This window comes from Diabrotica virgifera, chromosome 4 (assembly GCF_917563875.1).
Source record: "Diabrotica virgifera virgifera chromosome 4, PGI_DIABVI_V3a".
Taxonomy (NCBI): Eukaryota; Metazoa; Arthropoda; class Insecta; order Coleoptera; family Chrysomelidae; genus Diabrotica; species Diabrotica virgifera.
This window is the reverse complement of record NC_065446.1, coordinates 138,170,318-138,231,265: the sequence shown is the minus strand read 5'-3', so window position 1 is coordinate 138,231,265 and position 60,948 is coordinate 138,170,318. Positions and strand designations below refer to the sequence as shown.

Sequence of the window (60,948 nt, the reverse complement as noted above, 5' to 3'; positions counted from 1 at the left end):
TTTGCAACGAAATGGAAAATGGTTATTTATTTTTGATTTACCTGTTTACTCTTATTGGAGTATGAAGGGAACCATTCTCGTTGGAATTTACCGCGCTGAGCAGATGGGACGTGAATTATAAATTGTAAAATTCCCCCATCTTCCTTAGTATCAGCATCCGTTATGGGTTGCAAATTGTAGAAGCCTCGGAGGTGTAACCAGAGAAGGTTCCCATTGTTTTCCCTCTGGTGGGATGTAGAGCAACATTATGTTGTTTTATATGCCATTAGATTGAAAACTTAGTCTCATGAGTTGGTTAGTTAAAAAGAAAGAAGAACAATTAATGCTTGTGGCGGAAATGAGAAATCTTGAATGGATGAGTAAATTGACCAAATGACAAATAGAATAATCAAGAATGGGTAGTATAGGTATCATCTGGTATGATTGCAGTGTGTTCGTCTTAAAATCCTTTCTTCCTGCATTCAAATTGGTACCAAATCGAAACTTAAAAACACAGATAAACAAAAACTATATATTTTTGTAAGTAAGTAACTTTTGACAATTTATCTTAAGACGATAGCGACTCATAGATTACTTGTTTAGTGTTTAGTAAAACCTCTACAAAATTCTTCAGAAATGTTATCTTCAAATGTTTGTCACTCTAAGATTAAAACGTAATAGGTTATTATGGTTCAAGGTATAAAAAGCAAGTTTTAGTTATTCTGCATTGATTTTTAATTGTTCCGGCAAAATGAACACACGCACTTTTTTATTTTTAGTGGTTTTTCTTATTGGTAAGTCTAAAATTATGTGTAGTAGAATTTTTGATCATTTTTGGTATATTGTGGGAAATACCTCAATTTGGATAATTCAAAATTCTTATAATTAGGGCTATTTTATTTTAAATTTTTATTTCTATTCAATTCAAGATTAAGAAACTTTTTACTAAAAAAATTGTTCCTCTTTCTCTTCTTTTAGTATAGACTCCTGTTTTTTCAATGTGCCTCCAGTAAGTTGTCGTTTTTGCCAGCTTTCCTCGATGCTATCGTTTTCTAATATTCCATTTTCAGCAATCTTCTTTGATATTATTTTTCTGTACAAGTATTCCGTGGATTCCGTATTTAGTCCTTCGACTCTGATTTTTGTTTGTGTTGGTGTGAAGTATTTCATAATGATTCCTCTTTTACATAATACTAATAGTCTATGGTCGCTAATTGCTGCTATCTGCTGAGTTGAGGCATCTTACGTCGATTATTTCATTCATAGGAGATTCTGGCCAACAGAAAGCTACAGAAATAAAAATTAAACTGATTATTTTTTAATGATTTTAACTTCCAATCGTATAGTAAGATATTTGATCACGTGTTTAATTCTGTCCAATCAGATTAAAATTATACTGAGAATTATCTACTGTAGAAAATTGCCGATAGAATTTTTTTAAGTAGATTGTTTCTGTTTAATGGCAACCAGTTTCCTAGTTTTGACAACTGTCACATTTAAGAAAATATCCATAATATACGTATTAAAAAATAGTCTTACGAATATCACACGACAGTAAGAATAAATAAGAAAATAATGCTTCATTTTTATCCCTCAGTTTAAAATCCCTCAGTATTATCATCTTTCCTCTAACTTGATCTACTACTTGTTGTAATTCGTCATAAAAAATTTCCCTTTTTGTTTGAGGCTTGATATTTTCTGGGCCGTATACTCCGATGATATTTAGGTTTTCCTTTTCCATTCTAATTTTTGCTGTGACAATTCTTTTCGATATACAGGGTGTCCCGAAAAGATTGGTTATTGGTCATACCACAGATTCTGGGGTCAAAAATAGGTTGATTGAACCTAACTTACCTTAGTACAAATGTGCACATAAAAAAAGTTAGAGCCCTTTGAAGGTACAAAATGAAAATCGATTTTTTCCAATATATCGAAAACCTTTGGAGAATTTTTATTGAAAATGGACATGAGTCTTTGTTACGGCAGAAACAGCTTTAAAAAAATTATAGTGGAATTTGTGCATCCCATAAAAATTTTATGGGGGTTTTGTTCTTTAAACCCCCCTAAACTTTTGTGTACGTTCCAATTAAATTATTATTGTGGTACCATTAGATAAACACAATGTTTTTAAAACTTTTTTGCCTTTCAGTACTTTTTCGATAAGTCAGATTTTATACAGATATTTTGAATATTTTTCAAATCCACCACTAGTACGTTCTTTAAAGGTAAAATATTGCAAAACCTCTAAATTTTAAAGAACCGCTTGGATTGACATAAAATTTGGCATACACATAGTTAACAAGTCAAAGAAAAAAAAGTGATATTGTGCCGATAAGTGCTTTTGCCCTAGGGGTGAGTTTCATCCCCTTTTGTGGGTGAAAAATATATGTTCGAAATAAGTTCGGAAATGGATAAAATGACTAGTTATAAGCAACTTTTACTTTATAAAGATTTTTCACCAAAATAACACTTTTCGAGTTATTTGCGAGTGAAGATGTTAATTTTTCTACAAAATAACCACGTTTTCAGACGGTTTTTCGAAAATAACTCAAAAAGTAAGTATTTGGTCGAGAAAAAAATTCCTATCAAAATATAGCACGTAAAAAAGTGAAAAACATGGTGTATATATCACCCTAGGGGTGAGTTTCATCCCCTTTTGTGGGTGAAAAATATATGTTCGAAATAAGTTCGGAAATGGATAAAATGACTAGTTATAAGCAACGTTTGCTTTATAAAGATTTTTCACCAAAATAACACTTTTCGAGTTATTTGCGAGTGAAGATGTTAATTTTTCTACAAAATAACCACGTTTTCAGACGGTTTTTCGCAAATAACTCAAATAGTAAGTATTTGGTCGAGAAAAAAATTCCTATCAAAAATATAGCACGTAAAAAAGTGAAAAACATGGTGTATATATTAGGTCACTATACCTAGTAGAAGCAGAGTTATATCTAATGAAAAATAGGTTCATATTCGTCAAATTACAAATCGAATATTTTAATGTGCCATAACCAAAAAACGAAGCACTTTTTTGGGGAAAACTCATTTTAACTTTTTTAAAGTGTTTAAAAAAATGCTTATTTTTGTTTTTTAAGAAAAGTTTTTAGCATCAAAAGTAAACAAGTTACGCTCAAAATAAAGTTGGTCCCTTTTTCGGGAAGAAATTGGGAAAATCACCCCCTAATTATTAGCATTTCAAATGAACTTAATTGTTACCACTTCAAAAGTTTTTACTCGCGTACGTATTGATCATATGATCTGTAAGTTTCATCGGTTCAAAGTCCTTATTTTTGAAAGAGCTGTAGTTAAAAGGGCTTGAACGAGTCACTTATCACGAGTGTATGCAAATTTAGAAACACCGAATCTTAACCAATTTTTGTCTTATAGAAAACAAAAAAATACAAAATATTCTGAAAAGTAAAGCTGACCTTTTTTATTGTTTAAGATTTGTGGTATCTGTAACAATTTTTAAGTTATTTTGAAAAAAAAAAGCATTTTTTTCAGAATTAACTTTTTTTTAAATTGTACTTTAAAACCAATTTTTTTCAAAAATAAGCACTTTTAATCGATGAAAATTACAGATCATATAAACACAACATAAGCAAAGTAACTTGTGAAGCGGTAACGATTAATTTCATTTAAGTTTCTAATTGGGGGGTGATCTTCCTGATTTTTTTTTGCCAAAACAAAAGGACCAACTTTATTTTGAGCGTAACTTGCTTACATTTGATGCTAGAAATTTTTTTTATAAAAACAGAATAAAACTTTTTTTGAACACTTTAAAAAAGTTGTAATGTGTTTTCCCCAAGACTGCTTCATTATTTGGATATGTCACATTTAATTATTCTATTTGGAACTTTTCGAATATGCACCTATTTTTCATTAGCTATAACTCTGCTTTTGCTAGGTATAAAGACCTAATATATACACCGTTTTTTTCACTTTTTAATAGGCTATAGTTTTGCTAGGAATATTTTTTTCGACAAAATGCTTACGTTTTGAGTTATTTGCGAAAAACCGTCTAAAACCGTGGTTATTCTGTTGAAAAATGAACATATTGACTTGCAAATAACTCGAAAAGTATTGATTTGGTGAAAAAACTCTGTAGAACAAAAGTTGCTTAAAATTAGTCAGTTTATCCATTTCAGGACTTATCTTGGACATATATTTTTTCACCCCCGAGATGGGGTGAAAGTCACCCCCGGAATGGGGAGAAACTCACCCCCAGGGCAAAAGCACACATAGGCACCATATCACTTTTTTTCTTTGAAATCCAAGCGGTTCTTTAAAATTTACAGCAAAAACCGTGAACGAATGTACTACACATATTTGTATATGGTTAAGAACGATTGTTAAGACCTGGTAATAACATGTCCATTCAAATGTTACATTTAGGGTTGCATTTGTTAGAGAAGTCAATTTTATTTTATTTTTTAATGTGTAGGGGGGTTCAGTAGAAGCTTAAGGTCAAGTTTTTGGGGTCGCCGCCCTTGTCCCCCGTCCGCCATCTTGGAAAAAGGGGTGTAAGGGGCTTTCGCGCTGTATCTCCTAAACTAACAACCATACAGAAAATTTAATAACACATAAAATGTAGAAAATTTAATTTTCTATAATTTTATATTAATTACTTTTTATCGTCAAGTGACCAACAAAAAAGTTATAAACAAAAATAAGAGAAAATTTTGTACGAAGTTTCTTTTTGGAGGTTCTAACTGTTTTCCGTTCATTTTACAATAAAATAACATCATAGCGATTTAATTGAGGATTTTTTAACGAACAATTTCCACTATAAATTTGATTCATTTTATTTATTTATCTAGGTTTTACAGCGGTCCAAACTTGACCAGATTTTCGAATTCTAATAGGAATACAATAAAAACAAAACCTTGGGCTTGCTTTTCTATCTATATATTTATTTATTATGATTTTAACATTCCTATACTATTATTAAGCTATTTTTGACCCTTTTCCTGGCCACCTATGAGGTAGAGTCTGGAGGCGCGTTTTTTGTGTGGTATCCCCAATAGGCCTAATCCATGGACAATTTCTAGACAAAATAATATTATTTATTATTATATGTTGAAAAAGATCTATCACAGTTATTATTCTTTCATCTTTTTCGATGGTTCAGGCAGCGAGTCAAGATGTAAATCAATATCCGAGGTGAATTTTTGTGGTATAATGAGAGTTAGAGTTGGCGTCATTGTCGGTAATTCATCTACCAATTTATTTTCTTCAATAATTAATGCTGACATGTCCACGATGTTGCTGCAACTTTCACCACCACAATAGAGGCACACTGCTGAAAATTTGAGGTCTGCTTTTCGGCAACCACATGCACTTCCAGTTTCCATTGCATCTGCTAAAGATGAATTTCATAAGCTTGGGGGTACTGGAGGCTTGGAAGTTTGGATTGGTATCCAAAATTTTCCATGATTTTTCCTGCCCCAATTTTCTGGATCACAATGTTTACCGAGCCACGACTGAATCTGGTGATACACTCGGAGTCTGTGGAAACGGGCTGCATCTTGTGTTGGAGGAAGTGAGAAGAGACTTAATGCATTTTTTGTCACTGTTTTAGCGAATCATTTGTATCTCAGGGTTTCCAGACAACAGTAAGTAAAGATGGCTCGACTTTCCTACTGACAAATAATTTTCCCCAGAGGTTTCTTACAAATAAAATAACCACCACTCATGATGCGCTCTTACAAAAAACATAAAATACTTATCTAATCACAAAAATATAAATTTTACCCACAAGCTTCTCAATAGTATTATCTATAAAACTCAAAGTACTTTTCACAATTTTTAATACGACTGCACGGGGCCAAATAGGTAGCACAACTGTAAGAATAAGTTAAGTAGAGGGGGACCGACTGCTGTGCCACCTAGGATAAATTATAATAATAAAAGTAATAGTAAGCAGATGTTCAGTCCGGTACGGAAGAAAAATGATGTAACTGCAAAGTTTGTCAATTCTTGTTTATTGCGCAATTAACTTCTAAAATACTATGTAAAGATGATACAAAAAGACCGAACTGTAAACATGTGCCAAGCCACTATAGGGTAGTTGCGTCGTTACTGAAATACGCGCTATCTTAGACCTTGTTTCAGATGCATAATGACGCAATTGTAGATAAGGTTGAAAATGGGGCGATTAAATTAAGGTAATGAAATTCGAACTAATATCGATGAAAATAAAAGCCATCTTTGGCAAAAAAAACGCCATACCGATGCTCCTTTACGATTACTCTTCATCTAATCCATATTTTAAATATTTAAAAATCGTTTTTTGCTCTTCTGAAGAATTTTACATTTTGCGGTTGCGTCATTCTTCTTCTGGACCGGCGAATTTGTCCTCAAACAACTTCTTGGGGCTTTTCTATATAAGCTTTGGGTTCTAAGTTTTATAATGGGGAGAAAGGTCTAAAATAGATTAATAATAGCATAGGAATGTTCAAATCATAATAAACTGTATGAATAAAGAAATATTAAAATAGAAAAGTAAGCCTAACCTTTTGTTTTTATTGTATCCCTATGAGCATTCGAGAATCTGGTCAAGTTTGGAGCGCTGTAAAACCTAGATAATTAAATAGAAATAAACACCTTTATAGTGGAAATTGTTCGCTGAAAAAGCCCCTACAAAATTGCTATAATGTTATTTTATTTTAAAATGAATTGAAAAAAGTTATAACCTCCAAAAGAAACTTGTTAAAAAATGTTTACTTATTTTTGTTTATATCTCTTTTGTTGGTCACTTGACGATAAAAAGTAAAAATTATATAATATTTAATTTGCTACATTTTATGTTTAATTAGATTTTCCGTAGGGTTGATAGCTTACGAAATATAGCGCGAAACCCCTTTGCACCCCTTTTCCAAGATGGCGGCCGGGGGACAAGGGTGCCCAGCAAACAGGTTTGAGCCCAGTTACGTGATGATTACGTTAAATTTACGGCAAATTTCAACGAATACGTAACTCGGTGATTTATGACGGGAAAAAAACGTGTTACAGTGCCAAATCATTCACCTATATATTAGTGCTTCCTTTATACATGTTGGACATTAGAATGATATAAAACCATAATGACGAATATAATACATGTTTTTTATAATAGGTGTGAATGTCGGTTACATCTCAAAGGTACGTTTATTTCACGTAATAATTACGAAACAGAGATAACTTCCTTTGGTTAAATTTTGAGAAATATTTTGGAAAACAAAATTTTACAACGGTGTTGGTTAAATACGTAGTGCTTGAATTTTACTCACTGTATTTTATGGACGTCGAAAAATTAGATGTATTTCACGTAAAAGTAATGTAAATAGTAATAATATTTAAACAAAAAGTTTATGATTTCGCTTTTAAAATCATTTAGCATAAAAACTATTTCAATCCAATTTTGATTAGAAGATATTTTTGCTATTTTTTTCTTTAAAAATATCACAGGAGCTAAAATGATGTTGAGTCTAATTTTCAAATCGCGCGCGGTGATGACGTACTACCATTGATTAATAACTACATAGATACCTCACCTTTAGGTAAAACCGAATTCAGTGTTAAACTCCGCCCACTTACACCTCTTTGCCCCTCAAGTCTAAGTACTAACTGGCTGGACGGTGGCGACATTTATTGAAATTTTTGCCAAGATTGAAAAATAAATTTGAGCTGCTTGGCTGGCGTAATAGATAACGATATAAGGGTAGTATTCAGCATTTTAACAAATAATTTTAACGCGATTGTAATCTCTATTTTGGAATTTCGATTTTACTTCAGATAAAACGCTAAAAATTTATTAATAAAAATAGTGAAGAGGTTTCTTAAAAATTATTTAATTATTAATACAAAAAAACAACAAAACAACAAAAAAATACATAATAAAATTAGCAGTGATAATTCACATGTAAATTATTTTTTGAAATTTGTAAAAGAATGATATTTTCAGAACTAATGCGAAATAAACTATTTGAAGTTGATATACAGAATTTCTTTCCAGATCTAACCCATTCACCCCAGGTAAAATATTGTAAAACCTCCGAATTTTAAAGAATCCATTGGATTGGCATGAAATTTGGTATACATATATCTTGACAAAATGACAGGGAATTTCCAACATATAAATAGTTGAGGGCCATCTGAGGTAAAAGCTGATAAACGGACAGGATTAGAAAGTTTAAAACATCACTAATTAGATCATATTTCAAAACAAAGTAAATAAGTATTATTGAATGTTGATTCTTTTCAAACTAAGATAGTAAAATTAAAATTTTAGGAAAAAAAATATTTATTATTTCTTGTTCTCAAGAAGTACTTTCATTATTGACAATATCGAAACATTTTATTATTAAAAGTCGAGAACAATTAAAAACCACGTTCATATTTATATGAAAGTGCTTTAAAAATGAAGGTAGGTACATTACTCTTGAGAAGAATTAATATTTTTTAACAAACTTGGTATACGACTCATAATATTTGACATCTGATTCTTTCATTTTGAGTTTTAGGGCATGCAAGTTTTTATCAATAATACATTTTTCCCTAAACTGAATAAAAAAGTTTCCATATGATTCCAAGGTTTTAAGACATACTGATATTGTTTTCCTGATATTATAAAATACTTGTTAATATCTACTCGATACAGTGAGCACGTAAAGGTTGGAATAAATTCATTTTCTAGAGAATGGACGACTTTGGAAAAAACTCCCGAAACAGGTCAAATTTTGTTTTTAAATTACGACTTTTTGGCAAATATATCATACTAGTGACATCACCCATCTTGGCGTGATGACGTCATCAATGATTTTTTAAATAAGAATAGGGGTCGCGTGATAGCTCATTTTAAAGGTAATTTAATTGTCTATTCAGTAATATAAACATTAACATAATTATTTATACAGAACGTCTAAAAAAAAATTTTTTAATTAAATTTTTTGATATAAAAAGAAGAATGTATTTTATTTATTTAATTCAAAATATATTTTACTGCTCTCAGAAAACAGAAAAAAAATGTTTATTTGAAAAATAATCATTGCTTTTCCCTTAAATTAAATTTCAAACTGTCAAGAGGCAAGTGGATGGCTGCTTTAATATTGAATTTAAGCAAAAAACAATATTTATTTATCAAATAAACATTTTTCCTGTTTTTTAATAGCAGTAAAATGTATTTTGAATTAAATAAATTACACACATTCTTCTTTTTATGTCAATAAATTAAGTTCAAAAAAAAAAATTTGGACACCCTGTATAAATAATTATGTTATTGTTTATATTACAGAATAGAGAATTGAAATACCTTTCAAATGACCTATCACTCGACCCCTATTCTTATTTAAAAAATCATCGATGATGTCATCACGCCCAGGCGGGTGACGTCACTAGTATGATATATATGCCAAAAAGTCGTAATTTAAAAATAAAAATTGACATGTTTTGGGATTTTTTTCCAAAGTCGTCGATTCTCGAGAAAATGAATTTATTCCAACCTTTACGTGCTCACTGTATAAACTAAAGCTAATAGTGTAGTTTAACATTCAGTTGAATCCACGATTATTTACCCGTGCGTCATTAATACCTGACGAGATAAAACACATACTTTTGATCCAGCATCATTCTCTTCCACGCATGAAACTAAAGACAAACCAGCTACCGCCTGTTATTAAGTAAAAACACATGTTTTTTTATGAACGCACTAGACTAACTCTATTGCGCACAATAGAGAAAAAATTTTCTAGAGGGTTTTGGTTCAGAAAAGATGTTAAAAGATATGACACATTATATTATTTTTGAAGTTCCTCCCACAAACATAAAACTGACAAAATGGTCCACTGAAAGCCGTGTAGACAGTGAATATTATTTCTCTCTTTATGATTTTCAAAAACTTTAATTTTTTTAAAATATCCTAAACCTGCTTTTAAGTTTTCAGTTGACTTGCTTAAAGTTGACATTGGCTTTCTGTTTGGATTACTATCACTACAATATTTGCTGTTAAGACCATCAAAAATATTATTTATAATTTTCCAAAATTCGGCAGTAAGAGAAGCCGTTTTGGTGTGTAACTGCCCTACAGATATTTCTGAGGCATTTCTGAGATATTTCTGAGATATTTCTTTTTTGATATTGCTGAGGCAATTGAGTTGGAAAAAATTTGTGCTGCTAATTTATTTAATTGATGCTGCTAATTATTAGGGTTTATATGAACGTTTGTTATTTTCACCATGCATCGTGCTCTCACACTGGTTCTATCGATGTATGTGTATTCAATATCTTGCCGCGATATTTGTTTAGAATCGGCAAAAAACGTCAACTTTTTGTTAAGAAAATTTGGAATATTTATAATCAATGGTACTACCAAGCCTCTCTCCTCCTTTAAATACTATCACGTGACCACGGTAGGTGACTAACATAGTTGGTTCGAAAACTAAATTAATCGATTTATCGAATAATAGATACGTTTCGATAGGATTATTTTTTTTATATTATTCTGGTATTGAAATAGATTTTTAGTAAGACCAATTAGTTAATAGTAGAAGAAATTTAAAAACAAAAAGAAAATACCTAATACTAATTTAAAGTAAGTAGAATAGTTTAACTGTAATTTAAAAATAATCGATTTTTATAATCGATGATCATAACTTCTAATATCAGCTTTTCGCATTTCTCACAACAAAAAGTGAAACGTGAAACAGCTTTATTTCCCTCGTTTTATTTTAGGCGGGTTTATTTTTTATAATATTTATTTATATTGTCTTTCGTATTAACGTTTACCTCACTGCTCGAGGGTTGAAGTACCGATGATGCAATTACAAAAAACAAGAAAGTGTCCTCCTCGAAATAAAAAGTGACCTGTGTTGTGTTTTGTGCTGGCAAATTTTTTAATGTGTCTTTAGGTCGGTACCATTTTTGGTTCATTAACTTGTATAATAATTATACAAGACAAATGTTTTAAAGTCTCTAAATTCTACTAAATAAATACATTGTTAATACTTTATATGCTTGTTTTATTTATATCATATGAGGATAATAATTACGTGGTTCATAAGTTAATTAACCCGGCACCTGCCACGTGGCTTTGCAAGGCGCCAACTGCCACGTGGGATGCTCACAGCACCCCTTAAAAATTTTCTGTGATCTACTTGTTTAAAAAACAAAATAATGTGTTGAGTAACACAAGAATATAAATAAACATGTTTTATTAACTTATTAGCCACTAATATGTTATAAAAGTTAAAAAATAAAATGAAAAAGGTGTTATAAGCAAATTAGCAAGTACCAAGTCTAGAGTATAGAGTCTATATTATTAATTTAAATCAGTTATTTCAATAAAAAATGTAAATTTGACCTGTTTATCAAAAATACAAAAAAAAATTAAAACTTAAAGTGCCAGATGATGACACTTCAATTCGACTTTAGAGCTATAAGTTCAGAATGACACTAAATAACCACTTCAAACACTAACACATATATGCTATATAATATTATAGAAAGCTACTATGACGCACAGCTCGGTTGCCAAACTTGAAATACCAAATATTTGATAAAAATGTGTTATGGGGTGCTGGTAGCACCCCACATGGCAGGTGCCGGGTTAAGGTCGAATTATTTACGTGAACCGAGGACGTATCTTTCACGTGAATTCTAATATATACATTCCCTAAAAGATACGTTCATCAACACGTATTTGCAACGTGAATTTCCCGAAATATTTTATTGCTATTTAAGGTAAATAACACGTATATTGAAGATGAGTTTTTCACGTAATTTAAAGACGTATTTTCAATGTGAAATTCCAACCAAATTTTCACGTGAAATTCACGTAAGCAATTTACGTATATTGGTGACAAATGTACCCAAAATTCACGTAATTAACAGGTCGGTCTGTTTGCTACCCCAAAAACTTGAACTTAAGCTTCTACTGATCCCCCCTACACATTAACAAAATAAAATTGACTCCTCTAACAAATGCAAGGTATGGCCTAAAAATGTAACATTTCAATGGATTAATGAAAATTTATTTATAATTTACATTTTTAGGTACCTTTTGAACCATATTAAAAAGAAGCCACATCTCGATAAAAGGTGCCTTATCAAAACAATACTAACAGGCAAAAAAGTTTTAAAAACACTGTGTTTAACTAATCGTACCGCAATAATAGTTTAATTGGAACGTACACAAACATTTGGGGGGTTTAAAGGAACAAAACCCCCATTAAATTTTTATGTACACATATTAAAAAAGAAGCCGTATCTCGTTAAAAACTGGCTTATCCAAAAAATATTAAGAGGCAAAAAAGTTTTAAAAGCATTATGCTTACCTAATGGTACCACAATTAAAATTTAATTGGAACGTACATAAAAGTTTGGGGGGTTTAAGGGAACAAAACCCCATAAAATTTTTATGGGGTCACAAATTTCACTATAATTTTTTTTAAAGCTGTTTCTGCCGCAATAATGACACACGTCCATTTTCAAAAAAAATCTAAAATAGTTTTCGATATATGAAAAAAATCGATTTTCATTTTGTAACTTCAAAGGGCTGTAACTTTTTTGTGTGCACTATTGTATATAGTGAGGTTCAATCAACCTATTTTTGACCCCAGAATCTGTGGTATAATTTATAACCAATATTTTCGGGACACCCTGTATATTGACACTGTTTGATGTGATTTTGCTATTTTTGATGTATTCGTAATGGATCTTTGGCCCTGTTTTCTTTTGCTACTCCACTGTAGATTGTAGAGACCAATCCTGATAAATAATATTTATTGGAGTAATAATATTATTATCTATTATGTATTTTCTTTATCACAATCGTCACATTTATTTAAGTATGCCTTCCAGTGTTCTCTTTTCACCTTCTTCTTCTTTTTGTGTAGACATAATTCTGTCTGCTTTTCAACCCGACTCCAGTAAGTTATCATTCCATCGTTTTGTGGTCTTCCCACTGATCGTCTTCCTATTGGGGAACCGGAAGTAGCAAATAGATGAAAATATTTTCATTAAATTGATTACTCTTGAAAACCCCTTTATTACAATTTTCATGATTCAATTTTCTTTAGTTCTCGAGATATTTCTAATAGGACGTTTATCTGCCTCACCCTATATACATATTTCAGACTTATTAGCCCATCTTCAGTACAGTGTAGGCAGGTTAGAAAGGAGTATATTAACTTGGGAAAGGATCACTACAGGAGCAAAGTTATCATTTTTGTTCATACTGTAAGAAGACCCTGTCATCTAAGGGCGACAACTAACACTGCCAAGAAGGCTACCTTGTCACAAATAAGTATGTGCTGTAGTGCCTTTTGGTCCAAATTAATTAAATAGAATAAATACGTCTTCAATACATTATACTTTATTCAGCGGGTAACGGACAATATGTAAATAATAACAATAATGATTCATAACATATCGGCTAACACCTACATAGTTACTACTATCTATCTATATATCACAATACTGATTCCTCGGCATATTTTATACCAATCTAAACAATAACAAATATAATTCAAGTTCAACGCATATTAAACATGTGATACAAAACTATAAACTGATATTGTTTTTATATCTGTTCAATACCTAGGTTAATAACATCTTATTTAAAATATGTTTTATACAGAGTTTTCATATTATACTACAACCTGAGGAAATGGAAAGCCATAACGTTATTAAATAAATTATGTTGAATAAGCGAGTACAAATATAAATAGAGATGTAAATGTTAATATAAAAGGAAATATATATACAGTGGCCCTCCATCATTTTATAAAACATTTATACAATATGTTGTATTGTATAATACAACAATGCAACAAAAATGAAATTATTTAGTTAAACCTAATATTGTCAATACGGCTCTTAAAGCCCCTAATAATGGTCATGGATTTACAAAAGATGCAGTCAAAGAAGATCTAGAGAAAATGGGAGTGCGACAATGGGAATTAGTAGCACAGGACCGACAAACATGGAAGGCAATAGTAAAGGCGGCAAATACTCACGAAGAGTTGTAGTGCCATTAATGACGATGACTTACATCTACTAAGTGATAGGGGTAATTTTTATAAGTTGAGATTAATTATCTTCTTTAATATATTAGACTTCAAGATTAGGCTATTAGGCTTTAGAGAAAGTACCCAGATACAATTATTTGGTATGTGAACTAGATGAACAGTGGGAACGCAGCCTCGAAATAAAACGACAGCACGTAACAAACACGGAAATATTAAGAAAAATGAAAAAAGATAAAGAAATGCTCAACACTATGAAGGAAAGAAAAATGGACTACTTTGGTCACATACTAAGAAATGAAAAATATGAGTTGATCCGATTGGTTATACAAGGGAAAGTTGAAGGAAAGAGAGAACTGGGGAGACGACGCACCTCCTGGTTGAAAATTTTAAAGCAGTGGAGTAGAAAAACAACAATAAATCTCTTCAGAACCTCTTCAGACAGAGTTATATGGGCCACGATGATCGCTAATATCCTTAAAGGATGAGGCATATCAAGATGAAAATCTTCTTCAACATTGTAGATCATTTCTGGAGTTATAATTACGAATTTAAAATCTAATTATATTTTTTAATCTTATTAATTCGGTATATGTGTATAATATTGGATATAAAAAGAGAATAATGGAATCCTGCAACTTTTATATTTATTTATTGATCTTTTTCAGTGGCACAAAGCGCTTTTTGTGCCCCAAAAGATAAAAAACACAAAAGCAAAGGCAAATATAAAACTTGGGTTGATCAAAACCAAGTAGAACTTGAGGGCGCCAAAAACAGAGTCATCAAATACATACAGAAAAATGACCCCGATACCACAAGGGCAATTAACGAACTACTAGAACCAGTGAAAGACAAATGTCCACAGGTCGACAAGGTACCGGTAAGTATTTTCTTTTTCTTTTTTTACATATTGTGAATGTCAATGGAAATAATTAATAACAGAGGCTAGGGGAAGTTTGACCCGAACCGCAGCAACTATATTATATTTTCGGTTTATAACGTCCTGCGACGTTGTCCGATGCCTAAGCGCCAGTTCCCTTGGTTGTTCTAGTCTTCATCGGATAATCCTCTTTCGCTCATAGATCTTCGTATACCACCAATCACAAGATTTTTTCGGTCTTCCTCTTTTTCGTTTTTCTTTTGGTACCCATCTCATTGTCTTTTTAGGGAGTCTTTCCTCACTAATCCTTTGAACGTTGAAGGTTGACCCGAACCGCAGCAACTATATATATATATATATATATATATATATATATATATATATATATATATATTGTCAGTTTATAACGTCCTGCGACGTTGTCCGATGCCTAAGTGCCAGTTCCCTGGAGTGTTCCAGTCTTCATCGGATAATCCTCTTTCGCTCATAGATCTTCGCATACCATCAATCCAAGATTTTTTCGGTATTCCTCTTTTTCTTTTTTCTCTTGGTACTTATCTCATTGTCTTTTTAGAGAGTCTCTCTTCACTCATTCTTTGAACTTGTCCATACCAGGTTAATTGTTTTTCCTCTATGCAGTCAGTAATTTGTTTTTGTTACACCCATTTTATCTCTTATATCATTTCGGATCCTCTCCAACTTTCATGTTCTGTTTGATCGTGTTAGTGGGTCCATCTTCGTAGCCTCTAGTTTTCTCTTTTGATGTTCTTTAATCCTCCACGTTTCAGAACCGTATACCAATGTGCTTTTTATGAACGTATTATAAATTGTTATTTTTCGTTGTTTTCCTATGTCTTTACTCCATAATATTCCATTTATGTTTTTTTATGTCTTTACTCCACAATACTCCACAATTCCATTCCATTTAACGATTTGATTATTCTTCTGGCTTTATTTATTCTGTTTGTAATGTCATCATCATATGTTCCTTCTTTAGTTCTTTGTTGAACAGTTACTCTGACTTACTTTACATCGTCCCTAAACTCCTGAAAGGGAGTTTCCAGTACCCTGAAGAGGCTTAAGCCTAAACGGGGATAACATAACGTGTGTTCGTTCGTTCACTCCGAAGTAATTAAAACTTCCGCATGTTTTTATTGTTTCATTATTCTCCATAATCAAATTGGTTGTTTCTTCACCAATACATAAATATTGCGTTTTTTTCATATTCATGTGTAGACCCCATTTTTCATATTTCTCTTTTAGTTTATTCCAAGTCTTCCTTTTCATTTGCACATATTACGAGTACTTGGTCGTCTGCGAACTGAAGGGTATATAAGCAAGTATCTTCATTAATTTGTACATCCATTTCGTTGCATTTTCTTTTCCATTCCATCAGCGATTTTGCTATATATTTTTTAAATAGTGTTGGGGAAATGCAACAACCCTGGCGTAAACCTTTGTTCACCTACCAACCGCAGCAGCTAAATTAATTAAAATACCTATGTAAAGCCCGAACAGTAATAAGAAATAGTAAGCTCAGGTTGGTCAACTGTCACCAGTTTCACCTCGCTGCAATGCTCAGTGGCTCAGTGTCGATCTAGCAGTTTTCGAAGATGGAGATCCAGGTCTGTTGTTGTTGACCGGTCCAAAAGTGGACAATAGAAGGTTAAAAAGAAGAAGATGGAGTAACTTCCTAGAAGCAATTTACTGGATATGAAGTCTCAACATCAACGTTTAATAGATATATTCTGCTTTACTGTAAAGTTCGTAATTTATTACATATAATATATATTTTATACCTTAGACAAGGAAAAAGAGATTATCTTTCCTTGTCTAAGTTTGATACTGAACCTACGCTATTTTTTTTATTTTGTAGAAACTCTTGGATGACGTATACGGTTGTGTGAAAAATACTACAGTAGGTTCAGGCACTGTGTGTTCAACAATTCAGAAAACTATCGAAAAATGCTACGGACCTTTAATCGATCTTGTCGGAAGCTGTTTGCCCAAAGAATCCAACGAATTGCCTTTATTAGCTCAGAAGATAATCATTGGCGGTTTAAAACAAGTCTGTACTTTTACTGTAGAAGAATTTTTGGGTAAGTAAAGTGCATATATTTGTTACAATATAGTATATGATAGATAAAAATTTGATAGAATGGTAAATAAAACACTTCCTATTCAGTTATTTGATAATATTTTAAATCCACAGTGACACTTTTAATGCTTCCCACCCTTAATATTGTGGTGTTGGCCCCTCACCAGGCTATACCAACCGATTATTTCTAGACGAGCGGCACACCCCCAAAAAAGCTTGTTTCTTGAGATACTGACCACGGAGAGTTGAATGGTTAATTTTAGTCACACTGTATGTTTTTGATGGTGCTGAAAACGAAAATGAATTGCTTATATTGAATTTTATGTGGGGGAAGGGAACATTGTCAACATCGCAATTTTCCCCTTAAAATAAAAAAAAAATGACATCACGTTTTTTTGCGTTTACCTCGTTACAACTCTGTTCCATTTTAATATTTTTTTCTGAAATTTTCACAGTATATAGTTCTAATATTTCTGAAGACAACGGTACCTGTTTTAAGCTTTAAGTTTTATTCTGATAAAGGTTATGAATGTTTTAAAGTAATAGGTGCAGATTTGTGCATTGCAAAGTTTAATCGCAAAATTTGAGTGACAAAATTTGAAATTTAGATTTTTAATCAAGTTTATGTTAAAACATAGAGTACAAAGAAGTTTTATAGAAAGTCTTACACCACATTCACATAGCAAATTCCCAACTATAAACAAACGCACGTGTTAGTATTCGCCGTCTCATTCGTCAAGAGGCTGTTAAATGTAATTTATTGCCCTAAACGAGGCGGATTCTCATTTTACAGGTCCAAACTGGTCAGTCTGCAAATTCAAATTGTAGGTAGTGTGTTGGTTTTTAAGATACACTTCAGGACGACCCTGTTTAGCTTCCATGTGCGTTTGTTTACAGTTGGGAATATGTAAAATGAATGGACTGTAGATCAAAATATTTTATAGAAAAATAAATAGTGCATTTTTTATTATCACCATAAGCAATCAACAAAATAACGCTTATTTTTCGAGATAATGGCCATGGGGTGGGGAATGGTTAATTTTGGTCTTACATTATGTTTTTGACGGTGTTGAAAATGAAAATGAGATTTATATTAAATTTTAGGTGGGGGAATATTATCAAAATCGCAATTTTATCCTAAAAATAAAAAAAATTGAAATAACGTTTTTTTTGCGTCTAGCTCGCTACAACTCTGTTCCATTTTAATATCGTTTTGTAAACGTTGTACATGTTGCTTACCTTTTTAAAGGCAATGGTGCCTGTTTCAAGCTTTTACTCTTATTATAATAAAAGGTATGAATTTTTTAAAGTAAAGGGTGCAGATTCGTGAATTGCAAAGTTTAATCACAAAAGTTGACTGACAAAATTTGAAATTTAGATTTTCAATTATTACATTCTTGTTAAAATATTGAGTACAAACAAGTGTTCTGGAAAGTTTTAGATCAAAATATTTCATAGAAAACAAATGGTACAACTTTTACCATCGACGTTATAAATCCCCAAAATAACGCTAATTTTTCGAGATACTGACCATGGGTGGTGAGTGGCTAATTTTGGTCTTGTTTTATGTTTTTGATGGTGCTGAAAATGAAAATGAAATTTATTTTGTATTCTAGGTGGAGGAACATTCTCAAAATCGCAATTTTACCATAAAAATAAAAAAAATTAAATCTCGTTTTTCTTAAAATTAAAAGTTGCACCATTTTTTTTTTCTATAGCACATCGATATCTATAACTTCCCATAAAACTTCTTTGGACTCTATAGTTTAACGAAAACGTGATCAAATAGATAAATTTTAAATTTTGTCACTTAATTTTTGCGATTTAACTTTGCAACTTACGAATCTGCACCTTTTATTTTAAAAAATGCATAACTTTTATGACAAAAAGACTGAAAGTCTACAACAGCTTTCACAAAGGTAAGAAATATATGCTGTAAAAATTTAGAGAAAAAATATTAAAGTGGAACAGGGTTGTAGCGAGATAAACATAAAAAAAATGTGATTTCATCTTTTTTTTTTTTCATTTTTAGGTTAAAATTGCGATTTTCAGACAATGGTTCCCTTACATAAAATTTAAAATAAACGTCATTTTCGTTTTTAAAACCATCTAAAACATAAAGTAAGACCAAAATTAGCCATTCACCGCCCATGGTCAGCATCTCGAAAACTAAGCGTTATTTTGGGGATGTATAACGTTTAAATTAAAAGTTACACCATTTTTTTTTTTCAATAAAACCTTTGTATCTGAAACTTTCCAGAAAAGTTCTTTGTACTCTATGTTTTAACATAAACGTGATCAATAAGATAAATTTCAAAATTCGTCACTCAACTTTTGCGATTAAACTTTGCAATTCACAAATCTGCACCTTGTACTTTAAAAAATTCATAACTTTTATTAGAATAAGACTAAAAGCTGGAAACAGATAACATTATCTTTAGAAAAGTGAGCAATATGTACTGTACAAACTTTAGAAAAATATATTAAAATGGACCAGAGTTGTAGCGAGTTAAACGCAAAAAACGTGATTTCATTTTTTTTTTGTTTTTAGGATAAAATTGCGATTTTGGCAATATTCCCCCACCTAACAGGTAAAATAAATTTCATTTTCGTTTTCAACACCGTCAAAAACCTAATGTAAGACGAAAATTAGCCATTCACCACCCATGGTCAGTATCTCGAAAAATAAGCGTTTTGGAGATTTCTAATGTCGATATTAAAAGTTGCATTATTTTTTTCCATAAAAGTTTTTGATCTAAACTTTCCGGAAAACTTCTTTGTAATCTATATTTGAACATTACCGTGATTAAAAAGCTAAATCTCAAATTTCCAGCACCAGAGGGTGCCTTCTGCTCGCCTATTCATGTTGCACTTTAAAAAAATAAAGATTGTACTTTTTCTTTCTTTATTAATAACTTAACAGTAAGAGACAGTGTCTAAACTCTCCTACTAATAATGATAATATCGAAATACCAAAAGTTGCTTTTAAATAAGACACATAATTTCTGCTGTCTCTATAGGGTAGCTCAAGATGTTATTTCCAAGCTTATCTATCTCTATATAAGGATTTTTACAACTGTCGCCGCCTTCCTTCTTTCAGCCAACGTCTTGAGTCCTTTCTGTTCTGCCATTCTCTATCTCTAAGGTCTCGTCTTTACATGGCCTCGTCCACTTCATCCCTCCATTCTCCATGATCTTCAAGGTCTACCTCTTCTTCTCTTTCCTATTGGCCGTAATCTTTGATATTCACCATGTACGATCTGCTCTTCTCACATCTTCTTATTTGTGTGCCGTGCTTGTTTTCAAGCGTTGGCTATCGTCATATTAACAAGCTGATGAAATTTTTCTCGGTCGGCAGCTAAATGAAACAATTCCTCGACCGTTAGACCTGTCCATTGTCTAATGTTACGCAGCCAGGACAGGTGTTTTCTTTCAACCCCGCGTTTTCTTCGATTTTGCCCTGAATGATCAACCGGAGTAAACAATATTTAGGTCCTCTCATTATATGACCGAAGTATTGAACCTGTCTCATTTTTATGATGTTGATCAATTCTCGCTCTTTGTGCGTGGTCTCCAGCACACGTTCGTTGGATATGTGTGCTGTCCACGGGATTCTGAGCATGCGACGGTAACACCATAACCACAACATATAAATAATATATGAAAGATACGATAGACAGGACATTTTTATAATGAAAGGGGACGTTTGTAACTGTATTCAGTTGCGTGTCTCCGTTTTCCTTCTGTCCCATTTCCATTACAGATCATTGTAACACAAAAATTTGTTCAATAGTGGACTTGCCTTTTTAGAAACATCCCTGATATTTTCCAACATGCTCACTTAAGTATAGGTCTTGTCATCTTCTTAGGATTCTAAGTGCCTTGTAGGTTATATATAGAGTAATATTCCTGTAGTTCTTTCACTCAACCTTATTTCACTTCTTATGCATAGGCTTTTAATTACCCTTCTCTATGACTTTTCTCTCGTTCCCAGATTTCCCTCAATTAAGGCGTATCCTTGTTATAGCCCAGTCAAAATTAAAAAAAATTTTGGAAAAGGTGTATCCATACTTCACAAATGTGGTATAGAAGTAATAATGCTCTTTCTCTCTAACATGAACCATAAATCAATTTATTAAAGACATTAAAAGTTTAAAACACATATCGCTTATCCGGAGGAAATGTGTCTCAACTCAAAAAACAATTAAAAAACTACTTATATTTCATTTCGGTTCAGAGGTGCTCCACCAGTGGCGGTTCTATCCCGGGGCAGGAGGGGCAGCCGCCCCCGTCTCCAGTTTCTACAGGACTTTTGTACTACAATCTTAGTTAAAAAGGCACGCTATTTTGTTTATTCACCGGTTGTGTTCAATTTTCATTTCACAATACATTTGACAACGCTGGAAACAAAGCTAAGTAGTTTCAATTTGTAATTTAGCAATAACGCTTAAAATTTGTGTAAGCAACAACGCTTTGTAGTGCAAGAAGAAGTTGATGCAACTTTATAAATACGTAACAATTGTAGAATTGATTTTAGTAGAATAGGGAACTTGCATAAAATTTTAAATTCGAAAAAAATGTTATAAATCACGACAGAACATAATTTAAAACATGTATCAAAGATAAAAAAAGTTGTTTTTGTGTTCCGTTTGGCCCCTACAGACGATTTTAAATTCAAATTAAAGCAGCTAGCCCAAAACGCGTCGTGACGTCATATGGTTAATGTTTACGTTCTGCACGAACAAAGTAAACAAAATTGTATATAATTTTAAATTATACATTATAAACGTTAATAGAAAATACAGTTATGTGACGTCACAAGTGTTTTTGATCGTTTGAACTATTCATAGAAAACTTGTAATTTTACAAAATGGTTTTATTTTCTATAGTAAACCTTCTTTCCTTTCCTTCAAAAACTTTATCAAACTCCAATCTCAACAAACTGGTATATATTCAATTGGCATTATTATAACAATCTCAACATACGATAAATGTCATTAGAATATGAATATTTTTCCCTAATTCCTGCTACGATGAGCTGGCTAAATATCCAAGTAGGTGGTGACCAATAAACTACAGAAGGAGAAGAAGAATATACCTAAATATAACCATATGGTAAAACTATGTGACGTCACGGGTCGTTGGAACTATTTCAATATCGCAGAAGATGTTAAATTTGTATTTCTAAGTTATTATGAGTTTTTGAAGCGTGAAATTTTGGAAATCTCATTTTTAAACAAAACTGAACATTATTATGTAATAAAAAATATACAAGTTCCCTATTGCTTTTTTGAATGTTTACATCCCCTCTCAATGATTGGGGTTTTTGAGAACCAAACGAAACCACCGGTCACTCAAAATCTATTGTGACTTGCCCCCATATTTTTTCGTCTAGAACCGCCACTGTGATCCACTACCCCCATACGTACGTTTCTGTCTCTCCACACATCTTCAGTGGGGCTACATGAACACCTCTGAATCGAAACGAAACCAAGCTGCCTATTTAAGCACATAATTCTGCACATCGGACATTCTAATGGTAGCGACATCTATTACAGAGAAATGAGAATTCCCAGATCTTAAAAATAAACCTGATTATTTCATTCATAGGAGATTCTGACCAATAGAAAGCTACAGAAATAAAAATTAAAGTGATAATTTTTGATAATATCCCGTCGTTAAGTATATTCCGTCAGATGCCCTTCATTGCTACGAAAAAATACATTCAGTGACTGTTTTAAAAGTTATAAAAGTGATGACTTTCAACCGTCAAATATTTATAACAACTGTGTGTTTAACTGTAGTAATTTGTACTTACATAAATAAATTACAATAAAATTTTGGTTTTGAACAGTTTTATTCATGAAATAATCACAGCAAATTGCAATCGATCTCTAAAATTATTATCGAATTGTTTCCCTCGTGCCACTTTGACATAATTTCACTCCCCTTCGGGTCGTGAAATTAAAACTGTCAAAGTGTCACTCGGGAAAAATTCGATAATTTTAGAGCTCTTGTGCAATTGGTATTGAAAATTCTCTTGGAACCACTTTCTGGTAACATCCTTAATTTGTGCCTTTTACAATTTATAAGGCAAGGAGACTACGAATAAAGAAGATGAAAGGGACTCTATACTATGCAGTCACATTCCGTCTATTCATCTAGGAAAAATTCCAACGAAAGTTGATTTCGTATACTCAAATGAAACATTAAAAGCATGCAAAATCGAAAAAAATCTATATCTGATTTAACAAAGAAAAAATGTTGATGGATTCGACCGTTACTTGACGGAAGTTCATTTTATCTCACAATAAAACACTGAAAACTTTTGTTTTCTGTACTTCCACAAAATTTATTATTTACAACTATGTGACTACAGCTGTTTCGGCAGAGTGCCTTTCTCAAGTGATATAATTTACAATGTGTTTGCCTTTTTAAGTCTCTAACTGAAGAGGTTGAGGAGTGGGGAGCTGTTTGTCTCAAGTTGGTCATTCAGAATTATATCTGTATCTTTCAGTTTATTAATTTCCATAGATTCTAAAAAAGATAGCTTAACCCTTAAACGCCCAAGGGTGGGTAAAAAATGTCCACCTAATGCGTATTCCCTTGTAACATATTTATTACGTGTTTAAAAATTTTCAAAAAATTATTTATTGTTAAAAGGACAGCCTTTTATCGAAAGTTAAATTGTTTCTACCGATATTTTTGAAAATAAAATTAATGGCTTGAGTTAAATGTGGGTGGGTATAAAAAGTACACTTTGTAAATTGTTTCTATTATTATTTTACAAGATGCTGTGTTTATTAAGCATATGATCCTTAAGTTTAATCCATTTCGAACAACTCTCAATAAATATATTAGCTATTTTCGAGGTGGACATTTTTTACCCACCCTTGGGCGTACAAGGAACCTAAAAAAGTTTGGGCGTTTAAGGGTTAATGCCTTTATTTTGGATATGCAGAATTTCATACTCTTCATTGAAAGAATGATTATGATCTAGAAGGTGAAGTGCGTATGTAGAAGTGTCTGTTTTTCTATTGTTGAAAGCCCTTTTGTGATCTGCTATCCGTTTGTCAAAAGTTCTGCCAGTTTGACCGATGTACGTTTTCGGACAGTCATCACAAGTTAGTTTGTACACACCACTCTGTAGTTGCTTTCTCTTTCAGCGTTTATTGTTCTTAATATATTTGCTTAAGTTGTTGTTAGTTCTGAAAGCTGGTATTATTCCTTTCTTTTTTATGTATCTGGCTATTTTTGTTGTTATCTTGCCAGTATATGTGAGAGAGCAGAAGGTACTGGGTTCTTTTTGTGGTGGTGGATACACTAATTTCAGGGCTTTCTTATGGAGTTTTTGATTTAAAATTTTGTTAACTGTTTGTTCGTTATAGCCGTTGTTTACTGCTATTTGTTTAATGATGTTTAGTTCTATCTCGAAGTTATTTTTTGTCATGGGAATTTCTGTCAGTCTATGTATCATGCTATGGTAGGCTGCTAATTTGTGTTGTGTAGGATGGGATGAGGAATTGTGTATAGTTGTGTCAGTATGGGTAGGTTTATGATATACGGAGAACTCATGTTTGTTGTGTAGTCTGGTAATCGTTACATCTAGAAAGTTTATGGAATGATTCTGTTCTGTTTCTATTGTAAACTCAATATAACTATGAAGTGAATTAATGTATGATAGAATTCATCGTAATATTGAGTTTACAATAGAAACAGAACAGAATAATTCCATAAACTTTCTAGATGTAACGATTACCAGACTACACAACAAACATGTGTTCTCCGTATATCATAAACCTACCCATACTGACACAACTATACACAATTCATCATCCCATCCTACACAACACAAATTAGCAGCCTACCATAGCATGATACATAGACTGACAGAAATTCTCATGACAAAAAATAACTTCGAGATAGAACTAAACATAATTAAACAAATAGCAGTAAACAACGGCTATAACGAACAAACAGTTAACAAAATTTTAAATCAAAACTCCATAAGAAAGCCCTGAAATTAGTGTATCCACCACCACAGAAAGAGCCCAGTACCTTCTGCTCTCTCACATATACTGGCAAGATAACAACAAAAATAGCCAGATACATAAAAAAGAAAGGAATAACACCAGCTTTCAGAACTAACAACAACTTAAGTAAATATATTAAGAACAATAAAAGCCGAAAGAGAAAGCAACTACAGAGTGGTGTGTACAAACTAACTTGTGGTGACTGTCCGAAAACGTACATCGGTCAAACTGGCAGAACTTTTGACAAACGGACAGCAGAACACAAAAGGGCTTTCAAAAATAGAAAAAAAGACACTTCTACATACGCACTTCACCTTCTAGATCATAATCATTCTTTCAGTGAAAAGTTTCAAATTCTGCATATCCAAAATAAAGGCCTTAAGCTATCTTTTTTAGAATCTATGGAAATTAATAAACTGAAAAATACAGATATAATTCTGAATGACCAACTCGAAACAAACAGCTCCCCACTCCTCAGTCCTCAACCTCTTCAGTTAGAGACTTAAAAAGGCAAACACATTGTAAATTATATCACTTGAGAAAGGCACTCTGCCGAAACAGCTTTAGTCACATAGTTGTAAATAATAAATTTTGTGGAAGTATAGAAAACAAAAGTTTTCAATGTTTTATTGTGAAAGAAAAAAAGATCAACATTTTGAGTTATGTCTCTTTTCTTTTAAAATACTGGTCGCTTTTTTAAAACTAACGAGAAATACCTAGGACACATCTCGAAATACAACTGGTTTTGAGATAAATAACCATAAGTTCACGTCGAATGTCAGAGCATAACTGTAAAGTGTCATTGTTCCGGAATAAAAGTATTAATTTTACCGCCAAAGGAATAATGACACTACCTCCATCTTTCTAAGTTGAAAGTAAACATCTATGTGACATTTTTCCTGATAAAAGTAAAGGATATTTGGGTCAATTTAACAAGATAACTCGATTTATGCAGTTTTTATGTTGTGTCACTTTTCTTCGAGATGAGCGATATGCGTTTCGGCCCAACTCGAGCTATCATAAGCAACAACAGGTAACAATCCAAAACAGGAAGGAGAATGTTTTAAACTTGTAATGTCTTTAATAAGTTGATTTGTGGTTCATCTTAGAGAGAGAAAGTATTAGATATTAAAAAGATTGTATTTTTCCAATTTCAAATTCGCACGAAAATGAATGATTTTTCATGAAAGTGTCAGTTTAATTTTAGGAAGTGTTCAAGTATTACGTAACGCGCTTTTTGAAGATTTTTGACCCTACTCCCCCCTACGTACCGCACTGTAATGGGCGTTTAACTATTACGTAACGCAATGCAATTTTTAAAGATTTTTGACCTGTGCTGGGGGGGGGGGCAACCAAATATACAAAAAAATAAGTGTTTTACTTGAAGTGTATTAACGATAGGGAATTTACAAATTGTCACCATGTATAAATTTTAACTGTTGTACAGTAACGTTGTCCTTATTTTTAAGAATTGTTTGCTCCATGTCAGTCTGAAACAAACTGGGCAGATGTTAGTTCGTGTAATGACGTCAGAGCTGCCGTAGAAGAGTTCGAGAAAAAGTTGCCTTCTACTCAAATTATTTGCTCGTAAGTATTTTCTAATTATAAAATAAGTAAGGTGTAAGTGCCCCAAATACTCTTAAGTGCGACTCCTTTGTATACTAAGAGGCTATCGTCAAATGAAGTGAGTACAATTTGCCCATGAAAAAATCATTATTTTAGATGACAAAAAATATTTCACTTTGACTAATTCTGAAATGAAGGGAAACGACGGATTTTATATGCCACCGGTTCCTGCGCCTTCCAGTTCCTATTTTCCAGCCGCGTCAATCTGTCCAATCTCCTGGTCGTAGGTCTTTGTCAGACATGGCTTTTTGGATTCCACTTATTCAGGTAGTTTTCAGTCTGCTCCTTTCCCTTCGTTCCGGGGGTTGCCATTCCATTTTCAGCTTTGAGAGTCCATGTTCCTCCATTCTCTGTGCATGGCCATACCAACAAAGTTGTTTTTCTTAGATTTCTTCTATTGTGTTTGTTGTCCTTATTCATAATATCTTGTACTATCAGTGATACTCAACCTGTGGCCCGCGGGCCGCATGCGGCCCTCTAGCGTTTTTTATGCGGCCCGAAGGCTAACTAAATGGCCCTGTAAACGATCAAATTATTTGTTAAATTTCACGTGTTTTTGAAATTAATTGATAGTGTGCCGATGTGCTTGAGGCGTGTTTGTGCGTGAGGCAGACAATTCAATGACTTTAATTTTGAAATTATATTGACATTTTTAAGAAATCTGATTAAATGCAGGCATTATCAACTTTTAGTAATAAATTATTGAAGTTAGTGAACAAATACCTGTTTTAAAAATAATCAATACTTATTTACTACATTGCAACGAACATTGCACATTTAGTAATCACAAGAAAAGGTCAGGTCCGGATTAACAAAAAAAAAATTAAATAATTTTGACTTTGAAACAACACCCTGTATATTGAAATTTTCAAAATTCGTTAGCACATATATTTGAAAAGAGCACAAAAACTAAGTTTGCTTCATTTTTTTGCGCAGACAATTTAATGACATTAATTTTGAAATTATATCGAAATTTTTGTTTTGAAAGTTCGAGTATCGAGTTCGAGTTCTTAAAAATTCTGACATAATTTCAAAATTAAAGTTATTAAATTTTCTGCACAAAAAATAGAAGCGAACCATTAATAGTTATTTATGATATAAGTGTTAAAAGTACACGTTTAAGGCACGCATGTGAAAGTTTGCAGAATGAGCGAAGCGAGTTCTGCAATTCACATGAGTGTCTTAAAAATGTACTTTTTAACACGCATATCATACAATTTTTTTCTACAAACGTAATTACAGGACAATATCTACAAAAACTTTTACTTGAAATTGACTGACATTCCATTTTTATATTTTTTTGACATTACATCAAAATTGCCTATACGCTGTGAGCTCGTACGTAGAGGGGATATTTACAAATTCGCGAACGCCAGTAGTGACAAGTTTGTAAACGTTTACTGGAAATTTGACATAAATGTCGAAAGTGATTAATTTAAAATTAAAATTAAAAACATTAATTATAAACAATATTAGTTGGTCAAAGCTGTGGTATATATTTTTACCTTAAATATACTTACGTTTTAAATACTGAATTTAAGTTTTTTTAATGTTCCGTAATATCTAATTATAAATAATCTATTATAATCTTAGCGCCATCTACACGATTATTGTCAAAGTATCCGAAGTAAGAAATTGATATTTTATCAATAGAACGTCAAAATGATTAGAAAAATCTTAAAAAATCGATTACAGTTTAATTACTTTTTTGCGTTGTAAATATTAAGCGATAACAATTAAATAATAAATTTAAAAATTACCGGTAAAAGTTGAATTAGTAACCGCTAGGAGCGACACCAGCGAAGCTCAGAGCTCTGAGCTTCGCTGGTGTCGCTCCTAGCGGTTACTAATTCAACTTTTACCGGTAATTTTTAAATTTATTATTTAATTGCTCAGAGCTCTGAGCTTCGCTGGTGTCGCTCCTAGCGGTTACTAATTCAACTTTTACCGGTAATTTTTAAATTTATTATTTAATTGTTATCGCTTAATATTTACAATGCAAAAAAAGTAACTAAATTGTAATCGATTTTTTTAAGATTTTTCTAATCATTTTGACGTTGTATTGATAAAATATCAATTTCTTACTTCGGATACTTTGACAATAATCGTGTAGATGGCGCTAAGATTATAATAGATTATTTATAATTAGATATTACGGAACATTAAAAAAACTTAAATTCAGTATTTAAAACGTAAGTATATTTAAGGTAAAAATATATACCACAGCTTTGACCAACTAATATTGTTTATAATTAATGTTTTTAATTTTAATTTTAAATTAATCACTTTGACATTTATGTCAAATATCCGGTAAACGTTTACAAACTTGTCACTACTGGCGTTCGCGAATTTGTAAATATCCCCTCTACGTACGAGCTCACAGCTTATACGGTCAATACGAACTGCAGTGCCATAAAAATTTTAAAGCACTAGTGCCTTAAAGTAGCATTTTTAACGCTCGTATGGAGTGCTAAAAATTGCATTTTTAACACGGTTGTAGAAAAAATTAGTTTTTTGTGCTCTTTTCAAATGTGCAAACGGGTTTTGAAAAATTCAGTACACAGGATATTGTTTCAAGGTCACAATGAATTTATAATTATATTTAATCCGGGCCTGGATTTTTCTTGTGTTTAGTAGTTAGGTGGTTTGGGTTCTAAATGTGACATATGTGTACGAAATCTCAAAAAAATATACAAGGTGGTTCTAAAGTTATGGGTCCAGAAAAAATGAGCAAAATCGGTAAAACACTCTTTAACCCGCGAGTAGTCGCGCCGTTAGATAGAATCTCACACTTTATCCTTTTTCGCGACAACTTTATGAAAAATTTTGCAATTTTGAAAAAATTTCGTAAGTGCCTCGAGGAAGGGTGTAGTAAGGCGTAGGAATTTTTTTCTTCTTTTTTTTTATTTTCTTCTTCTTTTTGTGGAATTTATGGCTTTGGGGGGAGCCAATTAGCTTTAATAATTGTTAGAAATAATATTTCTAACATAACAAGTAAATAAAAATACTATAAAATAAAAATTTGTTGTAAATTCGTATTTAAATTCGTATTTTGAGATAGAATCTAACACGCGACTATTCATGTTACAGAAATGAGCGCGACTACTCCCGGGTTAACTCGGTTATCAAAATCGGTGGGGCAATAAATTCAGTATGTCTAGAAGCGCCTCATTTACGTCTAATCACTAATCACCATTTAAGTATTCCCGTTTCCCTGTATGCTTCACCTTGATTGCGGCCCGCAAGCTGTTGCAATGGCTAATACGTGGCCCAGAAAAGAAAAAGGTTGAGTATCGCTGTACTAGATTATTAGTTATGTGCGAGATTCTAGAGATGCAGGCCGATCTTCGCCAGATCTTTCATTTTTTTTATCTGGATCCTTGTAGTGACTTTGCTCCTGTTACTTATACGTTATCAGTAAGTTGATGATAACCATGGTTTTTGTTTTCTTTATGTTTATTGTTAAACGAAACAACTGTTCCCCAATATCACAAATTGGGTTTCGTAGCGTCTCCAGGTCTTTCTAACTTTCAGTGGTAATGACTGTATATGGTCAACATAACGGATGTTATTTATATTTTCACCATTTATTTTGATCCCTTCGGCACAGTTTTCAAGTGCGTCTTAGTATATTAAATAGTAATGGTAAAATAAATGGGCCACTCTCTATTGAGCTGCAATTTATGATACTAACTATACTAAAATCACAATAAAGATGCACTAGAAATAAACAAACCAAGACAGGTTGAATGTTACAAGGAGCACTCCCAAATTGTAAATCATGATTCGTGAGTGCTCCTCGTAAGATTCAACGTGTTTTGGTTTGTTTATTTCAAGTGCATCTTTATTGTCATTTTAGTATAGTTAGTGTTTAAAATACGTTTCTTCGTTAAAACAAAATTCGATACATATTTTGTGCCAAAACTTTTTGGACATACTTATGTTTTGCCATTCACGCATAAAAACAAATTTGTTATAGATTGCTGCCCAAACTGAAAACGTGTGCCAACGATGTCCACAGTAGCTCCTGCAAAAATCCCATAACTCTCAGATCTTTCACTAGAGTTGAAGAGAGTGTGCTGAAAGAAAGTGAACCTGTTTGTCGGGGCAAAAATTAAATATTTTATAGTTCCTCAACAATAATTTTAAATAAAACATTGTTTTCTGTTTATTTATGTGTGTTGTGATTTCCTGTTTATTTAATGTACTCAATACAAAATTTACAACTACTAACATACCGTGTGATCCAAAATTATTGTTACCATAGGTGGTTCTGAAAGGCAGATCGATATATCTATACATGAATTTAATTTAAGTTTAGAAAAAGATCTCTCTGAACTAGCGGTCGTGACGTATAGTTTTGCCTAAGATTTGATAAAAATTATTTACAGTTATATAAAAGTACTGTTGTGCATGAGGGATAAATATTTTTGGAGTTCAAAAGAGTAACAGCTAGATTTATAGATTCCAAAATTTTATTTTGTAAAAGGAAGACAAATTCAAACTGTTCCATTTTACTTTTTAAATTATTAGCTGTCATTCTCTCCTCACGAAATGTGGAAGTTAATATTATTTTAGACAGTGTTTTTAAAATTTTCATGTAGTTCTGCTTTATACCAAGCACAGTTTGAAATCTAGATGACCACCTAGTCACCGATAACGTTTTAAGTGTAACAGCGGTATAGTGGTAAGAGTGTGTTTGCGTAACTTGGAACCTATGGGAAACTTTTTTATTTTATCAATTTTACGAAAAAAAGTTATTCTTCATAAAATGCTCTGCATGGTATAAAATCTAAGTTGCAATCATCAGATATTAAATTTTATGGATTTTATACCTGGTATGTCAAATAATATTAATTTTGCTCAATAGTAAAGTACATTTATAGTCTACAATATTGAAAAATTTTATAATAAAAACTTGTTCGCCATTAAAAACTATGTTTAAATATGCAATTACAGTCGACTCCCTATATAACGAGAACTAAAATGGCAGACTAACTACATCGTTATAAGCTGATCTCGTTATATCAGACAACAATAATATTGTGTATTAGTTTTCTAAAACATTAACTTCCTATATTGAAGCCATTCCGAGCAAAATAAGATGCTAAATATTGTTTGAATAGCGCTTTTGAAAAAGAGTCGGATGATAAACAGGAAGAAGTTGGCAGGCGGTGGAGTTTATTGTATTTATTGTATTGTGAGTTATATGTAGATAGGTAAGTATATTTTACGTAAAAATATTTACAATTCTAATGCGAGTAGGTATATAAAGTTAGAGTGCCTTTGGCGTTCTATGAACTAAATAAAATAAGACACCTCTTGTTTAACTTCACAACGAAATGAGTATTTATTATTAAGTATTATTTCGTGCAAATACCTATGTTAACATAAAAATTTTCACCCATTTTGGTTTTTTTTATAAATATTTATTTACCAATAACAAAATTGTTTTCTATTACTTCCATTTAGCGCGCCTATGAGTTAATGTCACATTAAAGTTATGTCAAACATGCACGAAGCACTGTTGCCAAAGCACTTCGAAATCAAATCATGTCATTATTTGTCAAATAATATACCAGTCGGACATTAAGAGCATACAGTAGCGCGTCATCAATATAACTTCGGGAGATTGTATCATACCTTTTTTCGTAAGGTCTGCCAAACTTTGGCAACAGTGCTTCGGGCATGTTTGACATAACTTTAATGTGACATTAACTCATAGGCGCGCTAAATGGAAGTAATAGAAAACAATTTTGTTATTGGTAAATAAATATTTATAAAAAAAACCAAAATGGGTGAAAATTTTTATGTTAACATAGGTATTTGCACGAAATAATACTTAATAATAAATACTCATTTCGTTGTGAAGTTAAACAAGAGGTGCCTTATTTTATTTAGTTCATAGAACGCCAAAGGTACTCTAACTTTATATACCTACTCGCATTAGAATTGTAAATATTTTTACGTAAAATATACTTACCTATCTACATATAACTAAAACTCACAATTAACAATAATCTATTTTATCAAATAGGTCAACAACTTAGTTCTATTACACAAAAATATAATAAATTAACTATAAATAAACACTACTTTCCTATGAAACAACAATAACGAATTCTTAAAATATCCTGTAGTTGGCTATATACCATATATTACAAAAAACTATAAAATCCTTTATAAAAGGTATATTTGTTAAAATCCCTATACAGGGCTACATCACAAAACAGAACTAGTTTTCAATCGGTTGACCGATCATCATCAGTGTTTGCCTAAAATGTGTATAACCTGATAAAATAATGCAAAGTTTTTAGAATTTTGACTACGATCTTAAAAAGTTATAGCTTATACTCACTTGAATCTAACATGCTAACCACCAACTCGAATTCCGTAGAAATCTAGTTTTTTTATCAAAATGTCGTGATTTACACAGTCAAAAGCTTTGGCATAATCACAAAAAACAGTGGCAGTGTGCAGATTATTGTTTAATGCTTGATAAATCTCATGTAGTACAGAAAACATGGCATCTGTGGTACATTTATTATTTTTAAAAAGCCGAACTGATTTTGTGATAAAATATTGTTATCAACGAGAAAGGACATACGTCGGGCTTTTTTGAGTCTCTCAATAATTTTGGAGAGTACCGGTAGTAATGCAATTGGTCTATAATTGCAGGCATTTGATTTTTCACCACCCTTATGAAGAGGAATAATGATGGCCGTCTTTAGGCACTCTGGAAATTTACCTTTCTCAAAAGAATCATTAATTAGAGAGATGATGACTCCCAACACACTGTCTGGGAGATTTGAAAAAAATTTTATGGATAGTCCATCGGTACTACAGGAAGATTTGCTTTTGATACTATTGATTGTCTGAATCAGTTCAGATTTATCAACCGGTCTTATAAAGAATGAATTCGAGACCTTTCCTGAACTAGGGAGATAGGAAATGGGATCTTGTTGTGACACAACAGTTGATAGTAAATTTCTTGATGTACAGTAGTGAACGCATATTTTTGGCTGATATGCGGACACCTTTGGTAGTCCAGGGTTTGTGATGTTTTGGCTTAATTGTGATTAAAGGAAATGGTTTATTGAAGATACAGACAAGCTAAGTCAAAAAGTCACTGAAATTATTATCGACGTTCATAGAAGGAAAGGGCCACTCAGAGGTTAAGCATAAATTTTGGAATTTACGGAAATTCCGAGCGGAAAAAATCCTGCCTAAACGTCGAGTTTTCGAAGAGGGCTTGCTAAAGATGTTAAACTTCGTATAAACCGCTTCATGATCAGATAGTCCCGCATTAACAGTTGTAGCGCAGACATCACGGGGTGAGAAATCTGAGACAATATAATCAATTATGGTAGGTGAAGTTTTTGTAATCCTTGTAGGAGAATCAATGTGCATTGTTAGACCATACGATTCAAATATGTTGACCAGGGATATTTGTGTAGCACAAGCAGCAGCATAATTAATGTTAAAGTCCCCGCATACAATTTTTCTGCTTTTATGGGGCAGGTCATCTAACAAATTAAGCAGGTTCTGAAAAAATAGTTCCACGGAAGAGTCAGGTGATCTATAAATGCAAATAATATAAAGATTAAGGTTCTTACTGAGTTCACTGGTATTTAAAAAGTGAATTCATAATTCATACTGTGATTTTTGTTCTATTGAATAATATTTTAGCTATTGAAAAATTCATAAAATTTTACACAAGAAATCTTATATAAAGATTTTTCTAAAATTAAAACTACAGCTTTTATAACGCTTAAGTCGCCTCTCTCACAAACATTGGCGGACTAATATGACAGAGTTCTGAGAAGGGCGCGGTTAAATTAATTTACCATAATTTTTTAACTAATTGATCAATCTAAATTTTACAAATTGGTAATGAAAGAACAACATAAATGCTATCTTACATTTATAATAAAAAGACAAAAAAAATATGGGCATATGTACGGCTTACGGTGTGAGCGGAAAGTGAGTGAATTTTGTTTTAAAATGATTTAAAAACGTGTATGGTGTATTCTACGAATATACGACTGTTTTGGATTATCGCGACAACGAATATTAATTTTAGTGTGCAACATAAGAAGTACGAAAGTATTTTGCTCTAATAATTACTCCAATAAACAACAATATAATTTGCAATTTACTTTCGTTCTTTATATTTTGCACAGTAAAATATTCGTTGTCGCGATAATCCAAGAGGGTCGTATATTCGTGGAATGGGCTATAACTAATACAATTTTACCTACAAAACTCTCAAAATACCCCGCACAAACCTTATGAAAATTAGGTCCCAGTGAATTTCGTTCATACTTTGGGAAAATAGTCTTTGAAGCATCCTGATAAAAAGTTCTCATGGGCAGAACTAAATCTTATGAAAGATTTTCAAGATATAGAGGCACAAACTCGGAAAATTATAATATTTACTGGGTATTCAGTAGACAAAGACAAATATTTGGACCTACGAAGAACAACAAGAAGAGCAGTAACAGCAGCAAAAAAAGAAATGTGGGATAGGAAATGCCAAGAGATCAACACTTACATAGGCGGAAGGAAGTGTTCAGAGACGTGGAAATTTTTAAACAAAATAAAGAACACAGAAAGAAATACTACTTCTATTCAGTTAATATCAACAGAAAAATGGAAAGAATACTACGAGAGTTTGCTAACAGAAAGTAGAACCGAATATACCACACAATCACCAACAGAAGTATTCATTGAAGGCGAAGAGATAGTAGTGGGAGTTGATATGGTGAAGAAAGCTGTAAATGAACTAAAAAATGGTAGAGCTCCAGGGCCAGAAAATATTCCTGCCGAATTAATAAAATGTGGCACAGATAAACTCTTTCAAGCACTTACTTGGTGTATGAACAAATATATAAACGGTGTCACACCACCCAGTTTATGGAAAGTAGCTTATATTTCTTCCATTCATAAAAATGGAAATAAGTTGGATTGCTCAAATTACAGAGGAATATCGGTAACTAGTACACTAAGCCGGGTGTACGGGCGCATTCTTAGAAATCTCATTGAGATGGAGTATAGGGAACAAGAAGAAGAAGAACAGGCTGGTTTCCGCGCTGGAAGGACTTGCACAGATATCTTCTGCCTAAAACAATTAATTGAAAAAAAAAAATCAGCAACCAATCAAGAGACCCATCTCATGTTTGTTGACCTCCGTAAAGCATACGACAGCTTTCCTGTGACTAAATTGTGGAAATCACTACAAGAAACTAACATCAGCTACACTCTAGTCAACGCCTTAAAAAATCTATATGAAAATTCTACATCACAAGTAAAAATTGGCAACACACTATCTAAAAAGTTCATACTTAACAAGGGTCTGCGCCAGGGCTGCTGTATTTCACCAACTTTATTCAAGATATGTGTTGCAAAAGCACTAAACCAGTGGAAACGTAAATGCCACGGTATGGGTATAGACCTCGGAGAGGTTTGTTTATATACCTTACAATTTGCTGATGACCAAGTGATCATATCTAATGATAAAGACGACCTACAGTATATGGCAAGAAAACTAAACGGGAAATATGAACAGTGGGGCTTGGAAATTAATGTGGAAAAAGACTAAATATCTACCCATAGGAGCTGAGTTATCCAATATCGAACTAGAGGATACACGTACCTGGGAGTAATCTTCGATAGAACGGGAAAAGACGATGAGTAAATAAAGAAAAGGGTAACACAAGCTAGAAGAACAATTGGCTGCCTAAATGGAATACTTTGGAGCTCCGAAATTTTGAAAATCAGTATTTTGTATTTTGACAACGGCACCCGATTTGGGCGTCGAAACGTTAATAAAAATCATTTTTTAATAATATTGTGGTTTATTTCCCATTCTAAATAGTTAAAATTGTAAAAATGCCACAAGAAAATAGCTTCAGAACAACATCCGAAATAGGAATACAGCGAAAATACAATATCTATGAAACACTTATTAAAAGCAGCCTACTTTACGGAGCAGAAACTTGGAGAATAACCGAGAACAACAGGAAAAAATTAGAAGCTGTAGAAATGGATGTGTTTAGAAGATCGTTAGGTATATCCCGTAGGGAAAGAGTTCGAAATGAGGAAGTAAGACGACGAATTGGAATAGATGGTTACTTAACAACAGACATTGAGAGAAAACAGTTGATTTGGTATGGTCATGTTCAAAGAATGGAAGACACAAGATTGCCCAAAAAGATCATGCAGTGGGTACCACCAAACCGCAAAAAACGAGGAAGACCCAAAAAGACATGGAAAGAAGGGGTAACCAAAGCAATGAGTGCAAGGGATCTTAGAGATGGCCAATGGGATGATAGAAGGACGTGGAAGTTAGGCATCGGACAACGTCGAAAGACGTTCTAAAACCGATACATACATACTGGGTATTCCAATTCCCTCAGTTACTAGTTATCTGGCAACATGTAGAAGTTTGGATCAAGGAAAGGTACTAGTAGTCTAGGATTTTAACCTGGCTATTCAATGGCGAACTTTAATTTGACCTTGACCTTTAACGGACGTCATCTTCTAGAGTTTCGAGGGTTTTTGGCATTAAATTGATATAAACAGATTACTCATGGGTTTTTGGGATCGCTAAACACGAATATGCCATCAGAATTGACCTCCGGACGACGTGGTGGCCAGAGTCACTGCAAGGGACGTCATCTTCTAGAGTTTAGATGGTTTTCGGCATTTAATTGATGCAAATGAATTACTGAAGGGTTTTTTGAGGTCGCTAAACACAAATATGTCACCAGGACTAACTCCCGGAGCACCTGATTTTCAAGGTCAATGAAAGGCGCTAGTGAAGTTTCGAGGGTCTTTGGTACTACATTAATGCAAACGGATTAGTTATAGGTTTTTGGGTTGCTGAACACGAATACGTGATCAGCACAGACACAGGAGCACCTGGTGCCCAAGACAGGTTATCTTCTGGAGTTGAAAACCTGGAGTTATCTTCTGGAGTAATTCATTTGATTTCTCCGAAACTCCAGAAGATAACCTGTCTTAGGCACCAGGTGCTCTTGTGTCTTTGCTAAACACGTATTCGTGTTCAGCAACCCCAAAAACCTATAAATAATCCGTTTGCATTAATGTAGTACCAAAGACCCTCGAAACTCCAGGAGCCCCTTTCATTGACCTTGGAAACCAGGTGCTCCGGGAGTCGGTTCTGATAGCATATTCGTGTTTAGCGATCCCAAAAACCCATGATAAGAACAGATACTACACTTTGATCTTAGCCAGAGGCCGAGAAGCGATGGAGTTTAGTTCTAGCAGCCGTAGAGCTAACATCGTTTAATAGTGGCTTGTGAATTTAACCAATATAATTTAAAAGTTGAACAGTTTTTATTGTAAACACAACTGTAAGTAGAAAAACTTAAATTTTTAAAAAAGAAATACAGTTTACATTTCAACGATCTACTCAATCGAAACCTGAATATTGCCTTAGAACAGTTGAATAGTTTTTTACTATAAACACACCTGTAAGGAGAAAAACCTAATTTTTAAACAAGAAATACAATTTACATTTCAACGATCTACTTAATTGAAACTTAAATATTGCATTAGACAAAAACTTTAGTAATTAGCGGTACCTTTAATAGTACGGTTAATATTACTATAATGGATTTAAATTGTCAGGCATGCCATAAAATTACAATACCGACAGATTGTAGCAAACTGGAATGTTCTGCATGCAAAACAACATGGCACGGTGTTTGTACTCAACCCCAACCCTTAAAATTTTCACCTGCAACCTTGTTGATATGGAAGTGTCAAAATTGTACCACAGAAGCAGATGCTAGCACAATGCATTTCAACGCAATTATGGCTTAGTTTGCTAATTTAAATAACGCTATTGCAACATGTAACACTTGAATGTCTGACTTACATAATTTAGTAAATTCTCAGTCGACAAAAATTGACGCTTGCATCTCGAAAATAGCGGTTCTAAGAAGAAAAAACGAACAACTAAAAAATTAAAATCCAGAAAATAGAATCTTCTCCTCCCGAAAATATCCTTATAGAGCTGGCTGATAGAAAACAAAGGGAAAAAATGTTTTACTCATGGCTGTTCCAGAAAATACAGAATCCGATGAAGTTAATGCACAACAAATATTAAATCAGGTAGCTCCTAACTTACAAATAGCTTCGCATCGCCGGCTTGGCTATCCTCGCCAAGATATGAAACCAAGGCCGCTGAAAGTTACTATGATGTCCAGTGAAGATGCCTTTTTTGTTCTTAAAAATAAATCTAAACTGAATCAAAACTCAAACTCAAACATATATATAAAACAAGATCTGACACCTTGCCAGTCAAAATATCTAGCTGAATTACGAACAGAGCTACAAAGTCGTATAGATAATGGGGAGAAAAATTTAACGATTAGATACATAAACAAAATACAGTCGAACCCGCTTATTGGAATTGCTATCGTGCCAAGCAAAAGTATTCTTATAACCGGGATATTCTAATAATCCATCAATGGTGGCTAGTAGAAACCTTTCGGAACCTCAAATTTCTATTCCTTAAAGCGGGATATTCCTATAAGAGGTATTCTATTAAGCGGGTTCGACTGTACCTATAATTACAAGAGGAACAACCAAACGTGGTAGAGAGGAACAGGAATCACCTAGACGTGAAAAGGGACTCAAGACTTCAAAGTCTGCTTTATGTGGGGCAAACTCATCTGTACCTGAATAGCAGTCATTCAAAATAGTACACATTTTGGAACAGCCAAGGATTTGCCAATCTGGATAAATTTGTTAGAGATTACGATGATTGTTCGGTTTTATGTCTTACTGAAACATGGCTACTTAATGAGTGTAATAATTCGTCAATTGTTTTGTCATCCTATAATGGTATAAGTAGTCCTGCTTCGAAGAAGAAATCCTTGGGCAGAGCAAGCGGTGGTATCTGCATATTTTATAAAAATGTATAAAACTGTGTAATTTTAGAAAAAAACACCGTGGTGGCTATTTTACAGACTGGTTTCTCCTTCGGAAGAGTCTATTATTATTTGCACAGTATATTTTAAACCGTCCTTAGATATTGTGTATATTCTAGAACTTTTTCAAATATCTCTGTCGGAAATTCTAGAAAACCATTTCGATGTTCCACTTCTAATCGGCGGTGACTTTAACAGTAGAATATCAGATATTGGAGAAGTTCCGCCAGAGATGCTGGAGGGCACAAATCTATCGAAGTATCGTCTAAGCAATGACATGGTTTTAAATGCTAAGGGGCGCCATATTATTGACTTCATGAACACCAACTCTTTATGTCTACTTAATGGGAGGACTGAGTCTGATACACCGGCACAATTTACTCACATTAGCAAAGCTGAAAATAGTGTAATTGACTTAGCATTTATCCAGAACAGTGCAATACCTATTATCCAAGATTTATGTGTAATGAACCATAACAGCCCTTCTAACCACTTTGGTATACTGGTAACTTGCGTTTCCGACTTTTTTCGAGAAAGTCGTTTCAAAAAAGCACTTCCTACCTATACAAAAAAAACTATATATCAATGGAATACTGACCTTGCCTTTTTCTAAATTATAAATATTGATGCACAGGAACTATACAATAATCTATTGTCAGCAATTAAAGAAACTGCTTCGCAATTACAACTTTGTAAAGAAAAATCTTTTCCGTCGTGTATCAGGCAAAGTCCTCCATGGTTTGATCATGTATGTACCTCAGCTAAAAACAACATGAAAAAAGCCTCAAAACAGCTAAAGCAAATAACTTTCGCGACCCCTATAAAACAATGACATAAAAAAAGCCTATAGACAAATAATTAAAAAGAAAAAACATATATATTTTCATAACCTGTATTCTCAACTTGCAAACAGCAGGGACTCGAAAACATTCTGGTCAGTGATTAAGAAATTTCGGAAAAATCACAATACTTCTTTTATCGATGTAGACTGTAGACGTATGGGAACAATTTTATTCGAATATAATATATCCCCCAAAACTATATCATAATGCCCGTTTTTTTATGCAAGACATCCCATTTTTTACGCTATTACAACCAGTGACGAAATATAGAGTCCTAAATAACTGTCCCGATCGTAAAGCACCTGGAACTGACATTATTCCTTATGAATTTTTAAAAAATCTTCCAAATAATTGGATACTGTATTTAACGGGCATGTTTAATAGAATACTGGAAACAACCATTACGCCGCATAACTAGAGTGAAGTCATTTTTACTATGATATTTAAAAAGGGCAACAGAGATGATCCAGCAAACCATAGAGGTATTGCCTTACTTAATTGTGTTGAAAAAATATTTACTAATATTTTGTTAAATAGACTCAGAGATTAGGTTGAAGTAAATAATGTCTTCCCGAATGTCAGACGGGTTTCAGGGGATCAAGGGGTTGCATTGATAATCTATTCACCCTCACTTCTGCTGTAGAACTGCAACTACGACTGAAAAAACGCAAAGTGTACGCTGCCTTTGTAGATTATAAGCGGGCTTTTGACTCCATTATCCATCATTTGCTGTGGCAAAAACTATTTGGCCTTGGGGTGAGTTCTAAAATAATAGCCATTTTGAAAAACATTTATGATAATGCTAGGATGTGCATCAAAACTCCAAACGGCTACACAAGACCATTTGATATTTCAACAGAAGTTTTACAGGGTGAACCTTTGAGTCCACTATTATTTAGTTTATTTATTGCGGATATAGAACAGTTTTTTATTAGTCAAGGATCAAAAGGTATCTCCATTGATAGCCAAAATCAAATAATAATGCTATTGTATGCTGATGATTTGGTCATTATTTGTGACTCGGAAGTTGAACTCGGTAAAAATTTAAGTTATCTAGAAAAATACAGTAACAAAAACCAGCTAACTGTAAATGTTGGCAAAACCAAAATTCTTCCATTTGCCCGAAGCGGTCAAATTGGCAATAAAGGCGTTAAGTTCCTATATAAGAACTATATAACTTAATACTATATGAAAAAATAGAAGTTGTTAACAAATTTGTATATCTTGGAGACACCCTAACCACAACATCACTCTTTAAAGCAATGGCCGATACAACAGTGGCAAGAGCAAAACACGCAATTGGTAACGTGATAGGTTTAATGGCTAAAACCAAAATGAATTCTTGGACATCTCGTGTGCAACTTTTCGATTCGCTAGTTCAAAGCCTTGTTATGAACTGTGTGCCCGTCTGAGGAATGAGATATGCTGACCAGTTAGAAAGAATACAAATAACTTTCTTTAAAAAACTTTTACATCTCAGTATCAATACACCTGATTATGCTGTTAGGTTGGAGATAGAAAGAGTCAAAATCTCTTTTACTATTTTCAAGCTAACTTTAAATTGGCTCATCAAGCTATCGTAAATGCATGATTTAAGACTTCCTCTTATTTTTTTTTCTGCGTCAGCTTCAAATTTTAGCAAATAATTCAATAAATACGAACAGATACAACTGGGTCTCGCATCTTAAGCAATACTTTCAAATATTAGATTCTGAATTTTTTTGGGATGAAAACATCTCTAATTGGCTATGAAAAAAACAAGAAAATCATGTTAAAAAAGTATATGGATATGCTTCATCAAGAAGACATTCGAGCAGTTTTCATGTCAACATTCTCAACTTTTTACAAACATTTATCCGTAGATACCTCAGTAGAGAAATATCTGGAATTTCAAATTCCCATAAAATACAATCGTGCCATGGCGCAACTTCGAACATCTAATCGCCATGTGTTAAAATTTCCTTATAATGGTATAACTTACCATACACGACCATCTGAAATCTGTACTATTTGTAACACAAACAAGTTGGAAACTCTTGAACATTTACTGTTTGAATGCCCCATTTACAGTTCGATAATAATAATAATAATATCGTATGGCATTTTTGCCGGGGAGATCCTTTCGGATAGTTCCAGCGCCAATTACATCTTTAACCCTGTTTCAAGTAACTAGTGTCGATGTATGGTAGCCTCGTATTTCCGTGAGACTGTGTAAAAATATATGTATCTGTAATAAAATCAGGCAATAAAAAAGTACTCTATCAGGGGTCTGTAAAATTATCAATGACTCGACCTATAACAGTACAAAATTTTAAGATTCCACTCGATATTTACATTCAGACGTGCCTGGTATAATGTTTTAAAATATGGGCAGTCAACCAGATGAAGTTTTCATCGAACTGTTGGCCAGTCCATGTGGACCAACGGCCAATGAAAACATCGGATATCGTTGTTATGACAAATCATAATGCGTTATCTTTTGTCGGCAGACTTATTCATACTTAGGGTGCGTGGGGTAAGATTATAACAGTATTTGACTGGCTTGCGGAGTCATAAACTAGGGTATCAGATTTTCGACCGTCCAGTGCCGAAGGCACGGGACAAGGTAGGCAAATTTGTATAATATTTTATTTTTAAATTGCGGATATGACCAACAAATTTTTGGGAAACAAGAATATTTTTAGTCAAACCAGAACTGCTACAGCGTTCAGTTAAATTAAAATTTCAAATAGTGAACTGCAAGTAAGTTTGGTCGTGACTTTATCAGTGTTTTTTCTACGGAAAGCATTTTAAAATTTTACATTTTATACTTTTTTTGTTTTTACGTGATATTTTTTACGTTTTTATACGTTTGATACTTTTAAAATGTTGCGTTCGTGGTGCGAAAATAGTTCTACAGCTGAAGAGACAATGGAACCCTCTAATCAATTGGAGGATTTACAAAGGTGTGTAGTAAAACGTAAGCGACATTTTCAATACCTTTCTGATGATGCCAAACGTCTGCTAAAAAATGTTTATGAAGGACTTTGTACTGAATTGTCTAAATCAGAGGCAATTGCAGAAACATGTTTTTTAACCAAAGTGCCCAAAGCAACCTGCTACAAGATTATAGGAGAAACATCTTCTTCTAGACAGAAGAGAAAGGATTGTGGCAAATTCAGAAAAATAGAACCGCACTTAATTGAACCTATAACCAGAACAATATACCAAATGTATGCGGCTAACATTTTTCCAACTATTGAAAGCCTTCGAAGTGAATTAGTTCGAAAGGGCATTCTCTCATGTTCAGCAACAACACTTCGATTATTTCTTAAAGCAAATAATTTTAAGTACAAAACAATAGACAAGCGCCAGACGCTAATGGAAAGTACTAGAATAATTTCTTTAAGAAATAGTTATATAAGACAAATAACTGAATATCGAAAAATGAAAAGAAATATTGTTTATTTAGATGAGACCTGGTACGATACTCATGACACAGTGAAAAAAAGTTGGACAAATAATAACAAAAAGTGTTTCAACTCAGTACCGCCCAATAAAGGAAAGAGGATTATAATTTTACACTGCGGTGGGGAAAATGGATGGATCGACGATGCATTATTATTATCTGCAAAACAAATTAAAGACGCGTCTCTAGATTATCATGACGATATGGAAAGTTCAATTTTTGAATCATGGTTTGAAAGATCTCTTCTTCCGAAATTACCCCCACATAGTGTGATTGTCATGGATAACGCATCATATCATTCAAGGTTAATGAAAAGAATTCCAAATAATAGTTGGAATAAATTACAAATTCAGGAATTTTTATTTACGGAAAATTTGTATTTTGAGGCATCATATACCAAACAGCAATTGTTGGAGGTTGTTCATAGCAGACAGTACGAAAAGGAATATGTTGTAGACAACTGTGCTCGTAGTAATGGGCATACTGTGCTTAGACTTCCTCCTTATTATTGTACATTGAACCCAATAGAGTTAATATGGGCTCAACTTAAAGGAAACATAAGGAGAAGAAACGTGGCTCCTAAATTTTCTTCTACTGTTCTCCAGTTAATTAGAAGAGAAGTCACAAAAATCACAGAAACCAACTGGAAAAATGTAATCAAACATGTGATCGGAGTGGAAAATGACTATCTTAAATATTTACCAACATTAATCAAAAAAATAACTATAAATTTAGATGATACGAGTGATACAAGTGATAACAGTGACTCTGAGTAGATACTAAGTACAAAGAATATTATAGCCCCTAGAAGAAGCTTTTATATGAAACAGATGGTCACGTTTATAAGCAGGCTTGTTGACGAGGGATGTTGCGGCCGCAGTGCGGGCGGTGGTGAGATGACGGTGACTACGGACGTTGTCAAATATATGCACCTCCATAGCACCTACTCAGTTGGAACGCAAAATTCTATGCTAAAAGGTTTCAGGGCCGTACCCTTCTACTCACGTCTCTATTCTTTGGTAAGTACTTCATTTGAATTAGGTGTTAGTTGAAACCTTTATTTCTCTTGTAATTGGAGGTATTCTCGTTTTGCTTATATATCTTTGAAAACAGGGTATAAACACAGTTCTTGATAGGACAAAAAGGTACAAAGTTCTTATCTCCCACCTCCACTAGTTTCATTCCTTTTTATTTCACAACTTAATGTATTTTCCATCTTTTGCGTTATTCTGCCGGTTATTAGCGAGCTCATCACTGTATAGTTTAATGTAAATATGTACATTAATAGTTATTTATGATATAAGTGTTAAAAGTAAAATTTTTAAGGCATGCATGTGAAAGTTTGCAGAATGAGCGAAGCGAATTCTGCAATTTACATGAGTGCCTTAAAAATGTACTTTTTAACACGTATATCATACAATATTTTTTTCTACAAACGTTATAAATGTATAAAATACAATATTTTTGTTAATTGCTGAAACCGTGAAACCTATGACGCGTAAAAGGTAAAACTGGTTGTCTACACTCGAGGGGAATGTCTAAAAATTCTTGGCGAAAATATTATTCCGTTACATAAACTTGTTTTTTTTTCTACAAACGTGTTAAAAATGCAATAATACAGTTTAAATTAAATTTTAAAAAACCTTTTAAAAAAAATTGCATTTTTAACACGTTTGTAGAAAAAACTTTTTAAAATACGTTCACCGATAATAGCCATTTTCTATTTATTACAATGACAGTAGTTGGTACTTTACTTATAATTTTTCGGAAATGAATATAACATGAATTTACTATTTGTTGTTGTGTTTTTTACAATACATAATTTAGACAGCATTGGTAATAATAAACAACCAATTATAACCAATACATAACTTAGACAGCATTGGTAATAATAAGCAACCAATTATTCAGCCGAGTACTCGTAAACAAAATGTATATTTGTAAATTATAATTTTAATCTCGAGTAGTTGATAATTATATTTTTTTATAATTAAAATAAAAAAGGTCGTAGAAAAAGTATAGTATTCTACCGCATGTAATGGCTATTACTCACTCTGGGGAATTACGACACTCGCCTTCGCTCGTGTCGCAAACTTCATCATCGTGAATAATAGACACCATTACATGCTCGTTGAATAATATACTATTATTGACAATGTTTTTATATATGTAGATATTATTATTTTACAATAAGTTCTGCTCAGTCGAGTCGATTAGTGTTATCACTTTCGAGAAATATCACAGAAGTTAATAACGCCGATATTTTTTATTTAAACTATATTTTTATAAACTATTTTGTAAAATATTACCCACATAATAATAATATACCCACATAATAATAATATGCCCACATAATTTGGGGACATGCGACGATCCCATTTACACTTGTCCTAAAATCAAATGTTTGCAAAATAATAACTTTTATGTAATTTAAAATTAGATATCTACGCTACTGTTCAGTAGAATATTATCATGGTCATTTTAACAGTGTTGCCAATTTCTTAGTATCTTATCTGCTCTTCTTAGCGTAAATTTTCCAACGGAATTAAACGCCGACCATACACTAGCCCACAGGGACCGACGGCTTAACGTACTCTCCGAGGCACGGTGAGACGGCTCGTGTCATTATTGGAAATGAAAATGGTTTGTCTTTGGCAGGGATCGAACCCACGTCTACTGGCGTATGAGGCCAGCGTTTATGCCGTTACCCACGGCCGCTCACGTTAAAATATTTAACAAAAACAAGATTACCCCTAAAAATGTTAAACCCGTCTGTCAGGCGGTTAGTTACTGTTTCCGTCATTGATTTAAGCTCTTAGTACTTACGGGTTAAAATTTCTTACCATGCATACATTGTTCCCTTTTTACTGCATTCTACCCAATGGTATCCTGGTAATTTCACCCAATCTTTTTTAAAATGTTGTTTGTAAACTTTCTTCCTTTTAGCTGAGCTAGAGCTAGGTCCAAGTTGGTTTTGGTCAGTTTCAGTTGCACTACCACTATTACTATCACTCATCATTATAAAATCTTTTAACGAATACGAACACCTGTTTGGCACACTTATAATATCTTAAAAACTAAAGATACCTATTATCGTTTTCGGGGATTACCCGACAGGAATAATCAAATTACCACACATTCAATGCGCGACCTTGCCATTTATTTATACCATTAAGCACGATTGACGATGTTGTGAAATGTTGGGATTCAGTTTCGTGGTAAAAGTGTTTATGCATTCTCATACATTATACATTCCTTGTTATTGGGTTGAAAATTTTTAGTGGCATAGTTTTTGTGACATAAGCAAAATTTGTTTATGCTCACTTTGTTATCTGTAGTTTACAAATAATGTTTAATATACCTTTTTTTTGTCACTATGTCAATAAGTTAAAAAGCATGAGATTTTGCAATAAAATCATGAGAGCATGAGATTTCCTTGGAAAACATGAGATCTCATGCTTTTGCATGAGACCTGGCATCACTGATTGGAAATGAAAATGGTTTGTCTTTGGCAGGGATCGAACCCACGTCTACTGGCGTATGAGGCCAGCGTTTATGCCGTTACCCACGGCCGCTCACACAGTTCGATGAAACCAGTTAATATGGCCCCCCTTAATAATTGCACCGACCTTATTGGTTGTCTTAATAATGTAACTATAATATATGTGAAAGCAATTTCAATATATATTTGGAATATCATAAAACTTAGATCTTTTGTTTTAAATGAATAAGCTTCAGTTTCTCCTTCATTGGTGTTTATTAAAGAAACCAAGTTCTCCATTTCAGTTAGCGATAGCGATTAACTTTTGTTTAAATTTGTTGATAATTACTTATGTTCTAGACTAGTTGTTAGTTATATTCTGTACTTCAGTTTCTCCTTCATTGGTGTTCACTAAAAAAACCAAGTTCTCCATTTCAGTTAGTGATAGCGCTTAAGTGGGAAGTCTACTGTGACAAGGGAAAAACCAGGCCGATTTTCCGGATTATTTTTTCCAACAAAATATGACTCGTACATTAAATTAAATTAAAGCGTCGTCTTTACTATATATTAAAGTATTTGTAAAAAAAATTTCAAGTCTAAATATTTAAAATGGCCGTCGTGGCACTCCTTCAAGCGCAGGTCGGTTTTTATTTAGGTGCCCAAACGGTGTACATGAAATCTCACGTCTGGGTGATCTGAAACAAAAAACAAAATATGGTTATCATCTACATAGTATTGACTATCGTCTGACGGAGGATTTTGTCGATAAAAAATTTTGGGGCCGAAAAAAAAATTCTTAAAATTTTTTTCTATTTTTTTGCCCAAATTTGATGTTATTATTGTTTATAACAATTAAACAAAAAACGATATCAAAAAAATCCTCCGTCAGACGAGAGTCAATACTATGTCGATTAGATGATAACCATATTTTGATTTTTGTTTCAGAGCACCCAGACGTGAGATTTCATGTACACCGTTTGGGCACCTAAATAAAAATCGACCTGCGCTTGAAGGAGTGCCACGACGGCCATTTTGAATATTTCGACTTGAAAAATGTTTTACAAATACTTGAATATATAATAAAGATGACGGTTTAATTTAATTTAATGTACGACTCACATTTTGTTAGAAAAAAAAATCCGGAAAATCGGCCTGTTTATTCCCTTGTCACAGTAGACTTCCCCCTTAAATTTGTTTAAATTTGTTAATAGTTACTTATGTTCTAGATTAGTTGTTAGTTATATTCTGTAACTTACCAAACTCATTGTTATAAAACTGTAGTTTTTAAAAACAATAAATGTCTATCTATCTATCTATCCCAAAAACCCATGAATAATCTGTTTATATCAATTTAATGCCAAAAACCATCGAAACTCTAGAAGATGACGTCCGTTGAAGGTCAAGGTCAAAGTAAAGTTCGCCATTGGATAGCCAGGAAAAAATCCTAGACTACTAGTACTTTTCCATGATCCAAACTTCTACATGTTGCAGATAACCAGTAACTCAGGGAATTGGAATACCCAGTAAATCTTATAATTTTCCGAGTTTGTGCCTCTATATCTTGAAAATCCTTCATACGATTGAGTTGTGCCCATGAGAACTTTTTATCAGGATGCTTCAAAGAGTATTTTCCCAAAGTATGAACGAAATCCACTGGGACCTAATTTCCATAAGGTTTGTGCGGGGTACTTTACACAACTTAGCTTACAAACATCTTACTAAACTACGCTATATTAAAAAAAAAACTCAAAAATTTAATTCAAATTATACCTATTATATCTCAAAAAAATGTAAGTTTTGAATGAAAACTTCTATTCGTAATTTTACAGAATTACTACCACTATAAGAGGATATTACTCAAGCTTAAACGCATATACCTATTACAATTTTAAAGGTCTTTTTTTAAATCTTAAGGTGTAGTCTTTAAAATGCTAAAAGTTATTTTACTTTAAAAATGAGATAAACAACTTTTTTTGGGAAAATTACGAGATGAAAAAATGTTACAAAAGACGAAAAATATCAGTTAAAAAAATGTTTGTACAAAGTCATCAAACCAACTTTTTTCTGTACAACTTAGCAAAAATATGTTTAATAACAGGATTAAAAATATTAAATGTTAAAAAAGAACCTTATACACAGTATGTCTGGGTAACTTGGAACCTATTGAAAACTTTTTATTACCTATCAACTTTACGAAAAAAAAACTATTATTTATTAGAAGCTCTGCATCGTATATAGAATCTAGGATGCAAGCATCAGATATCACATTTGATTAATTTTATACCTTTATATTTTTCACAAGTACCTACCTTGATTTTTCACAATATCGAAAATTGCTGTTTATTGACAATAATTGATATTTATTGAAAAGTTATTTGGGATTAAAAACAATGTTTTAATATGCAATTATGTATTTTGTCCCGTAGAACACGAATTTTTTGGTTAACAGTTGATCCGGATGTCGATAAGATTGTTATAAACAAAGAACTTGAGGAATTACATAACAGCGATTCTTAGCAAAACAAACCTTTTTTTTTTCTATTTTTTGGGTCATTTTAAGCAAAAAATGTTGTTACAAGTTTTTTCGTAGGATGCATAGAATATAAGAACTGTTTAAATACGGGATGTTTAGAAATTGTTGTTTCAAGTTGGTTCATAAATATATTTGATAGCAATGGAGATACGTGGATGATATACTAGTATGCTTTACAGGAACTAACAGACAACTTGACCAATTTCTATCATATATTAATTCACTTCATAATAATATTGAGTTTACAATAGAAACAGAACAGAATAACTCCATAAACTTTCTAGATGTAACGATTTCCAGACTACACAACAAACATGAGTTCTCCGTATATCATAAACCTACCCATACTGACACAACTATACACAATTCATCATCCCATCCTACACAACACAAATTAGCAGCCTACCATAGCATGATACATAGACTGACAGAAATTCCCATGACAAAAAATAACTTCGAGATAGAACTAAACATCATTAAACAAATAGCAGTAAACAACGGCTATAATGAACAAACAGTTAACAAAATTTTAAACCAAAAACTCCATAAGAAAGCCCTGAAATTAGTGTATCCACCACCACAGAAAGAACCCAGTACCTTCTGCTCTCTCACATATACTGGCAAGATAACAACAAAAATAGCCAGATACATAAAAAATAAAGGAATAACACCAGCTTTCAGAACTAACAACAACTCAAGCAAATATATTAAGAACAATAAAAGCCGAAAGAGAAAGCAACTACAGAGTGGTGTGTACAAACTAACTTGTGGTGACTGTCCGAAAACGTACATCGGTCAAACTGGCAGAACTTTTAACAAACGGATAGCAGAGCACAAAAGGGCATTCAACAATAGAAAAACAGACACTTCTACATACGCACTTCACCTTCTAGATCATAATCATTCTTTCAATGAAGAGTTTCAAATTCTGCATATTCGAAATAAAGGCCTTAAGCTATCTTTTTTAGAATCTATGGAAATTAATAAACTGAAAAATACAGATATAATTCTGAATGACCAACTCGAGACAAACAGCTCCCCACTCCTCAACCTCTTCAGTTGAAGACTTAAAAAGGCAAACACATTGTAAACTATATCACTTGAGAAAGGCACTCTGCCGAAACAGCTGTAGTCAGTTAGTTGTAATAAATTTTGTGGAAGTATAGAAAACAAACGTTTTCAGTGTTTTATTGTTAGATAAAATGAACTTCCATCAAGTAACGGTCGAATCCATCAATTATTATTTGAAGAACCTAACATTCTTATTTAAATAAAAAATTCTGCTTGCATTTTTTTTTTCGCAAAAATGGTACATGTTTTAAGGGCGGCTACTATAGAGAATTGCCTAGGGCGTCATTTGACCTAAACGCGGCCCCGGAAAAGGGTACAAGCCACAAAATTATAAAAATCGATAGTTTCTATTTAAATGATTCGGGAATAAGGGTACTAGCCATACAAAATTTATTTTGACGATTCTCTAACAGATGGCGCTAGTGTGGTGAAGTGTCATTTTTACAAATTCTGCAGCACATCGGTCATTTTCAAGAAAAAGTTACAAGCCACCATCATGAGTGAACCACGTGCCGGATGTTCTCGTGATTTTTATCAGTTTTCAAGTGATTCAAGTGAAAAAAGTAACAGTGATTTGGACTCAGATGATAGCATGAAAGACAAGGATTATGTTGAAAGTGAAAATGAAGATAGTTCATCGCCCTCCGAGCAGCAACAAGGTACGTTTTTTAGGTTTTGTGGCATACACCTTTTTACTGTAATTTTTGTGGATATATTTTTGCAAGTCATGTGACTTATTTTGTTTCATATATCCTTTTTCTGATTTTTTTATATCCATTTTAGTAGTTTGTGATATGCTGTGATGCTTTATAAAGTTTATGATGCTACACATGCGTAACCAATAAAACTATTAAGATATTTTTTACCATTCAAAATATGTTTAGAATACCAACTGCCATTAACAACGCATTTTTTTTTCAGGAAACCCCAAGAAAAAAAGAGCCGTGACGAACTTTCTACCCCTGAAAAAGAAATAAAAGGTAGGTGGCGAAGGAAAACTGTAGATAATTACACTTTAAGAAAGACGCGCCGAAATCTTGGTTCATCCTATACAAGCAAGAAAGGTAAAAATGTTTCAGCGAGAGTCTTGGGTCCGCCTTGTGGATGCAAAAAAAACTGTAGGATGCTGCTTCAAGGTACAGAAAACCAAATTTTTGACGGATTTTGGAATATTGCAGATTATAACAAACAGAACTTATACTTATTTCATAGCATGAAGCGGCAAGCTAAAAAAGGTTCATATCCTAAGAAAACAAAGAAAGTTGATCCTTCCCGAAATTTTAGTTTTTATTACTTTGTGGAAGTCAATGGTTTTAATGTGAAAGTATGCAAAAAAGAATTTATGTCCATCCATCGTTTGACTTCTCCAAAGCGCTTACAACTGCTGCAGAATATATATGCTGCTTATATATATATATATAAAAATAAATAAGCAAATATATATATATATATATATATATATATATATATATATATATATATACGAAGACGTTTCGCTCTCTAATCAAAGAGCATCATCGGTTCATCTAAAAAGAATAATATGAAAAACCAAACATCCAAAGAGAAGTTAATACAACAGTGTTACCTCAAAAAGACATATAGCAGTCAAAGGTATAAAATTGTAAAAAAAGGCTTGAAACAATGAACCATTGAATCGTTAGGTTGTAGAAACAATCAATAACTAAGTACAGTTTACAGTTTAACAAAGACTTTGAACAGCAAAAGCAGCATGTGGTTATTATACATGTGATTAAAAAAAAATATGTAAAAAACTTGTATTCGCCGAGAAACTAAGTAAGATCACAAGATCAACCTTCCAACAAAAGCATATTAATTTAGTTTGATTTTGACTTTAGGTAACATTATTAAAATAATTATAAAAGCTAATAGTAGCAAAATTTATAAAAATAGTACATTGTTTACCGGGTAGGAAAAGCTTAACATTCCTGGACGACTGTGAAGATTGCTAAGTCGAGGCGCAAGCCGAGACTTAGCAACACAGAGTCCAGGAATGTGGCTTTTCCTACGAGCTAAACATACTATTTTTCCGCAAATCGTTTAAAATTCGACAGATATTGATTGATTTAAAAAAAACGCGATAATTTTATTCCCAAATAAATGGTGCTTTGAAATTCCTAATAAAATTACTTGGGTTACTATGGAAACGTATTGAGGTTGAATTGTCAAACTTGACGCTTATAAATTTAATTGCTGGTGTTCTCACTTATAAATTATGTTGTCTGCATGTTGTCCAAAATGTTTCTCATAGTTCTAAGAGTGTTCCTCCAATGTTCAATAATTGTACTAACTGTCAAATTACTGTAAATATAACAAATTGATCTTAAAAATGTATTCAGCAATGACTTGATGTTTTCAAAATATAAATTAATTCCTTATAAGCAATGTGTTTTCTATCATTTATGTAGAACACTAACAACTGTACGGAAATATCATTTCCTTACAGTAAGGAAATGACATTTCCTTACAGTAAGGAAGTCCTGACTTTTTCTTCAAGAAATTTTGACGGGAATGTCAAAATTTCCTGGCGATTTGCGGAAAAGGTATTAAAAGTTACCACAAAAGCTTCTACACTATTCAAATCCACTCGGCAAAATGGGCATTTCTAAAGACAACGAACCATCCCGTAAAAGACAGTGACCTTGAAGTCAAAACTGACACAACAAGGCGAAATACCAACCGCTAATGCATTTGAGCGGTAAATTTGAAGATGTAATATAATATGGTAAGAAAAACTTGTTGTTTGTACGAAACATTATAAAGAAAGCAACAAATGGTTAGTAAACACCATTTAACTTTCAAGGAATGGTTCGAAGAAAAAACAAACTAGTGAGGACGATCTTTCCATATCACCATACAAGTGACCTGGTTTTAGCTGGTTAGCCAGCCAAAAACAAGTATAAATTTAATTTAACTTCCACAGTCCAAGGTTCCTAATATTATAGAACTGAGTAAGTAATGAGAATTAATGAATCCAATTAATTTAAAATTTCATTAAACTACTTTATCAAAAATTTATTTACAGCAATAAATATTTAGTTAATAATAGTTATGGTTAAAGTAAAAAATTTTAAATTGAATTTATTTAAAAGTGAAAATGTATACAGAAACACACCATAGGAGACAATATTACAGTAAACACTGACAATGACTAATTCTGCAAAATTAATGCATGATAAATTTGGCTCAGGTTACTAATGTCCATTCTTTTGTTCAGAGCATTGGGGTGCTTCAGTATCGAACACATTTCCAAGAATTGCCTTTTCACGAGATTACGTTCGTTGCCAAGAATCCTAACTTCATTGAAGTCTACCTTGTGTTTTGTGGTAATAGCATGCTGAGAAAGAGCACACGTATGCTTGGATAAGTTAATATCACTGAGGTGTGTTGTAAGACGCCCCCTTAGTGATCTCCCTGTCTGACCGATATAACAAGAGTCACACTCAGCACAAGGTATGTGATAGATGACGTTAACTTGTTCCAGACGGGACAAGGGTGTTTTAGTTTTAGAAAACAAATTTTTGACCGTCTTGGCATTCTTAACAGCAATTTTGACAGGAATGTTAGTGTGTTTATACAGTTTAATAAGTTTTTCAGTAACATGAGGAAAATATGGTAAAGAGGAGTAATGGGTAGTTGGAGTCCCAAGTACAGTAGTAGGCAGAACAGTGCCATTGACAGTGTTATTTGATATTGATTTGAGTTGGTCACCATTGGGTATGTCATTTAAAGAAGAACCATAACTCTGTGAATAAAGGTATTTATTAATGAGGGAAGATGGGTAGGAATTCTCAATCAATATGTTTCTGAGCAGTATAAGGGATTCACTTCGATTAGTCGGATGTGTCAACCTACTCAGCCTGCAGCTTAAAGCTTTGATAAGGTTATAGTTTGTATTTAAAGGGACGACAAGAATGGTAGTTAAGAAACCTATTGGAGGCCATTGGTTTCCTATACCAACTTGTAGTTAAAGTATTGTCTCCCATTCTGATGACACGCATGTCTAAGAAGGGAATACTTTTAGTGGTGGGGTCCTCAAGTTCAACAGTGAACTGTAAGTGAGGATCAAACACATTAAACAAAGACAAGGTGGCCTGTATCTTGTCTGGAGGTAAGGCTAGTAATAGGTCATCAACATACCGCTTAATAAAAGGGACTTGGAAATCCAAAAGACTCAAACGGTCAGACACTAAATCATCCAGTACAAAGTTGACTAGGATGGGAGAGATTGAGGAACCCATAGGTGTCCCAAAAATTTGTAGATAAAATTTGTCATCAAAGACTAGAAAATTGGTGTCAAATACTAATTGCAACAGTTCTGCAAATACATCCCAGGACACAGGACATTTGGGTTGGATGGAGTTCCAGTGATTTCTTAAGGAAGTAGTAACACTAGCTAGAGGCAAATTGGTGAAGAGAGATACTACATCAAAACTCACTAAAATGTAACCTTGTGGAAGTTTGAAGTCATTAATAAATTCACTAAAATTAAAAGAGTCTACAATGTTATAATCATTGTTATAGTTGTAAGATTTAGACAAGATGTCAGTCAAAAACTTTGCAATATTTATATTGGGTGAATTAATTGAAGAAACAATGTGCCTCATGCTCAGCGTAGGCTTATGTATTTTCGGTAGACAGTAAAATCTAGGAGCATAACCATCATAATTATGCAAAGATTTCGCAAGAGGTTGATCAATGATCTTTAAGTTTTTAAGGTGAGTAATGAATTTGTTAATTTTATTAGTGAATTTAGAACAAGGGTTGGTAGAGAGAGGTTGATAGTACCTATCATCATCTAACAAAGATTGACTAAGACTGAGATATTGATCTCTATCCATGAGTACAGTGGCATTACCTTTGTCACTAGTGAGAACGAGAAGATTAGGGTGGGTTTTTAAAAACGATACCGTCTCCCTGTAGATCTTATCTAACTCCGATATGGGTTGTCTAGGGCGATTAGTAAAATTCAACAGAATATTGTTGGAAGAAGACCTAAGAGATAGAAGGTCAGATTTGTCTGCATGAGACAAAATATTCTCAACATCGGCCAATATTTTACTAACAGAATAATCTTTGAAAGTTGGATGTAGGCCAAATTTAGGACCCAGAGACAACAACTTAAGAATGTCCTGAGGAACCTCAATATTAGAAAGATTCTTAATCCACTTAGGGTTGAATCGAATTTTCTTAAATTCAGGGGTGTCTAAGTTGTCAAGCTTCTTACGAAGGTGTACCATGGATTTTTGGTAAACAAAATTGAATTTTCTCTGCAAAGATGACTCAAAAGTATCCAACAATTGCTCAGGAAGGTTATTATCCAAGAAATCAGTGACATTATTGATTTGAGAAATTATAAACTTGATATCAGTGTGAACCTTAGATATATGGAAATTAAGTAATCGTGCCCTTAGATCAATATCAAATACCACTGTCAATGGCACTGTTCTGCCTACTACTGTACTTGGGACTCCAACTACCCATTACTCCTCTTTACCATATTTTCCTCATGTTACTGAAAAATTTATTAAACTGTATAAACACAATAACATTCCTGTCAAAATTGCTGTTAAGAATGCCAAGACGGTCAAAAATTTGTTTTCTAAAACTAAAACACCCTTGTCCCTTCTGGAACAAGTTAACGTCATCTATCACATACCTTGTGCTGAGTGTGGCTCTTGTTATATCGGTCAGACAGGGAGATCACTAAGGGGGCGTCTTACAACACACCGCAGTGATATTTACTTATCCACGCATACGTGTGCTCTTTCTCAGCATGCTATTACCACAAAACACAAGGTAGACTTCAATGAAGTTAGGATTCTTGGCAACGAACGTAATCTCGTGAAAAGGCAATTCTTGGAAATGTGTTCGATACCGAAGCACCCCAATGCTCTGAACAAAAGAATGGAAATTAGTAACCTGAGCCAAATTTATCATGCATTAATTTTGCAGAATTAGTCATTGTCAGTGTTTACTGTAATATTGTCTCCTATGGTGTGTTTCTGTATACATTTTCACTTTTAAATAAATTCAATTTTAAATTTTTTACTTTAACCATAACTATTTATGGCTTATATTTATGTTTATATAGCTAAACAGCATTGCTGCTGTTTAGTTATATCATACTGATGACGACTAATAAGTCAGAAACACGTGTCTATGGTTGCATTCCATCTTGTGCATATTTTGTTTTTCATACTTATTGCGAGCCATGCCGATATCTATTAACTCGCGCTAACCTCTCCTTGTTTGATTGTTTAAAACGTTCTAAACGTTTGGCATTCCTTGCCTCATGTAGCTGTAGCTTCCTCCGTGGATTTGTTAGTTGTTCTTTCTTGTCTTCTAACATTACAGTCACAAATTGGTTGATTGCTGCTGTTTAGCTATATCATACTGATGACGACTAATAAGTTAGAAACACGTGTCTATGGTTGCGTTCCATCTTGTGCATATTTTGTTTTATATATATATATATATATATATATATATATATATATATATACAGTGCTGTTTTTGTAATAATATAAGGTTCCGGTACGCAATGGTTCCGGTAAGCTTAGGTTCCGGTACGCAATGTTCCTGGTGGTCTGGGGAGTGTTCATAGAGGGGTTCACCCCCGGGAAAACTTTTTACATTTATCAACAATAAGGGCGTTTTAAAGCTATTTGGGAGCAAGGGAAGAATTCAGGAATTTGTCTATAATTTTGTTGATTTTTTAAATTTTTTGTACCAAGAGGTGCCGGTACGGCGTACCGGCGCGTACCGTCACAAAAACAGCACTGTATATATATATAAAGAAAAAAGAAGTACTTTGTTGACTTGTTTATAAAAAACACTTTTGAGTTTCGGTGGGTTGGAGTCAATAAAAAGGGGCTGTTAGAATACTATTTTTTATTACTCGAGCTTTCGAATGTGTTTACATTCATTTTCAAGAGCTAAAAAGTAACTGATAAAGTGGAAACAAAGATCATGTAAAAATATAACTCACCAGATAAATCTAGATTGGTTATTAAAACTTGCTAACATTAATACATATAAATAAGAGGAAAACTATTAATATCCATAAAATGAATTCTTCCCAGACTGCATAATATAAATTAATGGCCAAAAGATTTAAATTTTTTTTTTTGAAATGAATTTTGAATTTGAATGATCGGTAAATTGGAAAAAAATTTTAATACAAAAAGTCAATGTCAGTGAAAAAATCAGCCTACATCGACAAGTAGCTAAAAGTAATTTATTTAAATATATTATAACGTGATGATTTGTTAAAAAAAAGAAAGAAGAAATAAATAAGTAGAGAAAAAAATATTTTAGTAGTTTACAGAAGTACAAAAGAAATGTAATAAGGATGTGAAAAAAGTGAAATATTTATGGTGCTCTGAATATTATTTAAAATTATAAGGAAATGATGTAATTATAAATTTTGCTTAAATTTTGAATTTCTGATCTTTTATTTAAACTATGATCACGTCTACTAATAGATACCATTTCCAAAAAAATCCTTTTGAATTTATTACCTTCATTGCACAACATTTTTATGTTGTCAAAATCCATGATATGATCTTTGTCAATCACATGCTCTGCCAAAGCACAAGACGGTTTTTTGATTCGGCAATCACTTTTGTGGGAAATTACGCGACTAGATAAATTCCTGCCAGTCTCACCAATATATACAGCCTCACACTGAGTGCAACTAATGCCGTATACTACATTAGTTTTCTCTAATTTTTCTATAGGATACTTTGTCTTAGAATACAGAGATGTAATGGTTTTGATGGATTGCCCATAATTACCCAACCCACCGAAACTCAAAAGTGTTTTTTATAAACAAGTCAACAAAGTACTTCTTTTTTCTTTACATTTAGTAGAAGAATATGGGTTTTTTCGATGACATCCGAAACGATTATGGGCAATCCACAGTCAGAGTTCTGAAAGAGTGGACCAGAATTACCATCAAACTTGCTGCTTTACACAATCAGAGGAATTTTTTGCTTAAATGTAAATCCAATGGATGTTTCCCTAGACATGTTACAGATAGCCTTGTTAATGTCAATTCTGTCCTACATCATCGTACTGGGAATATTCACCATGATGCCCAAAGATTATGTAACAGATTTTCAAAGAATATTATTAATATGGAAATTAAAATCACTTTTAATGATATTTACTATTTTGAAAAACAACTAAATGAATTACGTTCTAAAGCTTATAATATTTTAAATTTTCATACCTTCAATGAATTTAATCGTAGACAGAGAATCAGATATAACACACATTTTCATCAGATTAAAAGAACACAAATTAATAAATTTAACAACTTGAAAATTGAAGCTTTTGACAAGATACAATTTCAGGAAAAATGGTTTAAGAATTTAACTTCTATTGAGTTTCCTTTTGAAGTAAAAAAACTTTTAGCACTGGGACCTAAGTTTTCATTATGTCCTTCTAAATCAGATATTAGAGTTCCACATTTACTTGCTGATATTGAGTCAATGATCAGACCACTCAATAATTGTCAAAAGGATATTGTAAGATCTAAATGCACAAATGTTATTACCAACTTCTTACATAAAGAAGTAACAGATCATTTTTTAAATAAATATTATATACAAACCAAACAATTTCTTAAGAACCATCCTGAGATTTATATTGTCAAAAGCGATAAAGGTAACGTAACTGTTGCGATGTGGAAAGAGGATTACCTCCAAAAAACTGGAGAACTTTTAAATGATACTAAGTATTACACTAAACTTAGAAGAAGTCCTGTTTGTACACTGCAACAGAAAGCTAATAGTTTAATATCTGAATTGCACAAAAAGAAATTTATAGATAACAAAAAAGCAAAGGAACTTAAAATATACAATTCTATTGCTCCACGTTTCTATGCTCTGCCTAAAATACACAAACCGACTTTATCTATGAGACCGATTATATCATCTATAGACACTCCCAATGGACCAGTAGCACAGCTCCTCACTGACATCTTGACTAATTCTTATAATGTTAATAACAACATGCACATTAAAGATTCATTTGACTTCAGCTCCTTTATCAATAATTTTCAATTACCACCTGACTACATGTTAGTTAGTTTTGATGTAAAGTCTCTTTTCACCAATTTACCTTTAAACTTAATCATAAGTAGTATAGAAAAGCATTGGAATGAGATTTCACAACACACCACTATTGACTTATTACATTTCAAAACACTCATCAACTTTGTCTTTGAGTCAAATATTTTCATTTTTAATGGTGTTTTCTATAAACAAATTTTTGGTAGCCCTATGGGTTCTAGTCTTTCACCCATTCTGAGTAGCTATGTCATGGATGATGTCATTAATGATTGTGTTAACAACTGCAATTTTTTTATTCCTTTCATAAAGAGGTATGTGGATGATTTGGTTTTAGCACTTCCCAGAGATAAAATTTATGAAACCATCAACATTTTTAACAGCCATAATCAGCACATACAATTCACAGTTGAGGAAGAGGTGGACAATTCTCTACCATTTCTAGACATGAGAATTATTAGAACAACAAATAATGTTTTAAAAACTAGATGGTTCAAAAAACCCATGTGCAGTAATAGGTTTATAAGTTATTACTCACATCATCCCAACAGAATGAAAATGAACCTTATAACAGGTTTAAAAAAACGTGTCACGAGGCTATCCCATCCAGATTACCTACAAGCTGATCTTTTAGTATTAAAAAATATTTTGATTGAGAACTCTTATCCTCCACACATGCTACACATAATACTTTTTTCTAACAATTTTAATAATCTGACACCATCTGTTGTGAGATCTCAAAACGCTGCATCTGTTATTCAAATCTATTATCATTCACTCCCCTACATACCATCATTAACACCTAAGTTAATAAAAATTTTAAAGGTTATTGACAATATAAAAATAACAACAAAAAACATCAAAACCATTACATCTCTGTATTCTAAGACAAAGTAT

The 60,948-nt window shown here is 32.8% G+C and overlaps 1 protein-coding gene and 1 pseudogene across 1 annotated transcript; one reads left to right on the top strand and one right to left on the bottom strand.

Moving 5' to 3' along the window:
- The first annotated feature begins 583 nt into the window (after positions 1–583).
- Positions 584–30,790, top strand: LOC114339677 (uncharacterized). The gene is made up of 5 exons (XM_028290344.2): positions 584–773; positions 14,651–14,862; positions 16,739–16,961; positions 26,463–26,580; positions 30,599–30,790. The coding sequence occupies exons 1-5, from the start codon at positions 731–733 to the stop codon at positions 30,735–30,737; spliced, it is 735 nt and encodes a 244-aa protein (XP_028146145.1). The 5' UTR covers positions 584–730; the 3' UTR covers positions 30,738–30,790.
- Positions 30,791–37,796: 7,006 nt separating this feature from the next.
- LOC114339679 (U2 spliceosomal RNA) lies at positions 37,797–37,893 on the bottom strand (annotated as a pseudogene).
- Positions 37,894–60,948: the final 23,055 nt, after the last annotated feature.

What these genes read in the sequence shown, in the direction of transcription:
- LOC114339677 (XM_028290344.2), top strand. Translation starts at nt 731, where the DNA reads ATGAACACACGCACTTTTTTATTTTTAGTGGTTTTTCTTATTG. An exon ending in CACAGGTCGACAAGGTACCG is followed by an intron (nt 14,863 to 16,738) that starts GTAAGTATTTTC and finishes TTTATTTTGTAG; the next exon opens with AAACTCTTGGATGACGTATA. An exon ending in TACTGTAGAAGAATTTTTGG is followed by an intron (nt 16,962 to 26,462) that starts GTAAGTAAAGTG and finishes CTTATTTTTAAG; the next exon opens with AATTGTTTGCTCCATGTCAG.